The sequence below is a fragment of the Dermochelys coriacea genome, chromosome 3 (genome assembly GCF_009764565.3).
Source record: "Dermochelys coriacea isolate rDerCor1 chromosome 3, rDerCor1.pri.v4, whole genome shotgun sequence".
Classification (NCBI taxonomy): domain Eukaryota; kingdom Metazoa; phylum Chordata; order Testudines; family Dermochelyidae; genus Dermochelys; species Dermochelys coriacea.
The window spans coordinates 4361882-4432790 of record NC_050070.1 but is presented as its reverse complement, the minus strand read 5'-3'; the positions used below and the strand labels follow the sequence as shown (position 1 = coordinate 4432790).

General features: G+C 44.5%; 3 protein-coding genes across 9 annotated transcripts; 2 read left to right on the top strand and 1 right to left on the bottom strand.

The window, feature by feature from the left end:
- The first annotated feature begins 973 nt into the window (after nucleotides 1-973).
- Nucleotides 974-16559, top strand: PBK (PDZ binding kinase). The gene is made up of 8 exons (XM_038397864.2): nucleotides 974-1114; nucleotides 1928-2004; nucleotides 2586-2688; nucleotides 3255-3397; nucleotides 5887-6056; nucleotides 7160-7289; nucleotides 12136-12318; nucleotides 16176-16559. Exons 2-8 carry the CDS (start codon nucleotides 1947-1949, stop codon nucleotides 16379-16381), a joined length of 993 nt encoding a protein of 330 aa, XP_038253792.1. The 5' UTR covers nucleotides 974-1114; nucleotides 1928-1946; the 3' UTR covers nucleotides 16382-16559.
- Nucleotides 16560-19190: 2631 nt separating this feature from the next.
- On the bottom strand, nucleotides 19191-50142 carry ESCO2 (establishment of sister chromatid cohesion N-acetyltransferase 2). 7 transcript variants are annotated; one of them, XM_038395057.2, is made up of 12 exons: nucleotides 50023-50142; nucleotides 46646-46816; nucleotides 43191-43256; nucleotides 40338-41367; nucleotides 31751-31841; nucleotides 30761-30821; nucleotides 26590-26722; nucleotides 24904-25035; nucleotides 24502-24591; nucleotides 22629-22772; nucleotides 22025-22206; nucleotides 19191-20807 (listed from the first exon to the last, which is right to left on the bottom strand). In XM_038395057.2, coding segments are annotated over exons 1-12 (2235 nt in total). In that variant the 5' UTR covers nucleotides 50025-50142; the 3' UTR covers nucleotides 19191-20674. The 7 variants fall into 7 exon arrangements, with proteins under 7 accessions (XP_038250985.1, XP_038250984.1, XP_043365951.1 ...); XM_038395056.2 differs by having other exon boundaries at nucleotides 49987-50115; XM_043510016.1 differs by lacking the exons at nucleotides 46646-46816; nucleotides 50023-50142 and adding an exon at nucleotides 46310-46523.
- On the top strand, nucleotides 50118-66796 carry CCDC25 (coiled-coil domain containing 25). The gene is made up of 9 exons (XM_038395063.2): nucleotides 50118-50255; nucleotides 53221-53268; nucleotides 54211-54250; nucleotides 56983-57034; nucleotides 58447-58522; nucleotides 59138-59241; nucleotides 62310-62512; nucleotides 63786-63831; nucleotides 65835-66796. Exons 1-9 carry the CDS (start codon nucleotides 50231-50233, stop codon nucleotides 65862-65864), a joined length of 624 nt encoding a protein of 207 aa, XP_038250991.1. The 5' UTR covers nucleotides 50118-50230; the 3' UTR covers nucleotides 65865-66796.
- Nucleotides 66797-70909: the final 4113 nt, after the last annotated feature.

The following is a 70909-nucleotide window of genomic DNA, read 5'->3' as shown; positions in this document are numbered from 1 at the left end:
GCTGAACTCCAGCAGTTGCTGCCGGCACCCGTGCCAGACACCGCACACTCAGGCAGAGGGATCGCACCCCTGGCCCCAGCCAGGGCTGTGCCCAACATGGAGGCGTCACTCAGATCAGGGGATAGCCCGCCATAAACACCATACAGAAACCAAGGGCCATCCAAGAAGAAAAAGGTCACAGCCTGGGGAAGAGGGGGTTGGCCCCTGCTCCCCCCAGGCCCCACCAGGGGGTTGGCCCCTGCTCCCCACCTGGGGATGGGCCCCCTGCTTCCCCGCAAAGGGAAGGATGGACCCCTGCTCTCCCCAGCCCCCCCGGGGATTGGGCCCCTGCTCATCCCCAAAGGGAAGGATGGACCCCTGCTCTCCCAGCCCCCGCCCCCCGAGGATTGGACCCCCCCTGCTGCCCCCAGCCCCCCCAGGGATTGGGCCCCTGCTCTCCCAGCCCCCGCCCCCCGAGGATTGGACCCCCCCTGCTGCCCCCAGCCCCCCCAGGGATTGGGCCCCTGCTCTCCCAGCCCCCCCCGGGATTGGACCCCTGCTCTCCCAGCCCCCGCCCCCCGAGGATTGGACCCCTGCTCTCCCAGCCCCCCCCGGGATTGGGCCCCCTGCTGCCTCCAGCCGCCCCCCCGGGATTGGAGCCCTGCTCACCCAGCCCCCCCCCGGGGATTGGGCCCCCTGCTGCCCCCAGCCCCCCCCGGGGATTGGGCCCCTGCTCTCCCAGCCCCCCCCCGGGGATTGGGCCCCCTGCTGCCCCCAGCCCCCCCCGGGGATTGGGCCCCTGCTCTCCCAGCCCCCCCCGGGGATTGGGCCCCCTGCTGCCCCCAGCCCCCCCCGGGGATTGGGCCCCTGCTCTCCCAGCCCCCCCCCCGGGGAGGGATGGGTCCCCGCCCCTTCCAGTAGCCCCGTAAAGGCCGAGAGATCCCCCTCTCCCCAGTGCCCCGTGGCTCCGCCCACCCCCAATGGACCCGCCCCCTCGGGCTCCGCGCCCCGCCCCGCCCCGCCCCTCCTGTTTGGGCCACGCGGCCGCCGTAGCCGCTTGGGGGGGGGGCGGCTCTGGGAGCAGCGCGCGCGGATTCAAATGGCAGCGGTTGACCAGTGAACGGAGCCGCGGCAGGTAACGGGCCGGGATTCCGCCCCCACCCCCGCCCCCCCAGCCGGGGAGGGGACCCAGGAGTCCTGTGCACTCTTCCTCCCCCCCCCCCCGCATCCACCTGAGCCGGGGAGGGGACCCAGGAGTCCTGTGCACTCTTCCCCCCCCCCCCGCATCCACCTGAGCCGGGGAGGGGACCCAGGAGTCCTGTGCACTCTTCCCCCCCCCCCCCCGCATCCACCTGAGCCGGGGAGGGGACCCAGGAGTCCTGTGCACTCTCCCCCCCCCCCCGCATCCACCAGAGCCGGGGAGGGGACCCAGGAGTCCTGTGCACTCTTCCTCCCCCCCCCCCCCGCATCCACCTGAGCCGGGGAGGGGACCCAGGAGTCCTGTGCACTCTCCCCCCCCCCCCCGCATCCACCTGAGCCGGGGAGGGGACCCAGGAGTCCTGCATCCCTCTGATCCACCTGAGCCTGGGAGAGCTCTGTCTATGGAAGCTCTCAAGCTTGTCTCTCTCACCAACAGAAGCTGGTCTGATAAAAGCTATTACCTCCCCCACCTTGTCTCTCTAATATCCTGGGGCCCGCAGGGCTGAAACAACACTGCAAACAACTTGTTATGGCAGCTAGAAAGCTCTGACCCGGGTTGCAGTGTCAGTTCAGGTTTCCGTTAAGTTCAGGACAAAATCTACAACACATATTTATAGAATGTGCTAATTAGTATGAATTATAGATTCTGCCTAAATGTATGGTAGGAGATAGATAGATGTTGTTCTGCACTGGAGAAATACATCGCAGGCAGATCTAATGTAAATTGCAACTCTCTTGTGTCATAAAGCTCAGGACAATTATCCACAATGGAAACAGCAACTGCCTTCAAGACTCCTAACAAAATAATTAATAGGAAGAAATCTGGTAAGTTGTATTCAAATATGGCCTCTGGTTAACTATTGTAGAATAGGGTTAATTTTATCCCCTAAAACACTTCCATTGAAGTATAATCAATACTGAAGTTTTTTTAGTCAGCTTATGTCTGGGCCCAGTGTTTCACAATATAAAGCTAGTGGTGGTGTGGTTGTAGTTGCCTAATAAACAAGATAGTGCTGATCATGTCCTGTTAGAATGACGATTTATAAACACAGTCATTACAATGTGGATTTGAAAGTGAGAGAAAAATAAGTTTGTTTTGAGATCAGACTTTAAATTACTGGGAAAATTAAACTTCACGTGAAGTTTTATTAAAGATTTCCATTGAGGTGTACACCAAGGACGGTATGATGCATACATATTTGGATGGTTTCCTGAAGTCTAATTTAAAAAAAAGGAGGTTTGTTAAGCCCTTTTTTTTAAAAAAAAACTAAATCTCATCAACCTCTATTCCATACAAAGCTCCAAGTACAGTTGTAGTCAAAAATACTTGTAGCAAGAGCTTTGAGATCTTCAGATGGAAGGTGCTATAGAAATGGAATGATTTTTTTCTTGTTTTTTGTTTTTAGGCAATGGGCAATGTGGACCTTCAGCTTCTGTGGTAATTCCAGCCTCTCCTTTCATGCAGAAGCTTGGTTATGGAACGGGAGTAAATGTTTACCTTATGAAAAGGTAAGTGTAAGAACATAAACAGGATAGGGTGGCCATTACCTGGGACTTTAGATCATATACTACTAGGATAGATTTTTTTAAAGAGACTTCTGTGCTGAAGAAAGATGCTGGCTTGACTGTCTTGGAAACTGAAATCTATCCACAGCTTGTGTACAACACAGGCAGTGGCAGTGCAAGATGCTCCATATGGCCTTATCAGTATGCTTTAAACCTAAACTGGAGTCATCACCACTAGCTCAGTCTTCGTGGCTCATTAATTCTTGGAGACTTTGCTGGGATTACCCCACACGGCTGGAGTTCCTCTGATGTTGACTATAATATATGACTGTAGTAGAAATTTGAACTCTGTGCTGTGTAGTGTACGATTTATTATTAAGTTGGCAAAATTAGTTTCATAGTTTTAGGTTTACTGTTTAATTCCACAAATTAATTGTACGTACATCATTATGTTAATGATACTCTTGGCCAACACTGAATAGATGCCTATGATAGATCTTTCATCACTGATGTCAGATATGGATGGGACGATGCTTCATTTTCTAACAGAGTGAATTTTTTCCATACAGATCTCCTAAAGGCTTGTCTCATTCCCCATGGGCTGTGAAGAAAATTAATCCAAAATGTGACAATAAGCAGCAAAATATATATCAACAGAGACTGAATGAAGAAGCCAAGATTCTGAAAAACCTTCAGCACCCAAACATTGTAGGTAAGTTTCAGACACAACTTAAGATGCTTAATTTGCAGATGTAACTATTGGAGCCATCTCTGAGGCTTAGTAAGGCAGGCGTCTCCTTCCTGATGTTACCTTCCCAGAGTCACGGGGGGAGGACACAAATGGCCCTGGACCTTGTTTGAGCAGCAGAGGGTGTATGCGCATATCCCCTGACCCCTACATTCCATAGAGAGTACAAATGCACTGGCCCCTCCAACTCTCCCTTCATTCCTCTCTATCCACCAGCTGGCATGGTCACGTTGCAACTAGTTTCTTCCTCCATCAGGTATTACCTTAGCCTTGTATAGAGTTCCAAATCTTTCGATTTGGCTTAACAGGTCGTGTAACTCTCTATGTAACATTAAGCGTAACCTTAAAAGATCTAATTCTGGCCAGTGTACTGGTGCTGCCATGAAGGAGAATTCAGAAATACCTCAATATCCCACTTCTAGCATGTGGGTTTTGAAAGCATTGTAGAGTCGCTCTCTTTCTGTCCCCACAGGAGAGGAATGAACCACAGATCTTATTCGCTGGCATGCTAGGCTTATCCCAGAGCAGCCTTGCAAAGCTTTAGATTGCCTGCTGGCATCCTGTTGACTCCCTTCAGTGTCCAGATCCTGCAAACACTTACACAAGTTTAACTTTACTATATGGGTATACTTGGTCCTGTCTCAGCACAAGGGACTGGACTAGGTGACCTCTCAACATCCCTTCCAGCCCTACACTTATATGATTTTTCGCACTAACTACAATTAGACTTCTCACATTCACAAAATTAAGTATGTGCCAGTATTTATAGGTTCAGGGACTGAGGGAATAGTGACAACATATTAGAACGTGTCCAGTGTAGGGTGCTAGAAATCTTTTATTGATATCTGGGATGGTGTCATTAACACACACTGAATAAAATGCCAAACTTGACCTTTCAAAAAGCAGACAAACAGAAATAAGCACAGCATCAAGTACAAAAAGTGGTTACTGCTAAAGATTGCTATCTAAATACTTTGTAAGCAGACACAGGCATTCTGGTAGCTTGTTCAGTCCAGCTCTTAACTGTAATTTTGGTGCTGTGCACTCATTAATAATAATAAAATGAATTAATGTAAGCAAAATAAGCCAGTTCCTGAGTTATGGAAAGTCTAGAACTTCTTGAAAACAGCTTCTATAAAAATTCTTGACTTTCAGTGTTAGTAATAGTTTGTGAAACCAAGGTATATTCAGTGAAGTTTTGTTTAATACCGTAATATATCATTAATCCCTGGGATTATTACATTTGTCACTGAAATCAGCAATTGATTTAGCTTTTTTCTTTACTGTGCATTTAAAAAAAATCAAGATGTTTTCATTTTTGCTAGAAATACCATAAGTGCTCCAGGAGAACTTTATCAATTTATATCCCCCCAAATGATGAGTGTTCTCCCTTCTCAGCAAGAATTCAATGGCCAAGAACATTGTATTGAGGTTTCATATTGCGAAGATTTCCTTGCTTTTGCAAAATGTACTACAGAACATGTACACGATTATTTGTCTGTTATACAATGGGAAAAATCATGCAAAAACGCAAGTGTCATCTTTTTAGTTTGGGAGTAATTTGCAAAGTCACAACAGAACATAATATGTTAATATCAGGAAGTTTATCCTGGGAAATTGTGTGAAGTCAACTAATTATTCTTTAACTTACAATAAAATAGTCTAAACCATTTATTAAATGCTGAAACCATTTTAAAATCCCATGCGCCATTCTATTGAACATAGTCAAATGCTAGCATTGGCTAGGGTGACAAATACCATGGCCAAGACTGTCAAAAGGAGTTAGTGATTTTTGCGTTCCTCAAGTTTTAGGTGTCCAGTTTGAAACCTGTAAATGAGTCTGATTTCAGTGCAGAGGCACTCAGCACTTTCTGAAAATTAGACACCTCTCCCTAAAATGTCTCAAGTTGGGCACTCATTTCTGGAAAACTTGGCCTGTGGTTTTATAGTGAAAAAACCTGAAGGCTGGTATGTGCTGTGAAAACTTTTCCAAAAACTCTTAACTGGTTTTCCCAGGTCAGCTAATTTGAATTTTAAATGGGTTGGAGTTGTAATGTAGAGCAGGCTCCAGGTGGCCTAAACCAGCTTCAAATGGTCCAGGCTGCTTGAAACCTGGCCTATATTATGGCTCCAAATGGTTTTAAAATTGGTTTTGTTGAAACTGTTGTTAAAACCAGTTAGAATTTTTGGGGAGAAACCCTAGTGCCAATCAGGCTAAAGGTGTCACAGAAGTTGTGGTCATTACAGTTATACAGCCATAACTGTGAACACTTTGATATTGTTTGTTTACTTATTCACAAAATTCCATAATGATGAGTGGCCTAAATATCATTGTGAATTAGTGAGACTCTGCTGTCAAATTATGCTACTAAGCATATGCGTAAAATGCCTCTTCTGCAGATATTGCCTCTTCTGGTCCCCTAAAAACAGATTACATCTCTAATTGTTTTAAGGATACCGTGCATTTACTCAGGCCAACGATGGAAGCATGTGCCTTGCTATGGAATACGGAGGAGAAAAATCTCTCAATGACTTAATTGAAGAGAGAAATACAAAACATCAGGGCCCTTTTCCTGCTGCTACAATTCTCAAAGTTGCCTTGAACATGGCAAGAGGGTTGAAGGTATGATTTCTAGTGATATTAGCTGTTTCATGGCAGAGCTGTATACAGGGGTGCTACTTTATTTTCCCAGTAACTCAACCTGAGAGAATCCAAAGGATGCTGCACTAGTATTGGCACATGGTTTGCAGATGCCACAACTCCTTGTTAAGATGCCACTCTGGTTTCATGGAATGTGATATTGAGACCTAAGAGACCACAATCCCATTGTGCGAGGTGCTGTACAAACATGGAACAAAATGATAGTCCCTGCCCCAAACAGCTTACAATGAAAGTAACCCAATAAGTGATACAACTTTGTTTTTGTTAATACTGGCCCCCACTGGCTTACTCCCACTTTTCCATTCCTTTGGAAATCACTCACTTTTCCTTCTTGCTAGCTGCTAGAGTCCACCCTCAGCCTCATGCTCGCAGCCAATAAAGGAGATCTGGCACCAGCAGACGTTGTGGGTAGGTGGGATGGGCAGATAATCTGACCGGGAGGCTGAAGGGTTTGGTCCTGAAGATACTGGAGGGGTACACAGAGAGGCATAAGAAAGGGGGAAAAAAAGCAGCCGTGTCGGGCTCCCCCTACCACCTGCAGGGTCCCTGGGCAGCCCCCGCCAAGTTTTATTCACTGATATTTTTAGTAAAAGTCACGGACAGGTCACAGGCCGTAAATTTTTGTTTACAGCCCGTGACCTGTCTGTGACTTTTACTAAAAATACCCGTGACTAAAACATAGCCTTAGTTATAAGCCATGAAAATGGAAGGTTGCATGGAACAGCCTTTTCAGTGATAGTTCTTGCATTGTTGTTAGTGTCACAGTAGCAATGTAAAAACCTTGGTCTAGATTCTCAGTTCGTGTAAATCCGCATCGCTCCGTTGAAGTCTGCTTGTTTGTCTCATTCATCTGATATGTCATGTCTTCTAGATTAGTAGATTCTTTGGGGCCGGGACTGTTGGATCTAGCACAACTGAAGCTGTAAGATGACTCTGCAGTATGAATGTTAAATAATAATATGATGATGCTTCACTGCCCAAACCTGTTTAAAATAGCCTCTTTCTCTGTTTGTTGTTTCTCATCTGTGAGTGGGATGCTATTTGTTCCTTTTTCTGCCTTGCAGTATCTGCATAACGATAAGAAACTGCTCCACGGAGACATCAAGTCTTCTAACGTTGTCATTAAAGGTGACTTTGAGTCGATAAAAATCTGCGATGTGGGAGTGTCCCTGCCACTGGATGAAAACATGACTGGTATGTGGCGCTGTCAGCTTGGACTGCTCCAGTCATCTGGACATTATGGGTGTCTGGGACCAAAAAACTAAAGCTAGCTTTTGACCTGGAAGGGGCAAGGATGACCTACTGGTCTAAACTGAGGTGGTGTCTGCTCTGTGTAGACATTAAAGATCCCATTGTGTTTTCATAATAGGAGAAAAGGATGCAGTTTCTGTGCAAGGATGCAGTTTCTGTCCCTGGCTCTATGCCTTGTGGTTGCTACTCTTTGCCCCAGAGATGGCTGCATTTCAATGGAGGTGGTGGTTCTTATAGTTTAAGTGCCTTCCAGGTGAATAGTGCTGCATAATTGCAAGAAACTTCCATGTTACCCCAAAGGCCCCCATATTGCATTTCTTGGACCTCCGAACTCACCTTAATGTGCATAGGAGTTCCAGTGTACAAGGAACACTGGATTAGGCCTAACAAATTTTGAATTGGCATCTGGCTGTGGGGGAAACCTTTACTCCTGCTTGAGAGTTAAGTAAATTAACCTTCTATTTCATAGTTCTGGAGACCAGCCTAAGCCAATTGTGAAAATTATAAATGTTTTACTTAACTACAACAAGAAGCAGATGTCTAATGGCCTGTTGGTATAGCTGTCAAAAGCAGGAATGTGTTTGGGTTAATTACAAAATCACTTTTCCCTCTGTTTCTTTCCACAGTGCTTGGGTTTGCAACAGCTGACTGATGTATGAAGCTGCACTATTAGATTTTTATTAGTAACTCTTTCATTTTATAAGGGAAGAGAATGGAATATTGCCATGACAAAATGGGCTTTGGAGCCGGGGGTGATAGGGTCACAGGAATGATCTCCCAATGCGGAGGGTAGTTTAAACTTATTAAATTATAGGGTGACTACAAAGAACAAGTCCTCTCAATTAGAAGAACCTTCAGCCCAGCTCTGAGTGAAGTCTTGTGGTGTGTCACATGGAGACAATATCCAAATGGCCAAAAAAGGACACTGAGTCCTTATCCATAGGTAAAGCTGCAAGTTTGTCACGGAAGTCACGGAATCCAGGACCTCCGTGACTTCTGCAGTGGCCGGTGCAGCTGGCCCAGGGGCTGCCAGCTCAGGCAGCCCCTGGGCCAGCTATGCTGGGGCTGTCTTGGGCTGCCTCAGCCCCCAGCAGCAGCAGGAGTTTGGGTGTGGGAGGAGGCTCAGGGCTGGGGGTGAAGGCTCTGGGCGGTGCTTACCTCAGGGGGGCTCCCCAGAAGCGGTCACCTGTTCCTCCCTCCGCTCCTAGAATACGTCTCTGTGGGCTGCCTCTGCCCGCAGGCACTGACCCCGCAGCTCCCATTGGCTGCGGTTCCTGGCCAATGGGAGCTGCAGAGCTAGTGCTTGGGGCAGAGGCAGCGCCATCAGGAGCCATCTGGCCACGCCTCTCTAGGGGGGAGCCATGAGGAGCCAGGTAAGGGGCCTGCCAAACCTCCTCCTCCCCCCTCCCAGCACTAACAGAGGTGCCGGGCCACGTGCTGCTGCCTGCTCCCCCAGCACCAGCAGGTGTCCTGGACTGCTCCCCCCAGAGCACCCGCAGCGCCCCCCAGGCCATTCCCCCCAGAGTACCCAGGCCACACCACTCCCACACCGCCCAAGATTTAGTCAGGGGTATATAATACAAGTCATGGACTGATTATGGGCCGTGAATTTTTGTTTACTGCCTGTGACCTGTCCATGACTTTTTACTAAAAATACCCGTAGCCTTTGCCATGGGGTATCCAAGGATTAAAGAATGATCGTCTACAAAGTGTTAAGGATTCTAACATTCATTTCTCATTAGTGCCAGATACTTTTGAAGATCAGCCTTTTAGCACAAGTGTAACATTTCTCGAACAGCTGTGAGACTTCTGATAGCTCAATGAATTATTAGGCAATGGGGAAAGTGTGCCACCGCCACTGCTTGCCAGAGCGTAAGCGTACAGCTTGGCATGCTGGCTTCACTAAAAAGCAACCTGCTGCGCCAAAATCTCTTCTGCAGGAGTGAGTGGGCATCAAGTCAGTGACTGGGTTTCCTTATTCAGTCAGATACCGACATTTTTCCGACTCTTTATAAGATTAACTAGGAGCTCTTGGAGACTTTGAAAACATACTGACCAGTAATAAACCTTTGCTGGATTAAAGAAAGGTAAATCGTTGTCTTGCTAGCATGATGTAAATTCATCCCTCCATCCCAGCCACCTTCAGACAACAGCTGGGAAATGGACTCTGTCAGAGGCATTGTCCTCTGGCTTTAATAGAACTCTTGTTGATTGACTGGGAGAGGTAGAGTTGATTCATCAGTGTAATAGAGTGCAGGTGCTGCATCTCAGGATCCAGAGTAGCAGCCGTGTTAGTCTGTATTCGCAAAAAGAAAAGGAGTACTTGTGGCACCTTAGAGACTAACAAATTTATTAGAGCATAAGCTTTCGTGAGCTACAGCCAGGCCTCTCTGCCAGCATAACGTTCCCACGAATCACAAAGGTGAGATTCTAGCCCTTTCTCTGCTAGATTGAAGAGCCCATCCATGATTAAATATTTGTTCCCCATGTAGATACTTACAGACTATAATCAAGTCACCCCTTAAACTTCTCTTTTGTTAAGATTGGGCTCTCTGAGTCTGTCACTACAAGGCAGGTTTCTAATCCTTTAATCATTCTTGTGGCTCTTCTCTGACCCCTCTCCAATTTATCAACATTCTTCTTGAAGTGTGGGCACCAGCACTGGACACAGGATTCCAGCAGCGGTTGCACCAGTGCCAAATACAGAGGTCAAATAACCTCTCTGCTCCTGCTAGAGATTCTCCTGTTTTATGCATCCCAGGATTACATTAGCTCTTTTGGCCACAATGACACAGTGGGAGCTCCTATTCAGCTGATTATCCATCAGGACCCCCAAATCTTTGTCAGAGTCACTGCTTCCCAGGATAGAGTCCCCCATCCTGTAAGTATGGCCTGCAGTCTTTGTTCTGTGGGGTACACATTTACATTTAGCTGTATTAAAATACACATTGTTTGCTCGCATTCATTATTGATGACCTGTGCTCATTTACCACTTCTCTGACTTTAGTTGTGTCACCTGCAAATTTTATCCGTGATTTTGTTTTCTTCCAGGTCATTGATAAAAATGTCAAATAGCATAGCAATAGCAAGAACCAATCCCTGAGCCACTCCACTAGAAACACACCCATTCAGTGATGATTCCCTGTTCACAATTGCATTTTAAGACCTATCAGTTAGCCAGTTTTTTAATTCATTTAATATGTGCCATGTTCATTTTATATTCTAGTGTTTTAATCAAAATTTTGTGTAGTACCAAGTCAAGCACCTTATAGAAGCCTAAGTATATTACATCGGCACTATTACCTTTATCAACCAAACTCATCAAAGAAAGAGATCAAGTTAGTTTGATAACTATGGTTTTTCCATAAATCCATGTTGATTGGCATTAATTACATTACTCTCCTTTATTAAAGAACTAATGGAGTCCTGTATCAGCTACTCCATTATCTTGCCCAGGATTGATGTCAGGCTGACAGGTCTATAATTACTTGGTTCCTGTCCCTTACCCTTTTTAAAGAACTGGCACAATATTAGCTTTCTTCTGGAACTTCCCCAGTCCCCCAGAATTTATTGAAAGTCAACAATAATGCTCCAACAAGCTCCTCAGCCAGCTCTCTTAAAACTCCTGGGTTTATTAACTGAATCTGATGATTTTAAAATGTCTAACTTTAGTAGCTGCTGTTTAACATCCTCTAGAGATACTGGTGGAATGAAAAGAGTGTTATCACCATATGATGAGACTACATTATCCGTTTTCCCCCCCTCATCCCCCAAATACAGAACAGAAATGTTTATTGAATACTTCTGCTTTTCTACATTATTACTGATGATGCTATTGTTAGGATACCATTGTTAGGTTTCTTTTTGTTCCTAAATATATTTAAAAACTCCTTATTGTTTTTTAACTGTGCTGGTCGTAGATTTCTCCTTGCGTACCTTTGCTTCCCTTAGCAGATTTCTCCAATTCCTGCCTCCTGATTTATAGTCATTACTATCAACTTCCATTTTCTTCTATTTTTTATATATATTTATTTATATTTTACAGTACAACTTTCTTCCTTGACTGTTGCTTTTTGGGCATCTTGTAAAGTGTTCTTAAATGATCCCCAATTATCATTCATATTCAGAACATGTTTGTTAGTCATGTTGTTCAAGCAGACCAAATGCTAAATGATCCTAACTCCGCAGTTTATTAAATCCTTAACTGGAGCTTCTAGTATTCTGTTGATCTTAAGACACATGCCTCATAGCACCAAGCAGACAAACTTTGCAGTGGAATCTATTTTTGGTGTCCTGTGCCGTTCCTAAAACGTACATGATTTTAGTAGAAGTCTATATTCGGTGCTTATTATCCTTGACTTAAATCTGCAGCACAGAACTGGATATCTGCATGATGGAATACAGGCCCTGCGCTGGTGCAGAATGTTACCTTTCTACAGTATGTAGCTTAGTCCCCCTGTGCTCTTTAGGTGTGAATATAATCACTGAGTGTTGGGACACACCCCAAACTTGATTCTTTCCGTTCATTTTAAGACCTCTTCTAAAGTAGGGGGAGAAAGTGTTTTTAACAGTTAACACAGAGTTAAAATCCTAGTGTGGACAAGTCAAGCCGTAGTTTTAACACACACTAGCAGGGCATGGTGATCCCTCACTTCCTCCTAGAGTTTGCTTCGCCCAGCTAACGCATCTTCAAATCCTAGTGTAGTTGAGGCAGTTATAGTTTAACATGTTAAGTACACCGTTTTTCCTAGTGTGGACATGGCTTGAGTCACGTGTTGTTTCTCTTCAGTGAGTGACCCGGGGGTGCTTTACATTGGCACAGAGCCATGGAAACCTAAGGAAGCTCTGGAGGATGGTGGTGTTATCACTGATAAGGCAGACATCTTTGCTTTTGGACTGACTCTGTGGGAGATGATGACCCTTTCCATACCACATCTGAACCTGCCTGATGAAGATGACGACGACGATGAAGGTCAGCTTTTATTTCTTACAGTCCCAACTCTTAAAATCAAGCACCTCTTGCAGGAAGCTGCCCTTAAAGATGGATTTACCCAATAGTGGAACTGACTGTGTCAAACATTTGTATGTGCAGGGGATGCCTTGGGGCTTGTCTACACTACCGAGCCTACACTTGCACCGCTGTAAGATTGCTCATGTAACTCTTCTGTGCCGATGGGAGAGTTCTCCCATCAACATAGTAAAACCACCCCCACAAGTGGCAATAGCTATGTTGTCAGGAGAACCTCTCCTGCCAACATAGGGCTGTCCACACCACTGCTTCTGTCGATGTAACTTACATTACCTAGGGGTGGTTTTTTTGTTTTGTTTTTTCCACACCCCTGAGCGACATAAGTTATACTGACAAAAGTGGTAGGGTAGACAAGCCTATAGTGTTTCTTTAACGCACATCCACTAGCGAAGATGCATGTGAATCATGACCTGCTATCAATACAACTAGAAAAACAATTAAACTGTCTTGTGTTCATCTACTTAAATAGCCTATTGAAAGGGGACATAAGGAAATAGTGAGGGGAAAGGTTAGCCAAGACCTTTTTCTGCTCACTGATTTTTTTTTTTTTTTAAATCCTTTCTTTTGCTTCTGAGAACTGCCTGGTTGGTAAGTTCCCAGTTCTGTCTCACCTTGCCTGGCGCTTGTTGCAGCATAGAAGAGGCACTCAAAGCTACTCGGGGGGAGGGAGGGGGCTTACTGCAAAACATGTGCCTGGCTGCTGTGCACAATGTTTTTGCAGGTGGCTGAGCTGCTTTAAAGTTTGTTTGGCTTTTTAAATCCAAATGAGTTGTTAAATGTGCCTAATTAATCATTTTAAATACTGACGTGCCCCATAAGAAGTCCAGCTGCTTGTTAAACAACTGCAGGATATTTCTCCCTTGAAATTCTGCTGCTTATCAAATTCCTCTCAACACTAAACTTGGCACGAGAACCAAGTTACAACTGGATTGTCCCTCAACATGGTTCCTGTTGTGTAGTGTAGATAGGACCAAAGCATGTTTCTGAATCATGCTACAGCCCTGCTAAAAGCTAAGTGAAGTTGCTTAGACTATGGTTCTGGTCCATTTATACTGCAAGACTGAGTCATGTTTTAACTGTGTTGGGGAAGGGATCTCCCGTGGGGGTAACTGCAGTTTAAGTAGGACCAAAGTGATGTGGTCAGCATGACAGTCAAAGGATAACATTCTTCTTCTCCAGCCCAGCAAACTGAGCTCAACAAATCGTCAGAGGCAATTGGACTACTCAGACTCGGAAGCCAAAGTAGATGCATAACCTAGTTGAACAGTGTGAATGTGTCCCCAGGATCTCTAGATCTGAAAGCATCCTCCTCCACTGCTTGAACTAAAAGTCCAGCTCCTAGACTTAGTCTTGCAGATGGCCCAGCCAGTGCATTATTACAGTAGCATTTAAACAGCTTCTGGCTTTACTTTTTTGGGTTAGGGCTTATATTTTAATAGCTCAGTGATATTTCCATTTCCTTGTTAAAAGGCCAGTGCTGCTCCCATTCAGTCACCTTGTCTCTGCTGTACAAAAGCAGGACAGCCTCGCTAATCCGTGACTGCTGTTTTAGATGCTGGCTGGTCCAAGTGCCAGTACTTTCCTCCTTCCACCAAAAAGTGGTCCTCAAACAAAACTGCACTTTGAAAGAGGGCACTAGATGGTACAGGTGATTGGGGATGAAATCTGTAGGGTCATAATGGGATAACCTGGGATCCCTAGATTGCCACCTTAGTTCCAGCCAAGGCCAGAAGTGATCAAAAGTTAGCCCTTAACTTATCTGTCTCTTTTGGTGAGTTGTGCGAAGAGGGTTAGATGGTATCAGGCCGATCTATGAGCATATATATGCATGTTGCCAAAAACCCCACCACCTGTACTGACACAAACTTGTTGGCTGATGAGACAGACCAGGGAGGGAGTAGGTTCTGGAGACACCCTCCTTCTCTTACCTTTAGAAGTGGTCCTGCCAGGTTACTTTTGAGGCATGTTGGCAGAGTGGAAGAAGCATATGCTGTTGACTGCCTATGCTGTATCTGTACTGGATCCGTGGAGGTTTCAGTCTCTAGGGCTGTCAAGCCAGCACTGAATTCACTGTTTTTTTTTCAGGAGAGTGGTAACTTTATCCAAAAAATCAATATAAATACGACCAATGTAATTTGAATCCTAAAACTATCATTCTAGGTAGAAACTCCTCCCAAAATAAGTCTGGTAGAGAAGTTTCTAACCATCAGAGGAGTGAAGTTCTGGAACAACCTTCTAAGGGAAGCAGTGGGGGGCAAAAGACACATCTGGCTTCAAGACTAAGCTTGATAAGTTTTTATGGAAGGGATGGTATGATGGGATAGCCTAATTTTGGCAATTAATTGAGCTTCATCTATTAGCGGTAGATATGCCCAATGGCCTGTGATGGGATGTTAGATGGGGTGGGATCTGAGTTATTACAGAGAATTCTTTCCTGGGTGTCTGGCTGGTGAGTCTTGCCCATATGCTCAGGGTTTAGCTGATTGCCATATTTGGGATCGGGAAGGAATTTTTCTCCAGGGCAGATTGGCAGAGGTCCTGGGGGTTTTTCGCCTTCCTCTGCAGCGTGGGGCACGGGTCACTTGCTGGAGGATTCTCTCTACCTCAAAGTCTTTAAACCACGATTTGAGGACTTCAATAGCTCAGACATAGGTTAGAGGTTTGTTACAGGAGTGGGTGGGTGAGATTTTGTGGCCTGCGTTATGTGGGAGGTCAGACTAGACTATCATAATGGTCCCTTCTGACCTTAAAGCCTATGATTCTATGACTCCCTTTGCTCTGGTCTTCAAACAAGCTGGCCAGTCCAGCAGCAAACCTAGAGCTTTCTTTGTTCCTCTAACTCAAGCCCCAGTATCTCCAAAAAGTGCCAGAGCAGTCAACGTATTGACATACAAATAAGCACAGATGGCATCTCGCTGAGTTTCCTAATCCCGACATTCAACACACCTCTTTTAAAATAGAGTAGGGTTTGCCTAGGCCAGGTGTGCGACCAAGACTGTGTTACACCCTGTTGGAAGTAGTGAAGTATATGACTTTAAAGTTAACAGTTGGACAACTAAAAAAATTTTTTTAAAAAAATCACTGAACTTTCACCTTAGCTAACAGAAAATTTCATTCAGGTTAGAATCTGATCCTAATGAAGCTAATAGCTGTACTGAAACTGACTTCAGTGGAATAAAAGTAAACATGTAAATTAAACAACGAAATTACAAATTGATATTTAAAAATCTCTGGAAATACTTAAATCTCCATGGCTATAAACCATGCAGCTGTGTAATCACTTGGGGGGGGGGGGTCGGGGGTGTTCCTGTTTTAATGAGATTCCAACAGGAAACATGGCTTGCTGGCAAGTATCTAGACGTGGTAACTGCAGGGAGGCTTTTGCATTTGTCCCAACGGTCCCCAGTTGGCGCTTTTCCTGAGGGGTCTAGAAAACCAAATGATTGATTATAGTTTGAAGTGGTAGATTGTAAATGCAAAGGGACTGAATAAGCAAACCAAAGTGGCAGAGGCCCAGCTGCTTCTGAAGCGTTGCTGCATGTAAGATGATCCATGGGCTTGCAAGCAAAACAAACAAGATCTAAGGTAGCATGTGCTGAACTCTGGCTCTAGAATGGCAAGCAACTCTTCAAAGGACCAGTTCTGTGCTTCTCCTGCTCCCTACCCTTCAAACCCCCATTTAGAGGAGGAAAAGACCTGCATGGATTAAATGGATAGATGGCCCTTAGGAAGGTGGCATTCACTTTCCAACTGAGACTGCCAATTACTGCTGCTGACTTATTTTAAATGTTCTTTGCCAGAGACAACATTTGATGAAGATGACTTTGATGATGAGGCGTATTATGCAGCTCTGGGCACCAGGCCACCACTGAACATGGAGGAGCTGGACCAGTCGTACCAGAAAGTGATTGAAATGTTTTCCATCTGCACGTGTGAGGAGCCGAAGCAGCGTCCCTCTGCTGCACACATTGTCGCAGTCTTGGAGGAAGACATGCATCACCAGTAACTGATTTCATATCTCTGCGTTCTGATGGGGAATTCTTTAAGAAATAACCTTTGCACTGGATGAGTTTATAGCATTCTGTAGCTTTAAACAAATATTAAGCATTTGAGAAAAACCTGGCAAATTCCTTAAAACAGGTAGTGCTGATGTGAATTTGAATAAATAAAATATTGGCTTGTAACAAGATAGCTGTGTTTGGCATAAGAACTTCAGTCTTTTTAAATATCATATGCTTGTCTCGATTACACTTCAGGCATTTTTATAAATAGTAAGATAACTTAAATACATGACTTCCTGCAATGCTGAGAGTTCAATGCTGTCCATTCATCGGGTTGCTAGTTGTGTCCAAATCAGTAAACTTTTTTTGAACCATATTTTAAATGTTGTTGCCATCAGGTATACTGAGTGGGAGCTCTGACTTATTTCCAAGTATGTGCTGAGAGATCTTAATTATGTATGCCTTGAGTTTCCCATTTGTAAACAGAGGACAAGATGGAGTACTACTTTGTAAAGTGCTTTAAGAACCCATGATTTAGTGCTCAGGTGTTAAATTGCCTTAGACAGGGGTCAGCAACCTATGGCACGTTCAGCCTGCTGCCAAACCCAGGCCGGGACCTCAGCAGGCAGCAGCGTGCCATTAAAAATCCTGCCCCGCCCCCCCATCCTGCTGGCTGGCTGCTACTGCAGAGCAGGCAAGCTCCTCCCTCCCCCCAGTGTGCTGGGTTCCTGGCCCCCCTCCTCTCCCTCACTGCCCCCATCAGCTGATGGCAGGAGAAGCAGAGCCACAGCACTCCAGGGAGGAGGGGGATAGGAGGTGGGGACAGGGCCTTAGGGAAAGGGGGTGGAATCAGGGCATATCCCCTCCAGGCCCTTCCTGTGAGCCACTCAGGGCAGGGAGTGACCCCCTGCCCTGAGTCCTGCACCCCCCCTCACACAACCCCAGTCCTCTGCCCTGACCCCTGCACCTCTCCACAATACCAGCCCTGACTCCAGCCCCTCCTCACACACCCCCTGCCCTGACTCCTACACCCCGCACACCAAATGGGAGCTGCCCAGGTAAGCACTCCATACCCAAACCTCCTGCCCTAACCCTGAGCCCCCTCCCTCATTCTAGCTCCTGGCCAGACCCTACACCCCACCCCTATGCTCAGTGCACTCCCCACCTCAGCTCAGTGCAGAGAGAGAGAGGAAGAGAATGGGCTAGAACCAGGGAGAAGGTAGGTACCCACTTGCTGTGGGCAGGGCTGGGATCCCAGACTGGCAGCGGGCTGAGCGGAGCTGGCAGCTGGGACCCTGGCTGGCAGGAGCTGGCGAATGGAACCCCAGACCAGCTACGGGCTGAACAGCTCAGCCCACTGCTGGCCCGGGGTCCCAGCTGCTGGCCCTGCTCAGCCCACTGCTAGTCTGGGGTTCTGGGTGCCGGCCCCTTGCCAGCTGGGGTCCTGGCCACAGGCCCTGCTCAGCCTGCTGCTGGCCTAGGTGAACAGAACCACGGGCTGAGCGGGCCAGCAGCATAAGATCAGCATTTTAATTTAATTTTAAATGAAGCTTCTTAAACATTTTGAAAACCTTGTTTACTTTACATATGACAATAGTTTAGTTATATATAGACTTTGAGTGAAACCTTCTAAAAAACATTAAAATGTATTAGTGGCACGTGAAACCTTAAAGTGCATAAATGAAGACTCTGCACACCACTTCTGAAAGGTTGCCGACCCCTGCCTTAGACTGTTTTGGATGGTTGGAATTAGGGGTAATGAGGTGGAGCTAGTTCTGGCCTTTGCCTGCAGAGTCCCCTCCTGTTACTGGAACTAGGCAAGAACCAGGCAAAAGGTAGTCAGGAAAGATAGGACTGATGGGCTGCAAGAGACATAAAAGCCTCATTTGGAAGCCTGCCCCCCCCCCCCATCTTTAACTAAGAGGCCATCATACTTAAACCACCATGAGCAGTAAGACATCACTTACCATAATGTGCTCTATCTACCACTAGTTCTTAATAGGGTGGGGCTGTGAGCAGGTGTTGGGGGTCTCAGAAGCAGGCATAGTGTTAAGCTCACTGGGGCCCAGGAAAAAAAGCCACAGCCTGGGGCTATGGGCAAGTGCCCTGCTTGCCACACCCTAATGCCACCCTTAGGTTTTACTGGAAGAACAGTTGTGGCACAGGTGGGCCTTTGAGTTTATAGCATGTTGGGGGGCCTCAAAGAAAAATGTTTCAGAATTAACTAAATGAAGGTTAATTCATACTTCATTGGGCTGTCTACAGTTGCAGACCCATCAGTGGTTACTGTTTTCAAGGATCTTTAGTCAGAAGAGCTAGAAACAAATTCTGTAGATTTTTGACTACAGCTTTGTAACAAGGTGAGGACTCCCTGGTTATGCAACTTCAAAATACACATGTACATTCTAACAGAACTGTATAGAACAGGCTGTGAAGAACCTAGAATGACAAGCATTTCAAGTGTAGGCTAATTACTTCAGTCCAGGCTAATTATATACTATATGCTAGTAGCCTAACAAAAATGAAAGGGAAGTGGACACAAGGAAAACAAAGACAGCAAACAGAAATTAAAGCCAGAGCATAAGGAGAAAGATTTTATACTCTTGTAAGGCCATGAGTCAGGTGAGTTTTATCAGAGTTGATGAGCAGGTTGTGCCAGGGCAAAAAAACCCAGTTTGCTTACAAAGGCTAAAATAGTTGAAGACGACACTTAAGTACATCAGTCCACTTAGCTAACATCCTAGGAAACTAAAGTGGTAATTCACTGCATTTAGAAACCTGACTCAGCAGCAGAGAGAAGTGGTTGACATACCATCCTTAGTAAAATAAAGATATTGGTAATAGCATTATCAGTTTAGAGAACAAGCCATGCCTCAAAACTAGTGAAAGATTATATCTGGAAGGAAATAAATACATGCCAATTTCAATTAGCAGGGGCCAGGAAGAGTAGTTGGACTTCACTCAAATATATTTATAGTTAAGGGGAGATGTGATACTAGGGGAGGTAAAGACCAGACCACACCTGTTTCCTGGAGAATAGCAGGGCAGTGAAACTAGGGATTAAATGGAGCTCACAAAAGAGTTTCCCTTTGGCTCCTTTACATGAGTCCTCTAATGCAGAAAACTGTTGGAAGAAGTTAGCATTGCTGCTCCTGCTTGATTTGTCAGTGGAAAGGTGGAGACCAACCCTGCAAGCCAGAGAATGACTAATTGAGTGATTAGGACAATTTACATGGGATTGTGAATTCAAAAGGGGCCACTGGAGCCTTAAACTAGGCTAAAGGGATTCATTTAAAAAAAACAAACAAACAACCAAACTTCTGAACCCAAGATGCAAGTGTTCATCCAACTGCTCGTACTTGTAACTTTCAGAAATGAGGCACCCAATTAAATTTCAGAGGACTTTTATTGAACAAACTATCCATAATCACCACCACCACCAGTGCAAGAATACTACTGAGTCTGTCTACAGCAAGATTTAGGATCAATATTAATTTTAATCCCTGAGCAGCAGGTGGAGATTCTATCTGAGCATATCTAGACAAGTTACTGAAAAATACACTCTTTATTCATATTAATAGTCCCATTGACTTTTGGGCATAAGGGGTCCAGGCCACAGCTACAAGTGCTTTACAGCCGCTCCCCTCTCAGGTAAGTTTTAGAGCTGTGTCAGTAACAGCAACCAGCAGGTATGTTTTGCTTTATCTTCTGTTCGCTGCAACTCCCACTCTGGAAAGGTACCATATAGGTCTAGAGTCCTCACCCAGTCACTTGACTCCCAGCATGCAACTTCTAGCACCAGGTATAATCTATATCTGCAACATCCCTGGACCACTGGTATCTCCCTCAGCAGCACAGAGAGCAGAACACTGGTGTCCAGCTGAACCAAAGCAAGTAGCATACATATAAAAAGTTTCAAAATTAGCGGGAGTCTCCCTCATATCCTGTGGTATGAAGTAGCCAGACATTTATCCAAGCCAAATCTAACTCGGAGAAATCTTTATATTAATATAATTTTTGAAATTTACAAGTTATTGCAATAAAAACTTTAGCTTTCAGAACGAACATTTAGAATCAAACTTGGGTTTAGTTTCACAAAGTACAAACATTAAAATACTGAACATAATTATGTACAGAAAGTGACATTCTTTTAACTCAATCAAGCAGCAAGAGTTAGCACTCAGTAGGAATCTAAAATGGCACATGGCTGAATAAGACAAACAAACAGGCAAATTGCTTTACATTTAGCAAACTAAACAGCTCCAGTTCAGTTTAACTGCGATTGTTTGGAATTGGTCTTAACTAATAAAATTGTAAACAAGGAAGTTAGGGGTTTGGCAGTATTTGGTTGCAAACAGCTTGCCATCTGGTGTTGGGTCAGAGAAGGCGATTTCATCAGTGCTTAGGTAACAACCATACATGAATGTGTTTCTGAAACAGATAAGGACAGTTATCAGTGCAGTACAAGAGTTTGGTTCTGCCTAGGTATTTATATGGCTCTTATTACTGTAATATAAATGCCTGTGTTTTGTTCCCTGACCTCTTCTATACTTTGGCAGCATTTTCATTATACACGCCATTTCCCAAACGGGGGGAAGCCATTTTCGGGTAGAGAATTTACTCCATGAAATTTGACATAAAAGCAGCAGGGGAGGCGGGATTACCATATTTGAAACAGGCAAATACAGCAGGAGTGGCACTAGAGCAGTGTTGTTCAGAAGTTTGGTGGTTTCAGATTACCAATATCACAGTCAGGTTTTGATAAGTGAAGTTCACCATAGTTATCTGTTAAACTTGCTCTGTGCATTCGCACATTAAATGTATACTGGAGAACAGTTGCTTGGAGGCATCTGCAGGTCAGTGACCAGAAGGATGCATTCTAAACAGTCAGCAACAGCTAACCAACTAAGATGGTAACAGTTCTCAATTAAAGAGAAAAATCCATTCATTTCATACTCCCTAGAAATTTGAAAGTTCCCAACCACAGAAGCTACTTACCAGGAATAAACTGGTGTTTTAAGAGGCTGCATTACAGTAGACATGTGAAATACAGACTGCAACGGCAGACTAAGTATTTATTCATTCTGAAGTCTTACAAATTCTCAGAGTACTGGGCCAACAGCAACTGTTAACTTCGGGTTAACAAGCAAACAAAGCCCATATCTATTAAATGGTTCAGAGCCTATATTCTATTTGGTTAAACGTGAAATAACCCCAACCCTGAGCATACAAGGTTACGTTTTGAAAAGTGCTCAGCCTTGGCTAAACTCTGCTCTCATGGTGACTTCAGTGGAAGCAAAGTCTGGCCAAAGGTAAGCACGGTCAAAAATCCAAGCCACAATACTTACATGGTTCTATGCATTTCTATTCCACCCACCACAATAGCACCAGGGCACAGACTGATGTAAGACTAAGCGCATGTTTCAATCTGTTCAATCAGTTCTTTGCACTGTGACACGAACCTCTCAGGCTTGCTGAATGACATTAGCTTAAACCTTTCCTAAATACATTTACTTAATGTTTTTGCTGTGAGCACTTTCTTCCCCCTGAAAATAAACCAAGCTGAAATCTTCTTCCCATCATGTGTGCACCCATATTAATGGCTTACTTAGCAGTTTCAGTTTGGGAGAGGCATCCCTTTTCCTTACCTAACTACATCCACCATACGACGTGCAATGCCTCTTCTCCGCATCAGGCTGAACACCCAGATTCTACTGATCCCACAAATGGCAGCTTCTGGCTTTATGGAACAACGCCAGGCACGATGGTGCTGCAGGACATCCTGATTAGGGGACTGTGGAACATTAGGCTCAGACAGCACTCGAAATGCCTATCAAGAACAAACACTAAGTCAAATGAGTCTCTATCCTGAGGGAAATACGGAAACTCATGCAGGTGAGTTTGCTGCTGTAACACCAAAGGCAATCAACTATTTATTACGCTGGTCCCTTAAAGAAAGGTAAATGGTTACATAAACCACCTTTACCCAACACTGAATTCAGTTGAAGGTACACTGAATAGAAGATTTTTGCACCCATCACTAACAACTTGGTTAATTCTTGTCACTTGCATTTTCATGATAGTGAGAGTGTAGAGCTCTAAAACCATCCAGCCAACCCCATTTCCCTGCCCCCCTTTACAAGGCCAGGCGTACCGTGACATACAGGCTTAGATCAATGCTAACAACCCCAAGAGTCTGAATGCAAATTTTCTTTCATCTTATACAATTAAGATACTATTTAGAACACATACCTGTTTGATTTGTTCAGCAATTAAACAACCAACTATCTTCCTTTCACTGGACACAAAAAAGTAGGTTTTAATCTTGGATGGGCAGCTTAACACAATTTGTTTAAATCCCAGTTCATTATCTACAAGTTCTCGCACATCTTCTGCCTATAGATGTTAGGACAAGAAGTTCAGAGATGCACGTAAGAGTCTAGGATAGACATAGCTTGAGTTCAGAGAAGTAATCGATTTCAAACAGAGGGCTTGTGCACCTGAATGGAACTCAGTGATCACCACAATGGAAGTTCACTGTCCAACTGCAGAGCATCTAGCAACTCATTAAAAGCACTAGCAGCTTGTGCCAAATACACAGTTTGGTAGGTTTGCACTACTGTGAGATTTATGCAACTGGAATAGTCTCCTACGGAATGGTAGAAGCTTCATTGCTTGATACATTTGAGCAGACAAGCCTTTATGCTATTGTAGACTTCTTCCACAGGCAGAAAGATAGTCTCTAAGAGACTCTCCCCATCCTTTAATATCTATGCAACATGCAGACCATTGTCTTTGTGGAAGATGGGAGCTCAGTCTAAAGTCATGGGTGAGGGTGTCATTGCACACTGATATATGGCTCATGTGGTAAAGGCAGCAGATTGGTATTCCCCCCCCTCCATGACTGACGAGATGTGAGGGGAAGGGCCCAACCAAAACATAGCCTGTGACTTGAATCACAGGAGTTTTGTTAACATAGTAGCAGCTGCTTCTCACTAGCTGCTATGTGGACTGATTCCAAATCAGCTGAGACAGGTTTTCATTTCTTTTTAAAACAAAGCACAGTAATAACTAAGCCAAACAGAAAGCCAGCAACTCTAAGCAGCACTATTGCTTTATACCGGGTAGACTCCAGGACTGGGGACTTCCCTCTCTATTTTAGGATACTCTGGTCTAACGTATTCCTGCTCACTCTGCAAATCTCTCTCTTGGCTCTTCTACTGCTAATCACCATACTATCCATGCACATATACACCCTCTCTCAGAGCCACTGGGCTTCTGAACAGTGTTACTTTTCTATAGCACCAAAAGAAACCCACTGGGTACTTCCAGCACCTCAGGTAGTATTACTTCAAAGAATCTAGAAGAAAAAAAAAAAAAAAAAAAAACCACACACAACTATATGAACATTTCTTTTATTAAAAAATTTAGCTAAAGATTTTCCACTTAGTGTGAAAGTTGTGTGTTTCAGGCTGGATTTTACAGACAAACATAATCTGGAGCATGGAGGACAAGCTCTTACCAAGTGTTTCTACAAGAGGGTAGCAAGAGCAATGTTCTACAAATGACAGTATCCCAAAAGTCTGTTCTTACCTCAAATATCTTAGGGCCAGATTGTGAACTACTTACACTGATGAGCAGTCACTCGCACAAGTAGTTCCATTAACTCCAGTGAGACTACTCCTGTGAATTAACTGCTCATCATTGTGACTAAAGACAAATTGGAAGATTAACATGGCTGCCAAAAGATTACTTAGCTCCGAGATTTGTAAAGAAGAAAAGTATTTAAACAGAAGTAGGTATCAGCCCTATCTGCCGTGAGGTGAGTGACTCGCCCAAGGTCACAGAGGGAGTCTGCGGCAAAGATGAGACTAGAACCCATATCTCCCGCCTCCTGGATCTATGAATCGTCCAAAAGTTCATCCCTCCTCTAAGTATGGTAGAAACCAGCCATGTTAATTCCTTGCAGAGTGATCACTGAGTGAGAGGTTGATTAAATAGGATTTCTCCTGACAAGTGGGAAACAATTGATTATTATTTAGAATTAATATTGTAGTAGCACCTACAGACCCCGGCCCTATCATGCTAAGCACTGAACAGACAAAGCTAGAAAGAAATATTGCACCTTTTTGATGGCATATTTTGGATCATCTGGAAGGACCAAAACCATTTTCCCATCCCAGAACTCTGCTACCACATGCTCTTTCTTCCAACCCTACCACAGAGAAAGAAAGAAAGTTATTTGCCAGGAAGAAGAAAACAAAATGATGCAGCTAAGGCTTCTTTAATAGAACAGACTCCATAGTTGTAATGTGAACTCTTGCAGTTTGCAGGCAGGAAATCAAATCACGTATGTTAACCCGTTAGCTCACGTCAATAAAAGGCAATTGCTGGAATAACAGACAAGTAATTTAATTCGATCATGTTATTTGGAACAAAACCTTTGCCTAGTGTAGCTTTAACTCTATACCCAACAATAAGTACTACTTCAAGGGTTCTTTGGCAAAAGCATCAGCCATTGCCTTACCACATATTTAATTCCCTCAAGGAACCTCTGGTGATGCTGGATGTGTTGGGCTTCATCCTCTGGGCTGGCAGCTGTATAGATCATGCCACATGATTTGCATATGATGGCACCAAAATGCTTCTGTCCAGCATCCTGTCATTACAAAGGAAAGTCAGAAGTGTCAGAGATGACAGAGGACAAGCTTTTGTTTATTTACAGACTATTCAGAACTGTACATAGCACTTCACATATTCAAGGCATATAATGAACATAATCTCTACAGTATGCCCTTCATGAGATAGGTGCCATTGTATGGATAGAAACACTAAAGCACAGAGACTGAGGGAATGGCATAAGGCCACAGACTGAGCAGGTGAGCAAATGGCAGGGCTGGGATTATTTAGCCAATTCCATGGTCATTCCTCCAGCCCACAGTGCCTCCTGTTTATATCAAGAATTCACTAAGTCATTCTGTATTTGTTGTGTGTTTTTGGGAAGGCAATGTGGAGACAAGGAATTAAATTCTAAGAATTTTTTAAAAGCAGATAAAATTAATAAAGAACTGTAATAAAAAATGCAGCTCTAAATGTAAGGCACGATGGGAATCCATTGTTGGAGTTCCCCAAGACGTCTGTTTAATTCCAGGCTCATCACTCAGGTTCCTCTATATGACATATAGCAAAGGTACACTGAGTTGATAAAACTCAAACACAGGGAATTGGCCTCTTCCTTTACATGGTACATTGCATCACATTTTGGGATTGCCTTGGTTACTTACTCTGTAGGAACCAATCCCGTACAGCATGATCTGTCCACGCACTGCCCATGTACGACTTATTTTTTTACCTCACAAGTCAGAAATGTAAAGATCTTATCCATTGTTATCTTGCCCACTGTAAATGGTTCCCTGTTGTTCCCCCTTATCTTAGCTAGTACAGACATTCTGTTCCCAGCCTGCTGATCCATTTACCGTCCTAATCCTGTCTCCCAAGAAATGAGGCCTCACTTATGTCCAATTACTCATGTCAAGCCAGGCCTATATGCATACAGGTGACTTAGCTTATTGCAAGTGACACACGGGGCTTAATGATGCCATTCAGTCACATACCATTGTGAGGCCAGGACTTCAAAGGGAATGAACTATATACACAGGACAGCACTAGGTGAGTATTTCATCCCTCATACCTGTTATATGAAACCCTTCATTGGTTAAATGGGGTTGCATTTCAGTCACAGATAAACTCCCAGGTACAGAATGTTTTAGACAACATCCTACTGTGGTACTGTCCTGCATGACCCTAGTTGTCCACTAATGTGGCTGCAGCATTATGCTGCCTCTGCTCAGGCAACAAATCATGCAGCAGTGGGAAACAAAGAATTTCTGTGTCAAGCAAATTCACTCCTATGGTATCGTTACAGGCTTTTTTAAATAGCAAATTCTACACGTATCCTATTTATTCACAGATATAGTAAAGCTTTAACCCCAAGTAAACTTTAGAAAAGAGTTTCACAAATAGTGGCACAATCTTTATATTTGAAGTTTTGAAGACAGATTTATACAATTCATTAGAGCTGTACATATACAGTGTTTGAGATTTATATGTAAGGAAATCTAGTATTGGTTAGCCTGAAAGCTCATTTCACTACTACCACATGGTAGTGCAAGCTCCCCTAAGAATGAATAACAGCCCACAGAGGGATACTCACAATGATCATCTGGTCTTTAAAGTCTTTGCTTAGGTCTTTTGTTTTCTTGCTGGTTTTCTGGAAGGTATGAACCATTTTTGTAGGTGGGCTGAATCCCAGGGGAGAAGCCAGATCATCTGGGAAAGGCTGTGGTCTGAAAGTAGTTTCAGAGTTGCATCTGAATTAGTCATTTCACACTCTCAGTTAGTTTGAATACTGACTAGCTCCCCAGAACAGACCAGCAAAGGAACTCAAGAGATATGTGCAGGTTAGTTCTTCCTGTTTCAAGAGACCCCATTCTAAAACTGATAGTAGGAAGCTGGACTGATGGCAGTATTGAGATGCAAACAACCAAGGTTCAAGGGCTGCACCAAAAAACAAGTCAAGGCTTTGAGGAACAACTCTGCATCTAGACTAACCCCAAACTTGTAGCTCTAGAACTGTTCTAGAGGAAAAATACAAGCCTACATCTGAAGTGTTAAATCTGATCTCAAGGACACTCCATACTGCAGATACGAGTCAATGGAGCTCAGCTGCCAGGATTCCTACTCCTTACATTCACTGAGGATGGTGGCTGTAACAAGGCTGATGACCACTGATCTAAGTGTTCCTGTGCTCAGAGGGAAAGAGACAATGGGTGGAAGCCCTTGCTACTCCATACACACAAACACGGGAGCATCACTCCCTCTCTCATCCCCCTTTAAGAAAAGGAACATAAACTATGAAAATGTTTAAGGCTGGGGCATCAATCATACAAAAAGTTGGGACATATCTTTGAATGTCCCAACAGTAACTGTAACTTGGTCTCTCAAGCACATCGTTCACATGCCCTATAGTATCTCAGACCGCCTCTCCCCCTGAGTTCTGCTCCAGCAGTGGAGATTATCTGAGATTCTGAAATAATAGGTACCAGATTTAGATAAAAGAATTGGAGGCATTTTCAGGGAAAGTCCCTCTAATTCTGGAACTCAGTTCTCCATTCTGGTCCAATGGAGACAAAGTTTTGCAAACTTTCAAAATAAATAGTAAGGCTAACGGAGGGCATGGGTAGATTGAGGGAAGATCTGGAAAGGATTGTTCGTGAGACTATTGATCCAGATGGAGTCTTTATATGAATTTTTAAACACATTTAGGTGAGAATTGCTCTTTGGAAAAACACATTAAAATTGTTAATAAATAAGTGGTGCTTTATAGAATTACCTTTAGTGCTTCAGCTACACACAAGTTAGCAGGGTTACTTTAGGGACTACCACTTTAAATTTGCTAACTGTTGTGCAGTAGCCTTAACATGGGATTAACAGAGATAAGCATTGAACAGTTTTCTAGGTTTGGATGCTAAGGAGAGTTCCCAAAGCAGAAAGCTAAAGTATAGTTCTAGTAGAAAAAGTTTCTACTAATCTATTCCCAAGAGACAGTGTAGGAGGTAACAGCAAATCCAAGGCCATATTTTAGTTAATCATAAAAACCAGGATTTCAGCATATTCCAGAATTCTATTTGCATCAATATGGAAGGTATTTGAAAAGCCCAAGGGAGCAATGTAAATATGTAATCATATCTCTCTCTCTCACACACACACACATTCTTAAGTGGCAGAGAATTAAGTTTGACAAGGTTTTGTTTGTTTGGGTTTTTTTTGGCTCTTTCAGAACTAAAACAATGTTTAAGTGATTTTATGTTCACAACAAATTCTATCAGAATGTTCTGATTACTAGCAATCTGCTCCAAAGAAAGATGATTAAATAAGACAGAGGGATTAGAGGTTTTTGTTCTGCCTGGGAAAACAGAACATTTCCACTGGAAACATAATATGGAGATGGATTTGTCAAACAAATAAGTCATCCGTCAGTCATGGACACATTAGCATGAGCATATTCTACAAGAAAGATTATTTGCAGGGCTGTACTAATCTATTTAACAGCACAAGGTGTACATATTGTTACAGATAATCACACAGATCAATTCTATAAAGTTATGCAATATAATGAACGGCAATGTTAAAGGCCAGTGCCCAACATACCTTTGAAAGACCTGCTCAACTAGATAAGGGTTGGGTTAGAACAAAGGGAAGAGCAAGAATAGAAAATAGAAGCTTCAATTCTTTTCACATCTGTGTGGCAACTTTTATCTTCTCTATCTTGCAATCCACTTTTCACAGAAAAAAGATGGTCTGAACACCAGTGGCATTGGGTATTATGGAAAGGCTTATCAGCTGAGAAACGTTGACTGTACCGTATCTGGTATAACCACATCATACTCCTTAGGCACTTAAAGATTTAACAAGAGACACAACACTTGAACCCAGTGCAATTATATTAGATCTATGAACTTCTCAGATGGTTGAAAGTTCACAGGGTCTTCCATATAGTACTTCCCAGTGTACCAGATACCCTCACATCTCTGGAACAGTCATATTGCTAGCATTAATCACTACAATATATAGAAAGCCACACTACTAAAGAAGAGCAGCAGAATGGTAGTCTACCAAACGGACATCAAGTTTAAGAAGTGACAGTATTTTAGAATGACAGGTTTCAAAGTAGCAGCCATGTTAGTCTGTATTCGCAAAAAGAAAAGGAGTACTTGTGGCACCTTAGAGACTAACAAATTTATTAGAGCATAAGCTTTCGTGAGCTACAGCTCACTTCATCGGATGCATTTGGTGGAAAAAACAGAGGGGAGGTTGCCCCTCTGTTTTTTCCACCAAATGCATCCGATGAAGTGAGCTGTAGCTCACGAAAGCTTATGCTCTAATAAATTTGTTGGTCGCTAAGGTGCCACAAGTACTCCTTTTCTTTTTATTTTAGAATGGTAGCCTTGTTAGTCTGTATCCGCAAAAACAATGAGGAATCCTTGTGGCACCTTAGAGACTAACACATTTACTTGGGCATAAGCTTTCGTGGGCTAGAACCCACTTCATCAGATGCATGGAGTGGAAAACACAGGAGCAGGCATAAGTACACAGCACATGAAAAGATAGGAGTTGCCTTACCAAGTGAGAGGTCAGTCTAACGAGACAATTCAATTAACAGTAGGATACCAAGGGAGGAAAAATAACTTTTGTAGTGGTAACGAGAGTGGCCCATTTCAAACAATTGACAAGAAGGTGTGAGTAACAGTAGGGGGAAATTAGGTTTAGGTTTTATAATGACTCAACCACTCCCTGAGTTTTTACTCAGGCCTAATGTGTTGGTGTCCAGTTTGCAAATTAATTCCAGTTCTGCAGTTTCACATTGGAGTCTGTTTTTGAAGTTTTTTTGTTGAAAAATTGCCACTTTTAGGTCTGTTATTGACTGACCAGGGAGACTGAAGTGTTCTCCTCACACTTGGTAAGGCAACTCCCATCTTTTCGTGTATTTATACCTGCTCCGGTATTTTCCACTCCATGCATCTGATGAAGTGGGTTCTAGCCCACAAAAGCTTATGCCCAAATAAATTTGTTAGTCTCTACGGTGCCACAAGGACTCCTAGTAGTATTTTAGAACATTCACATGCGCAAGTTACACAAGCATTCTGGGAACTGTAGTTCAAATAATCTCAGTAAACATGACTTTACTTCAGAAACAGGAACTATTTCACTAGTTTGAAACTTAATATAAGACAGTAATAGTCAAAGATGGAAAATATTACTAGGTTAGCAGAGGGACTTGATAAGGCCTGATATTGTCTTCCTCCATTCCACTAGACAATTTTTATTATTTATATTCCAGCAGTACATACAGGACCCAACTGAGATCAAGGCTCCACCATGCTAGGCTAGACAGATTCACAGGGGAGACGATTCCTGCTCAGAAGAATTTATAAACTAAAATGACAAGTCAGACAAAAGATCGGGAATGTAATATTATCCTCGCTTTACAGATGGGGAAAATAAGGCAGACAGAGATTAAGTAATTTGCCCAACATCACACAAGTAAAGTATGGTAGAGCCAGGAACTGAACCCACATCTCTAAATTCCAAGTCTGCAGCTTAGCCCAAAGAAAGAACAGTGTTTCATCTTCCCTCTCAAAAATAAAATCCAACACTTTCATATCTTAATGATGGCTATTTCTCAGCCCTCACCACATCTCACTGGTAAAAACAAAACTTATTTTTGGAATTTATGATCTTTTATTTTTTAATATCCGATTTTTGGAGGTATTGCTCAAACTTCTGTCTCATTCTTGAAGAGTGTTTGAGTAAAACGGACATACCTTGCTTTGTTGACTGAGGGTGTACTGAATATGGGATAGACAACATCTGCTGAAGGGGACACTGCAAAAGAGTCACACAATTTGTTAGTATTAGACACAATGGCGATACAAAACATGTGGGTATCTAGAAAAGGGGCCTAGGTGAACCAGTAGTTTCAATTGATACACAAGCATGAAGAACTCTGAATTCCCAATACCCAAGAGCTTACATTAGCATTAGAAAAATTTTTGGTATTGCAACAAATAAAAACCCACTCAATACTTTTATATGGAACTTGCTATTTTTGATCCAATTAACTATTGACAGAATATCCTGTGCTTTATGCTTTGAAAAAAAAAAAAAAAAAAAAAACCCGTTGCAAGCCAATGGTCAGGGCAAACCAAATCTCCAGTAGAGATTCACCAGGGAACATGTGAAAATTATTAGGAGCAAATTGTTGCATCAATAGCTTAATAGTCTTCTGCTATTAATAAAATTATGTCTAACACCATTTGTTGTAACCCAGACTTTCCCAACTTGTGATCTCATAGCTAAAGCATACTCTGTATTCATGGTTTCACAATCTTAGAGAAAGTGTGATGTCACAAATTCAGCACTAGACTTCACTGCAACAGAAGAAATTTCAGTCCCTTTTTAGCAAAATTGATGAGGAAAACCAAGTAAAAAAGGTAAATATTGTCCCACAAGGGTGGAAGACCACCTTCATAGTTCAGCTGTTGGACTGCCTTTAATTTCCATAGCATTTTGACTATATTTGCCAATAGCCAAAGAGCAGCATTTTTGCCTCCCATCAGATTCCACATCAGACACAGAAGCCAGATTACAATACATAGGCAAGCCAGAAGAGAGGCCTGAGCAGTAATTTTATAATCAATCCCTTTAAGAAAAATACTCTATGAAGTTGAACTTCATGGATTCCTTACTCAGTGAACTTGGGACATAAACATCACAACAGGTGCCTAGACCAATACAGCTGCAGCATTATTTACCTTTATTATTCTCTATTGGAGACTGACTGAAAGGAATATTCTCTTGATAGTCGAACTCATGGTTTATGGAAGATCCAGCGTCATCAGAGTTCTGAAATACAGATAAACATTCTCAAAGACCAAAGAAAAACTATCAGCTTGACTTAGTTTCCAGTTTGCTAGTTATACAATCTCACGTAGCTCAAGAGCTCAGGGCATAGGCCAAATGTGGCCAAGGATATTCTGAAATGCAACTAACAGTCTTTATCCTCTTCAATACAGAGACGTGGTTTGCAGAAGCTAGAGGTTTCACCATGTAATGCTCCACCTTGAGCTGAACATTACTGGATAATACTGTATGCCGAAACCTGCAGTCTCATGGGCCGCAGCTCAGTACTGAAGAAGCTGCTGGGGGGGGGGGGGGGGGCAAGTTATTTATGGCCAGGTTTACGGCAAGTTGTCAATGTCCCTCAGATGGCTTTTTACTGCTTCTAGCTGCAGTTCTGTATGATTATTTCTTCATTTCAACATATTTGGTATCCTGGTCCTACACAAGTGTCTATAATTCTGAAACAGCAATCCTTTGGGAACTTCCTGCAAAGATTCAATGAATAACCATGCTAGATTCATTTTTACCTTAAACTTCTGCCCAACTTCTAGTTTCTATGACAACTAGAACATATTAATCCTCCGCTCCCAGTTACGAAAACCATAATCCCATGGACAGCCACCAATTAAAACCATCAAGTCAAACAGGACCTGTTTGAGACTAGATCAAGGCACAAAGTTGGCCTATAATTTTGTGATAGCAAATCCAGTGATATAAATTCGTTTCCATACATTCAAGTCTTCTAAAAATGCAGTTTATTATCCTAAGAGCCTGCAATCACAGCAGGCCCAGCTGCTTTGAAGTTATTTTATTTTATATGCAAGATTGTTGACCTACCCAACATTTGTATTTTATTAATGTTGTATTGTAAAAACACGCTGGCAATCAAGTAAGGAATGTGATGGATACATTAATACAGTACAAGTGAACACAGAAGGCAATAAATAGATCTTTATTATACCAACACAGGAGCATAAAACACATTGGTCCAATAAAAGCGAATACTCACCTTGTTTATTGTTTCCCTTCAAGGACCAATACAACTATGAAAAAGCATTCCAATTCCACTTATCCTCTCCTCCAAACACCTTTTAGGTGCCAGAAAATGGAAGTAAAATGTGAGATTAAGTATAATGAAATAGGCCCCAAACCTGACTTGCATTAGGTATTTTATTACTCCACTCTTCCATTGTCAATCTTACCTGTGGCATCTATATACCGAGTTAGAAACCAGAACCTATCTCCAAAACTAAACAATTCTCTAGCAACCCACAAAAGAAAGACTTAGCGGGAGCTAATTCGTCAGTGTTGATTTTTGAGAGCCATTTTTAAATTTAAACCATTTGAGTGCTGAATATGCATTTGATCCTCATACAAGGTATGTTTTTAAGAGTCATATCCTTACTCTGTCCCTAGAACTAGAGGCCCCACTTTTCAAAGGCCTAGTGATTTTAGGTGCCTCATTGTCTGAGACATCCTAAAGAAGCCTGGCTGGGAGTGCTCAGACCTATCTAAAAATTAAATTGTCCCCTATAAATTGTCTTAGGTTGTACACCATAACACTGATGCATCCAAAATCACTAGGCACTTTTGAAAGTTTGGGTCAAAACATTTGGCCATTTTGAATTTCACCCTTCTTTATTATGCAACTACCTCCTCTCTGGTCTCCCCAATACCCACCTTACTCCACTAGTCTATTCTGCAGACAGCACCTAAAATCCTTTTCTTTGCCTGCCACAGAACATAGAATATCAGGGTTGGAAGGGACTTCAGGAAGTCATCTCGCCCCAACCCCCTGCTCAAAGCAGGACCTAATCCCCAACTAAATCATCCCAGCCAGAGCTTTGTCAAGCCTGACCTTAAAAACCTCTAAGGAAGGAGATTCCACCACCACCCTAGGTAACGCATTCCAGTGCTTCACCACCCTCCTAGTGAAAAAGTTTTCCCTAATATCCAACCTAAACCTCCCCCACTGCAACTTGAGACCATTACTCCTCGTTCTGTAGTCTGCTACCACTGAGAACAGTCTAGATCCATCCTCTTTGGAACCCCCTTTCAGGTAGTTGAAGGCTGCCATTAAATCCCCCCATCACTCTTTTCTGCAGACTAAACAAGCCCAGTTCCCTCAGCCTCTCCTCATGAGTCGTGCTCCAGCCCCCTGATCATTTTTGTTGTCCTCCGCTGGACTCTTTCCAATTTTTCCACATCCTTCTTGTAGTGCGGGGCCCAAAACTGGACACAGTACTGCAGATGAGGCCTCACCAATGCCGAATAGAGGGGAATCATCATTTCCCTCGACCTGCTGGCAATGCTCCTACATATACAGCCCAAAATGCCATTAGCCTTCTAGGCAACAAGGGCACACTGTTAACTCATATGCAGCTTCTCATGCACTGTAACCCCTAGGTCCTTTTCTGCAGAACTGCTTCCTAGCCATTTGGTCCCTAGTCTGTAGAAGTACATGGGATTCTTCCCTCCTAAGTGCAGGACTCTGCACTTGTCCTTGTTGAACCTCATCAGATTTCTTTTGGACCAATCCTCTAATTTGTCTAGGTCCCTCTGTATCCTATCCCTACCCTCCAGCGTATCTACCACTCCTCCCAGTTTAGTGTCATCTGTAAACTTGCTGAGGGTGCAATCCACGCCGTTCTCCAGATCATTAATGAAGATATTGAACAAAACTGGCCCCAGGACTGACCCTTGGGGCATTCTGCTTGATAAACATGTCACCACATCTCTTTGAACCCAAGCCTACCCCACCCTTCTTCAACTTGGTTCTGAATTGTACTGCACTTTCTATCTTTTCCACTCGCAGCTTCACATCTTCTCCGATACTACCTCCTATGTCTGAATTCCCACCGTCTCCAAGTCTACATACACCAAGCCACCTATTATCAAAAGAAAGATGCTCGAAGCTAAAAGTTTCCGCCAAATCTCATTGTGCATTCACTTTTCCATCTGTTTGGACTTAGCTCCTCTCAGAACATCTCCTTTCTTGTATAGCACTGAACAGAGTGCCAGTGCTTAATAAGTTATTCCTGGGGGAATTCTGTGCCAAAAATTAAAGATTCTGCATGCAATATTTTAAAATTCTGAAAAATTTTACATATTTGTCAAAATAAACACAATATAATCATGCGACTTCAAATTATTTTGGTAATTTCTTTTCAAAATATCTGTCAGCAAGTATGTTTGTAACAATACAGACAGCAAAAAAAAATTAAAAAAATGTTTTTTGACAACTAGATTCCTTACTAGGCATACTAATACAGAACTTTGAGTAATAATTCATTTAAACTACAATCCAAAACTATTTCCTGGACCCCTCAGAAGTGTTGCAAAGGCTTGGGGAAGTTAGGGGTAATGGAGGAGCTGAGGGAGAGGGAAGTAATTGCTGGGAAGGAGCCTGGGAGTGAACCTGGAGGGTTGTTGGGTATGGGTGGGAGAAGTACAGAACAGGTTTTTTTTTGGGGGGGGGGGGGAGAGTGATTGTTAGGGAGTTGGGGAGCCTTCCCTATGCAGACACTGGCTGACCCCTAGCTCCCATTCAGTCAGGCACATCTGCCCCATCCCCATGTGGCCCTGCACCCCTCTTCCGCCATCCCCATATGTCCCAGCAACCCCCTCAGCCCCTTCCTCCATCTCCCCACACCCTCATTCCCATTCAACCCCTGCCCCAGTCTGTCCCTCCCACTAGCCCTTCTGAACCTCAGTCTATGTGACCCCCCCGCAGCAGCCCCGTGTGCTCCGCTCTGTCTCTCCATATCCTGTGCCTCCTAACCAGGCCCCACGAGTAGGCTGCTGTGAGGAACGCAGCCGGCTGCTACTGCCAGTGAGACCACCTGCTCTCTGTTCTGGTGCCACAACAGCCTCTGGTGGGCCAGAGGTGCAACTACAGCACCTCTCCAGCAGAATGCATTTTCTGCAGAGAAAAAATTTGTGGGGAACAATGGTGCAAAATCCCACACACACACACCCCCGCCCCTTTATCTTATACTGCTCCTTATCTTATACTGAAGAGCCACCATCCTCAGAAGCTAAAAGGTTAAAATGTTTTGGATAGAGACCAGCTCAGTAAATCCATTGTTACTGCTTCACTTAAGCATAATAAGATTGGGTTTAATCTCACCCCCTGGGCTGGGGAATCTGTAGAACCAGCACATAGACTCTACATGGAAAGGAATTACTCTAGGGCAATCTTTGCATTCAAGATTGGAGTTCATTTGTAGCATTCCTAAGTCACCTCTCAGGCCTCACTGGCTACCAGCAAGGGTGCAAACAGAATCCTCAGGACCCAGGAGAAGTCTCAAAACAAATCTGGAAACAGATTTGTTTCTTTGCTCAATTGTTTGTTTCACTTTGACATTGATGCTAAACAAGGAAACATCTCAAAGAGAGTACCTTGGCAGGAACCTTGGGAATTCTGGCTTCCGCTGGAGACTTGAGCCTGATCTTTTAGTATCAGGTAGGGTATGCTACTTATCAATTCCTTGGAACTGCAGGGAACCCATGGCTTCGCACACCTCTTGCCACAGTAAAAACAAACTGTTGTGATTACTCGATGTTCCTTCCATTTTATATTATGCCTCTCAACAGATTGCTTTTTTAAAAGTGAAGTCAGTATTTTGGAAATGCAATACTTACTGGTAGACTTAATTACCAGCCTAATTAGGACATAAAGGGGCTATAAGTGTAGACAGAGTGCATTAAAGGTAGAGTACAAAGAACAAATATATTGTGTTTGTGCCCCTATGGTTAAGATTTATGAAGGTAACCTGAAAGTTCCCCAACTACCAAGTCATATTCCCCCCCCCCTTTTTTTTTTTTAAAAAAGGCATTACAATTTCAGGTCGTCTACCCTGAAGACTCTATGGTACCCGATGGTCTAGTTAAATGACAACACAAGACATAAGCAACAAAGCTGAACAATTAAAAGGGTAAGAGATTTTTAATCTAAACAGTTTAGGCCTGCATTTTTACTAATAACTATGCAACTCTTGCACCAAGTACACCTGGGAGAAAGGTTGGCTTTGTTGAAGATTCAACACTGACCCTTCTGTTAAAGTATGACACAGACAAGGAGAATGCTCGGACTATACATCTGAGCCTCAACAAGTTCTCCAGCCAAACAAGGAAGTTCCACACTTCATATTCCTGATATTTATAAGGTTTTTAAAAAAGCAGATTTTTTAAATTTCCTTTTATTCTGCATTAATAAAAGCAAAAAAAGGGTATGAATCCAATATTACAAAAACTCCTTTTGGGTAAGCTTTCCTCTCAGCTAACCTAAACCTAAATAGCAATAGTGACTAGTAGATGGAACAAAGCAGCAGTGAAGAGATGAGAGTTCAATTCTCAAGACTTCTGTGTACATTTACATGTGTCATTCGAAGTATGGATTTAAGTTATTAGTTTCAGTGCTGCCCTACTCCACAGCATCCTGCATCCACATGCTCAGGAATTCAAAACCACAATGACAAAAAGCTTTCTAGTTACCGCCTGAGGTCACATGAATAAGAAGAAAATCTTTAAGGAATATCTTTCTTTGATACAGATCCCAAACATGCCTTGCTTAAAGTACCATACAGGTTTCAGAATAGCAGCCATGTTAGTCTGTATTCGCAAAAAAGAAAAGGAGTACTTGTGGCACCATAGAGACTAACAAATTTATTTGAGCATAAGCTTTCGTGAGCTACAGCTCACTTCATCGGATGCAAGAGGACCTATTACCAGGAGGAAGGAGGGGGGAAAAGGAGGAAAACCTTTTATAGTGATAATCAAGGTGGGCCATTTCTACCAGTTAACAAGAACGTCTGAGGAACAGTGGGGGGTGGGGTGGGGGGAGAAATAACATGGGGAAATAGTTTTACTTTATGCAATGACTCATCCACTCCCAGTCTTTATTCAAGCCTAAATTAATTGTATCCAGTTTGCAAATTAATTCCAATTCAGCAGTCTCTGGTTGGAGTCTGTTTTTGAAGTTTTTTTGTTGAAGGATAGCCACTCTCAGGTCTGTAATCGTGTGACCAGAGAGATTGAAGCGTTCTCCGACTGGTTTTTGAATGTTATAATTCTTGACGTCTGATTTGTGTCCATTTATTCTTTTACGTAGAGACTGTCCAGTTTGACCAATGTACATGGCAGAGGGGCATTGCTGGCACATGATGGCATACATCACATTGGTAGATGCGCAGGTGAACGAGCCTCTGATAGTGTGGCTGATGTGATTAGGCCCTATGATGGTGTCCCCTGCATAGATATGTGGACAGAGTTAGCAACAGCTTTGTTGCAAGGATAGTTTCCTGGGTTAGGGGTTCTGTTGTGTGGTGTGTGGTTGCTAGTGAGTATCTGCTTCAGGTTGGGGGACTGTCTGTAATCAAGGACTGGCCTGTTTCCCTAGATCTGTGAGAGTGATGGGTCGTCCTTCAGGATAGGTTGTAGATCCTTGATGATGCGTTGGAGAGGTTTTAGTTGGGGGTTGAAGATGATGGCTAGTGGCGTTCTGTTATTTTCTTTGCTGGGCCCGTCCTGTAGTAGGTGACTTCTGGGTACTCTTCTGGCTCTGTCAATCTGTTTCTTCACTTCAGCAGGTGGGTATTGTAGTTGTAAGAATAAATGATAGAGATCTTGTAGGTGTTTGTCTCTGTCCGAGGGGTTGGAGCAAATGCGGTTATATCGTAGAGCTTGGTTCTACGATATCGTAGATGGACTACAAGCCATCAGGAACAGTATCCCCGATAATGTCACAGCTAACCTGGTGGCTGAACTTTGTGACTTTGTCCTCACCCATAACTATTTCACATTTGGGGACAATGTATACCTTTAAATCAGAGGCACTGAGATGGGTACCCGCATGGCCCCACAGTATGCCAACCTTTTTATGGCTGACTTAGAACAACGCTTCCTCAGCTCTCGTCCCCTACTGCCCCTACTCTACTTGCGCTACATTGATGACATCTTCATCACCTGGACCCATGGAAAAGAAGCCCTTGAGAATTCTACCAGGATTTCAACAATTTCCATCCCACTATCAACCTCAGCCTGGACCAGTCCACACAAGAGATCCACTTCCTGGACACTACGGTGCTAATAAGCGATGGTCACATAACCACCACCCTATATCGGAAACCTACTGACTGCTATTCCTACCTACATGCCTCTAGCTTTCATCCAGATCACACCACACGATCCATTGTCTACAGCCAAGCTCTACGATATAACCGCATTTGCTCCAACCCCTCAGACAGAGACGAACACCTACAAGATCTCTATCAAGCATTCTTACAACTACAGTACCCACCTGCTGAAGTGAAGAAACAGATTGACAGAGCCAGAAGAGTACCCAGAAGTCACCTACTACAGGACAGGCCCAACAAAGAAAATAACAGAACGCCACTACCCATCACCTTCAGCCCCCAACTAAAACCTCTCCAACGCATCATCAAGGATCTACAACCTATCCTGAAGGACGAGCCATCACTCTCACAGATCTAGGGAAACAGGCCAGTCCTTGATTACAGACAGACCCCCAACCTGAAGCAGATACTCACCAGCAACCACACACCACACAACAGAACCCCTAACCCAGGAACCTATCCTTGCAACAAAGCCCGTTGCCAACTCTGTCCACATATCTATGCAGGGGGACACCATCGTAGGGCCTAATCACATCAGCCACACTATCAGAGGCTCGTTCACCTGCGCATCTACCAATGGGATATATGCCATCATGTGCCAGCAATGCCCCTCTGCCATGTACATTGGTCAAACTGGACAGTCTCTACGTAAAAGAATAAATGGACACAAATCAGACGTCAAGAATTATAACATTCAAAAACCAGTTGGAGAACACTTCTATCTCTCCGATCACATGATTACAGACCTGAGAGTGGCTATCCTTCAACAAAAAAAAACTTCAAAAACAGACTCCAATGAGAGACTGCTGAATTGGAATTAATTTGCAAACTGGATACAATTAACTTAGGCTTGAATAGAGACTGGGAGTGGATGAGTCATTACATAAAGTAAAACTATTTCCCCATGTTATTTCTCCCCCCACCCCACCCCACCCCGTTCCTCAGACGTTCTTGTTAACTGCTGGAAATGGCCCACCTTGATCATCACTACAAAAGGTTTTCCTCCTTTCCCCCCTCCTTCCTGCTGGTAATAGCTCATCTTAAGTGATCACTCTCCTTACAGTGTGTATGATAAAACCCATTGTTTCATGTTCTCTGTGTGTGTATATAAATCTCCCCACTGTATTTTCCACCGAATGCATCTGATGAAGTGAGCTGTAGCTCACGAAAGCTTATGCTCAAATAAATTTGTTAGTCTCTAAGGTGCCACAAGTACTCTTTCTTTTTTTGTAAAGTACCATACACTTTCCCTGTGCCTCAGAATTATTAAAATTAGCAATGCAACTTCATCCTTGCTGAACAAAGCAAGTACACACTTTTAATATGCAGACAAATCTTAAGTGACACTCTCTGTTCTACTTACCAGGTTCCTTGTATCAGTCTCCTCTGGAGTCAAAGGCTTTGAGGAATCAGAGCCGCTGAATGGGATCAATTCAACTTTCTGCATTGAGACCTTCAATTTGTGAATGACCTTCTTTTGACTTATGTTATTGGCCAATTTCTCCCTATCCTCCTCTCTATCTTCATTCCCCTTCTTCTGGGGCACACTTGCACATTTTGATACCTCACTGGCCTTGGCAACTTTGTTTTTATCATCTGAGTGAAACTCTGTATCTCCTGATAGTCTCAGCTGGTCACCCTCTGCTGCAGAACTAGAGAGAAGCTGGGAGGATTTAAGGCCTGAAGGCAGCTTTTTAGGACCAGAATGGGATTTCTTCCCAGTGGAAAAGAATGCTGCTCCCATTTGGAGCTTCAGCAGGGGTTTCACTTTCATGCTTAGGACTCGGAAAGGAGCCTCCATTTTCTTTTCAATTGGGCAAATAATGTTCTCCTTTTCCACAACAGGTTTGACAGGAGCTATATCTACCTTGGCTTTCTTAGAGTTTCTTGGTAAAATCTTGGTGTGCCTAGAACCAGTCTGACGTTTGGATGTTTTTGAGCTTGTATTCCTGATGAGGTTCATATTTCCCTGTACTTTCTCCGTCCTATTGGCAGTGGGGAGGTCTCCATCGTTGTCCCTCCAACTAAGAGGGCGGCTTTCATTTACCAGTTTCCTCTCCAGTGGGGTAAGGTACCGCTTTTCTTTGCTGTAGAAAGATGCAGCAGGCACGATGGGCTTGTATGGGGAACCAGATTTTGGAAACAATTTACTCAGGAACTCCCTACATGCTGTCATTGGGATGTTGGCTATCTGAAGTGGGGAATTATCAAGCTTCCTTGACATGGAGGATTTCAGAGGTGAAGCCTGGTTTTCTTTATCCTCATCACTAAATCTAGGTGGCCATTTTGTTCGAGAAGCAAAGGTCCGATTTGTAGATGTCTTGACTGGAGACAGATCCACGGTGATGTCCATCATCAGTTTTTTTGCTGGAGTCCCAAGTGCTAAGAACATGCTACAAAAATAAAAACAAAAACAAAAACATTTCCCTCTTCTACAGATTGGAGAATCCTTCAGGCATAGTGAAGGCTCTGTTTAAGTCACACTGAAGTTTTTCTTAAAACAGTTTCCTCTATTGGTAAATAATCACAGAACCTATCTAGGATGTTTTGTTTTTTTAAACCATACTCACTGTAGTATTCGAGCACCTTAATAAAGAGCTGTATACCATCTTCCATCTACAGATTCTATAAATGTCACTGGGACCTACAAATATGGACAGAGGGCAGCACAGGGTCTGTGATTTTTCCCCTAACAGTAGTGACAAATAGATCTCTTTGCCTGCCTGTATTAAAGGCTTGGTCTACACTTAAAAGTTAGGCTGTCAGCCACCTCGGTCAGGAGTGTGAATAAAATACATCACATCCCTGAGCGACACAGATATGCTGACCTAACCCCCAGTGTAGATGCCACTATGTTGACTGAAGAATGCTTCTGTCAATGTAGCTACCGTCATTTGGGAAGGGGGTATTGCTACACCTAAGGAAAAACCCCTTCTGTCAGCTACCTCTATGGTACAGGGCTATGCCAGCATTGCTAGTGGCATAGCTATGCTGCTGTAGCATCTATAATGCAGACAAGCCCTTAGAGCACAACTGCCATTTTACTTCCTTATTAATCATGAGCAACATCAATTCTGCCACTAGAGCTCCAAGAATAATATTTGACATCTTATATTCCCTTAAGCAGAGCAAAAAATATTGTAGATCTTCCCCACTTGGCTCATTTTAGAGCAACACTCAACTTAAATCACACTTCCAAAAATGTTTTTTCTTCAACTTGCTATGAGTAACACCTATGATTACTACAACTAAAAGAACAGAGAAAAAAAAAGTTATATTTTCTTTTATTGTTGTATCCTTTATGCATTTGGCAGATCATACTGTGTACAATTTTCCCTGTTTTTGCAAGTCTTTCACACAGCAATGAGAAAAACATGAATATGTCAGAGCAAGTTTACTACCTGAAACTACTTTTAAACTTGTTTTTTTTAATGTCACTAAAATTCCAGTGCAAATGTCCCTTTAAACATGAAGTCAGTCAGGCTTCATGCAGGCACAAAAGCCTAACCCTACAGAACACAGTGCAGGACTGGGAGCTTAAGTGTCAAAATTTAAAACCAAACAAAAACTACACCATTTACAGCTCTCCTAAAAGGAATATAAAACAGTTTCCAAGTCACTTGATCCAATGTAAAACTACTAATTCACTAATATTTCTCCTTTTAAAGTATCTTATACATTTACATTTCAAAATTAAATAATGGAATCCTCTTGTGAGCTCATTAGGACTGGGAGTGAGTTTTGCAGTTTGTAAATGTACAGTACTCGATACAAGTGATTTCCAAGTAAGATAAAACCATCCCAGTGCAAACCAGTGTGGTGTTGCCCCATTAACCCAGACTTACAGAAGACAGTCAGTTTAATCTTTTTATCATAATTTTTAAGTCTATATATTCATATTCAAATTACAGTCATAATTTTAAGTCTATATATTCTATTAGATTAGAATATTTTATAATTTAGGGTTTCTTTCTACTTTAAAAAAAAGCTGTCAAGCTGCACAGTACAATACATTTATAAAAGTATTATGCATTACTAAAGAATGAAAAAGCCACTTAAGTTATTGCATCTCATAACTCCCCCCCCCCCATTTTATAGTAAAGCATTGAGGGAATTAAAACATTTCTTCTGTTCTCAGTACATGAAGTGAACCATTAAAGAATTTGTTTTCAGTGTAATAAATTGCACAGACAAGATTATGAACAGATAAACACACCTATCAGAGCTAGTAGAACTACGATTCCTTTTTCTTGGAGTAACAGCTGCCATCTCAATAAAGTGCCTGAAAGTTAGAAGACATTTCAAGATATAATTTATGAAGTTATATTACACACAAATATAACTGTATTATTAATGATATAACATTCACTCTTTAAAATAGCCTTAAAATATCTGTAATACTAAGTAAAAAAGTTAACAAGCACACACATACCAACCTTAAAGGGCCACTTTCCATTGGTTTAATAGAGCAAACATTTTCTTATTTTTAAAGAAAGAACATTTAAAGGAAAATGACTGTTCCTAAACCTAATTTCCAAAGATCTTCCATCTCCGAAATATCATGGCCCATTAATCTCAAACTTTCCCGAAAAAAGCTTTCTCTTGGCAGGGGACCACACATGAGAAACTTCAGGCAGAAAGGATTTATGAAGAAACCCTTTTGAGGAGACAAGGAAAACAAAGGGCCCCCATCAGTACTGAAGCTAAATTAAAGTATTAAAGGCCATTTCTCATGTGCCATCTACAAATGCATTAGTGTACCGCAATATATGTTTATTGCATAATGCCAGTGTGCCTAAAAACCTTTTACATAGTTTATTGATTTTGGTATGATACGGCTACAACAAAGATAGGAATTTGGGGAGACAGCATAAATAGGGCCAAACCATTTTACAGCAATGTTTAAACAGCAGTTCCCAAATTTGGTTTAAGCCATAATGTAGATGGAGTTACAAAGATGCTGTAGAAGTCTCTTTACATTAGCTGACCCTCATGGAACAAAAAAACTGAAATCCCAGCTCAGACAGTGGTCCCTGTAGTCAAGCATCCTATCTTCAATGCTGTACCAGATGCTTCAGAGGAAGGTGCAAGAAACCTGGATAAGGTATAATTGTTGACTTATCTGCCAATAAGAGGAGTTTCCTCCTGACCCATGTCAGTTAGCAGTCCACCTCTGCCTGGATGCATGAGGGTTTATAACCTATGTAATAAAAAAATTGCTATCCTAACTAATAGGACTCTGGATATGCTCACTATTCATATAAACATCCAATCCTTTTTTTTAAATCCTATTAAGATATTGGCTTCAATCATATCTTGTGGCCAAAGGTTAGTTATGCATTGGGTAAATAAGTATTTCTTTTTATCAAATTTAAAATTTATTGCTTTTCAATTTAATTTATGTCGATTTGCTCTTGCCTTATGGGTAAGGTAAATAAAAGCATCCAATTTACTTTTTCTACACCATTAATTTTGCATTTCTCTCTAAACTAAAAAAGCCTTACTATTTCCATATAAAAGCTGGCCAGGCATCTAGAGAGTGAAAAACTACCAGATGAGATTCTTACCCCAGAGAGGGATGGCAGCATTCTGCATTTATCACTTGCTCTTCCCCGCTCCACTATTTGATCTGAAGTTGCGAGTTACTTTGCAAGCAATCAGTGCTTTACAACGCTACAGAGCCACCAAGACCACTGCTTGCAAGTCTATTTTTTTTCATTTTTTGAAACTTTCCTTCCTGAACACATATAAGGGCCAGAAAATTATGTGTAAGATAGCTAAAGATGACCACAACCTTCCATTTTCTTTGGGCACAAACAGAACAAAATACTTTTTCCCCCCCCTTCTTTACATAGTAACCCAGGTCAGGTCCATAATGGGGATAGCAAAACATGAGAGAGGAAAAGAATGCATGAGTGATTCGTTGTTATTATCAATCACAGTAGCAGCTAAGGATCAACCAAGAACAGAGCCCCAATGTGCCAGGCACTGTATTAACACAGTGGCAGACAGTCCCTGACTTGAAGAATTTACAGTCTAAATAGACCAGACATACACATGGTGGGGGAAGGGGTAGATTAGAACACACCAGCAGAACGAACAATCTACACTGATAGCAGGAAGAAAAGGAGTACTTGTGGCACCTTAGAGACTAACAAATTTATTAGAGCATAAGCTTTCGTGAGCTACAGCTCACTTCATCGGATGCATCCGATGAAGTGAGCTGTAGCTCACGAAAGCTTATGCTCTAATAAATTTGTTAGTTTCTAAGGGGCCACAAGTACTCCTTTTCTTTTTGCGAATACAGACTAACACGGCTGCTACTCTGAAACCACTGATAGCAGGGGTAGACTACTGGCACTACACGTGGTTGCTACACACCATAGGGAAGGCTGGCGGGGAGAGGGGAGGTGAAGAGAGGCAGTAGGACACTACACTGCTGAAAATAGCAGCATAGATGCGGGGGGGGGGGGGGGCATTGTTCGGACATGTATAAATCCCATGTAGGTTATACAACCTGGAAGATCAGGCATGTAGTGCATGCTATTCTACTAAGCCACCTCTCACCATCTACACTGCTATTTTTTGCCATGCTCGCCGAGCATGAAGTGCCCATACCTTGCAGGCTGTGTAGACGTAACCAGCGTGATGGCAGCAAACAGCTCTTCAGTGCCAGGATTGGGGGGGGGGCGGTTTGGGGGGGAAAATCAGTAAGAAAGAGGGGGGGGATCAGTAGACAGAAAACGGGCAGGGGAGAGGCAATGGGATCAAAGCAGGAGAGAAGAGGAGCAGGGAGGCAGGGGTGGAACTAAGCGGAAGGGGAAGAGATGGGGGAGGGGGCTGGAGCAGGCAGCCAATCCGCAGAGGGCAAAGGCCCCTCGAAATGACACAACACTCCCGGAGGCTCCCTGTTGTGGCTGCTTCTCGTGGAGTCTGGCTGGCTCCCTCCTGCCGTGTTTCCTCGAGGCCCCCGGGTGCGGGGTGGGAAGCAGGTGCCAGCCGGCCCCCCTCCCCCATCAGCTCAGAGAGGAAGGGTCGCTCCTGCACAGTCCTGGGCTGCCGCTGGGCGGGGCTATGAACCCTCAGGCTCCAGGGCCTAAGCCGAGCTCCGACAGCAGGAGCCCTGCGGTAGGGACTGCCCCGCGCCCCGCACGGGGCATTGGGGGCCTTGCCGCACGCTGCTGTGGAGGGTGGCTATATGGGCGGGTCGTTTCCCGTGCCCGAAGGAGCCGCACGGGTAAGGCCCCATCCCCACATGTCACAGACACCCGCCCGCAGGACGCTATTTATCTGGGACCCGTAGGACGCACGCAGCCTCAAGCGGGAGCCGTTGACCCCAATCCCCGACACCGCCGCTCTTGATGCGAGAGAGGGCCGGGCAAAATCACCTCAGCCGCCGCCAACCGCCAACCGCCTCTCCTTCGAATCCGCGCGGGCTCCGCTGCCTCCGGCGCGCGCGCCCCTTGCCGCGCCAGCCCGGCTCCCATTGGACACCCCTGTCGCCATTCGCCGTCCCTCACGCCCATTGGCCAAGCTCTTTGCTTGCCGGCGCGCCCCGCTGGCGTGAGCAGCCCCACCCCCGCCACCGCCCGCCAGCCAATCAGAGCTCTGGAACGCACGCGGCGCGCTCAGCTTCCATTGTCAACATTGCCCCCCCCCCCCTTCACTCACTCAGTCTCGGAGACTGCAATTCCCACCAGGCACTGCAGGGAAAAAAAAAGGCGGCCTTCTACGATGAAGTCCTGTCGCAATGATTGCCGGAAGCTGTAGTCCTCTTGCGTCACAGCCTGAGGGAAGCGGGGCATTCCATGCTGGGATGTGTCGTCACACAGGACAGCAGCCCTGTGAGCAGAATAAAGTATTGCATGCTGGGACCGGTGCGGCCATAGCACCCACAGTACAGTCCCATGGCAAGCCATGGTGTGTTATAACATGATCCCTCCCACATGTTAATTCTTCTCCGGCAGACAACCTCTTTAATCCACTGCAGATCACGCCTCAATCTTACTGAATGCCTTGCTTACAGACAGCCCCCCAATCTGAAGCAAATACTCACCAGCAACCACACACCACACAACAGAACCACTAACCCAGGAACCTATCCTTGCAACAAAGCCCGTTGCCAACTCTGTCCACATATCTATTCAGGGGACACCATCGTAGGGCCTAATCACATCAGCCACACTATCAGAGGCTCGTTCACCTGCGCATCTACCAATGTGATATATGCCATCATGTGCCAGCAATGCCCCTCTGCCATGTACATTGGCCAAACTGGACAGTCTCTACGTAAAAGAATGAATGGACACAAATCAGACGTCAAGAATTATAACATTCAAAAACCAGTTGGAGAACACTTCAATCTCTCTGGTCACTCGATCACAGACCTAAGAGTGGCTATACTTCAACAAAAAAGCTTCAAAAACAGACTCCAACGAGAGACTGCTGAATTGGAATTAATTTGCAAACTGGATACAATTAATTTAGGCTTGAATAGAGACTGGGAATGGATGAGTCATTACACAAAGTAAAACTATTTCCCCATGAAAAGAAAAGGAGTACTTGTGGCACCTTAGAGACTAGCTGTAGCTCACAAAAGCTTATGCTCTAATAAATTTGTTAGTCTCTAAGGTGCCACAAGTACTCCTTTTCTTTTTGCGAATACAGACTAACACGGCTGCTACTCTGAAACCTATTTCCCCATGGTATTTCTCCCTCCCACCCCACCCCCCACTGTTCCTCTGATATTCTTGTTAACTGCTGGAATTAGCCTACCTGCTTGTCACCATGAAAGGTTTTCCTCCTTCCCCCCCCTGCTGTTGGTGATGGCTTATCTTAAGTGATCACTCTCCTTACAGTGTGTATGATAAACCCATTGTTTCATGTTCTCTGTGTGTGTGTATATAAATCTCTCCTCTGTTTTTTCCACCAAATGCATCCGATGAAGTGAGCTGTAGCTCACGAAAGCTTATGCTCTAATAAATTTGTTAGTCTCTAAGGTGCCACAAGTACTCCTTTTCTTTTTGTGAATGCTTATTGACTTCCTATTGTAACTTTGGTGCTGTAATTCAGACTATCAATCTAGAGATGGGTTTCAGAGTAGCAGCCGTGTTAGTCTGTATTCGCAAAAAGAAAAGGAGGACTTGTGGCACCTTAGAGACTAACAAATTTATTGGAGCATAAGCTTTCATGAGCTACAGCTCACTTCATCGGATGTATTTGGTGGAAAATACAGAGGGGAGATTTATTTAAATCTCACGAAAGCTTATGCTCAAATAAATTTGTTAGTCTCTAAGGTGCCACAAGTACTCCTTTTCTTTTAATCTAGAGATGGAATCCCAGTGTCCTGAGCCATCCAGCCCCAGGAGCTCCAAAATCTGGTAGCATTTACAAATTTATTTCTTCAAAAACTTTGCAGACTGTTGCCTTTAAAAAGTTTCAGAGTAGCAGCTGTGTTAGTCTGTATCCGCAAAAAGAAAAGGAGGACTTGTGGCACCTTAGAGACTTAACAATTTATCTGAGCATAAGCTTTCGTGTAGCTCACAAAAGTTTATGCTCAAATAAATTTGTTAGTCTCAAAGGTGCCACAAGTCCTCCTTTTCTTTTTGCCTTTAAAAGATGTCCTTACCTATTACTAGGCTTTTGTTCATTAGATTGCTGTGCTTATTAGTGTTTGAGCATTTAAATGTTCCCACTCTTGCTCAGAAATTTAAAAAATGGGAGGTGAATGGTGGTGATTTCCAAAATAAACACAATCCATCAATCCAAAACAAATTTGGGAAATAATGTTGCTACATGGGGCAAGAATGTCGTTGCGTTGTCGAGAGGAAGAGACAGGAAAAGATTGTTGTTTGTAGTGTTTTTGTAGCCCAGGATATGAGAGAGCCAAGGTAGGTGAGATAGTATCTCTTATTGGACCAAGAGAAAGCTTGTCTTTCTCAACAACAGAAGTTGCTCCAATAAAAGATGTTACCTCACCGACCTTGTCCCTTCGAGTATGTATTAACTACTTACAGGGAGCAATTTGTTCCATCATGTATTTATCTGTCACACCATTTCCCAGACTTGAAGAAGAGCTCTGTCTAGCTAAAACGCTTGTCTCTTTCACCAAAAGACATTGGTCCAATAAAAGACATTACCTTGCTTACCTTGTCTCTGAGGCATAGATTGTGTCAGACTGAAATTTGTATTTGACGATAGGACAAGAAGCAATGGGCTTAAATTGCAGCAAGGGTGCAACTGTCAGGGTGGTTAAACACTGGAATAAATTGCTTCAGGAGGTTGTGGAACCTCCATAAGTGGAGATATTTAAGAGCAGGTTAGACAAACAACTGTTGGGGACCGTCTAGATAATACTTAGGCCTGCCTCGAGTGCAAGGGACTGGACTAGATGACCTCTCAAGGTCCCTTCCCGTCCTACGATTCCATGATTATCATAACCAATATTAGTGCCTACAAGCCTCTCTCTAATGGGCTATGGCCTCACTGTGCTGGTCACTGTACATGCACATACCAAAAACAAGAGTCCCTGCCGAAAGGAAGCTATAATCCAAAATGTGTATCGGCGTTTTTATTGGCCCGTATCGTCAGGGACTCAGTGCTCCAGAGATCAGAGTAGCAGCCGTGTTAATCTGTATTCGCAAAAAGAAAAGGAGTACTTGTGGCACCTTAGAGACTAACAAATTTATTGGAGCATAAGCTTTCGTGAGATTTAAATAAATCTCCCCTCTGTATTTTCCACCAAATACATCCGATGAAGTGAGCTGTAGCTCACGAAAGCTTATGCTCTAATAAATTTGTTAGTCTCTAAGGTGCCACAAGTCCTCCTTTTCTTAGTGCTCCAGAGAGAGGCCCTAAGCCCCCGTCTACCTTAGAGAAACGTGCACCAATGCAACATTAAATGCCCCCCAAAAGGGGCCGAGGTGACACAGGACCAGAGCTGCAGGCCCAGCAGGTCGGTGTGGTAGCCCCAGCCCCAGCCCCGACAAGAGCTTCCAGAGCCCGGGACCCACCAACGGCCACGCTTGCAAAAGAAGGCGGCGACGCACATGCGCACAACCTACTACAGCGGCCTGCCCGGCGTCCGAATCTGCGCACAGCCGGCGGCTTGCGCGAGCTTCTCCGTTTCCGGTGCGCGGTTCCGGAATCCGGCCGGAAGTCGGGGAGTGACGAGCGTCCTCGCGCCGGGAGCGGGCCGCGGAGCCGGGAGCAGCCCGGGCGGGCCGGCCGAGGAGCCGGGACTCAGCCGCCGCCATCATGGTGTTCTACTTCTCCTCCAGCGGTGAGTCCGCGGCGCCGCCAGCCCCTCCCCTTCCGGCCCCCCCGAACCCCGCCTCCTGTGTCCCTCGGGCCTCCCCAACCCCGCAGCCCCAGCCCCCCTCGGGCCCCCAGCCCCACTTCGGGCCCCCCCAGTCCTCCCCGCCTTGGGTCCCCCAATTCCCCCGCAAGGCCCCCCCAAACCCCATCTCCTGTGTCCCTCGGGCCTCCCCAACCCCGCAGCCCCAGCCCCCCTCGGGCCCCCAGCCCCACTTCGGGCCCCCCCAGTCCTCCCCGTCTTGGGTCCCCCAATTCCCCCGCAAGGCCCCCCCAAACCCCATCTCCTGTGTCCCTCGGGCCTCCCCAACCCCGCAGCCCCAGCCCCCCTCGGGCCCCAGCCCCACTTCGGGCCCCCCCAGTCCTCCCCGCCTTGGGTCCCCCAATTCCCCCGCAAGGCCCCCCCAAACCCCATCTCCTGTGCCCCTCGGGCCTCCCCAACCCCGCAGCCCCAGCCCCCCTCGGGCCCCCAGCCCCACCTCTGGCCCCCCAATCTCTCTGCCGGGCCCCCCCAAACACCGCCTCCTGTGTCCCTTGGGCCTCCCAATCCCCTTTTTCTGTGTCCCACGGGCCTTCTCAACCACGCAGCCCCATCTCAGGCTCCCCCCAAACCCCTTCTCCTGTGTCCCTCAGGCCTTCTCAACTCTGCAACCCCATCCCCCCTCAGGCCCCCAGCCCTACCTCGGGGCCCCCATCCCTCCGCCGGGCCCCCCCGAACCCCGCCTCCTGTGTCCCTCGGGCCTTCCCAATCCCGCAGCCCCATCCCCCCTCGGGCCCCCCCAATCCCCGCGCTGGGCCCCCCCCCAAATCCCACCTCCTGTGTCCCTCAGGCCTTCCCAACCCTGCCTCGGGCCCCCCGGGTCTCCCCAGAACCCCTTCTCCTGTGTCCCTTGGGCCTTCTCAACCCCACCTCGGGTCCCCCAATCCCCCCGTTGGTCCCCCCCCAAACCACTTCTCCTGTGTCCCTCGGGCCTTCTCAACCCCGTCTCGGTCCCCGCTCGAACCATTTTTCCTGTGTCCCTCGGGCCTTCTTAACCCCGCAGCCCCATCCCGCTTCAGGCCGCCCAATCCCCCTGCTGGGCCCCCCCGAACTCCTTCTCCTGTGTCTTGCCTACCTATCTTGCTGTGCGCTAGCCACTGCCACTGCTTCTGCCTGTGGAGAGGCTCTGTCTTCGTCTTCTCTGACTCCTGCTCCTTGGAAAGTGGGAAGGATGCAGGAGTGTTCTACTTCACATCAAGTCCTCCGGCCCTCTGATAACCTTGTTGCGTCTCCTCAGGAGGCCGCACCTCACATTTTGAAAACGTGTGATCTAGGGGATTCTTGTGATGTCATACACTTAAGTCTTAAGTGGCCAGAATTGGAGAGAAAACAACCTCCTGGGAGTTATTTAAAACATTGTCCATTGAAACCCAAGTGTATGAGATCGTATGAGTTGAAAGGATCTGCTGTTCGGTCATCTAATCCATTCCTGTAGCTTTGTGTCAGGCTTGATTTCATTTTTACAAAACCATCCCAGATCACTAAAAGTCACCCAAAGGGGCTGATTCATAGTATGTGAGATATGGTTGATATTACCACCATTGTATGTGCCATATAGGTAAGTAGCCTTTCTTTCCATAGAGCTACTCCAACTGGCGTGGGATCAGACCCCGAATTTCTAAAGGAGACTTTTCTCTACACTGCCTCCTCCATGTAGCTTCTCACCGTGCTGACTTCCATCTTCTGTTTTTCAGAGGCCAGGTCACTGTTGTGTGAAACTCCTCAGTCTTGATGGTTCAGCAAATTTCTCTACTTCCTGTATCTTATTTCTAGCTACCCAGTAAAAATCTGGACTCAGTGTTATATTTACACTGAGACCTGGATACGTTTTTATTTCTATCAATATAAGCTAGATATTTAGTCCCTGTTTACTCTAATTTCTGAGTTTGTAAGCAACTGATAACTTGGCTGGCTCTAAGTGCTGTTTATGTTCGCACACAGTATGGTTTTTACTCAGTAATCATGGAAACTAACCATGTGTCACCATGGCCTGTGACCTAGGCTAGCATATAACTTTCTTTTTGCTACTAAGGTTGTAACTGTGTTGCCATATGTAAGGGACCACCTAACCAACTGTATAACATGGTCCTTCCTCTCAATTTTCTCTACAGTTGGATATCCCAAAGTATGTTGCCCCTCTTGTTTCCCTGCCTGTCTTCAAGTGTGCTGTCCCTTGCTAAGGGAGTTATGGGAGAGCTGCCCAGTTTTTCCCAGAATGGCATGATACAGATGTCTAGGCAGAGTGGTGGGTGTGGACACCCAAGGACAGAGAGGAATTCGGTAGGATGCTTCAAGAACTTGGGTGACTTGTCCCAGTCCACAAAGGGAGTCAGCATCAGAGCTGTGAATTTCTGACTCCCAGTCCTATGCTGAGATGACAGGATTGCACACTACTTTAATTATATAAAGCTAAAGTGAGCCCGAACTTCATGAAGTGTCTTGCCCCAAGGACAGTTATACTGCTGACTAGTCTTCCAAAGGAACTGGTGGAAACTTAGTTGGTTGTTCTCGATGACCTTTTAAAGTGACTCAATCTTGCTCTGGCCCCTGGGAAGGGAATGGGATGGATTAGATGTTCGGAGACATAGATCAGGGGTTCTCAAACCGGGGGTCTGGACCCTTCAGGGGGTCACAAGATTATTACATGGGGAGTCACGAGCTGTCAACCTCCACCCCAAACTCTGCTTTGCCTCCAGCATTTATAATGGTGTTAAATATATAAAAAGTGTGTTTAATTTATAAGGGGGGGTCGCACTCAGAGGCTTGCTATGTGAAAGGGGTCACCAGTAAAAAAAAGTTTGAGAGCCACTGACATAGATGGTGTATTTGTCAGTACCTCTGTGCACAGTTTTGTCTGAAACTCCTTTTGATGTGTCCTCTTTCTATCCCTCAGTTGTTCCCTCCGTTTACACCATTTACATGGGAAAAGATAAATATGAAAGTAAGTACATGAAAATACTTGGCAAGGCTTGATAGATTGGGGTTTGCTTTTTTTGTCTTTTTAACTTTGTTTTTTAATTTTCCTGTTTGGTTTTACTGTGTTGTTTGAAGGCAGATTTTTCATGATAGCTGCTTTGCAAATCATGCTATACAGTAACTTCTTATGCAGTCTATAGCATTACTTTATACCATTGTCTGGGACTGGTGAGAGGGGAAGCTGTCTGTGGGCTTAATCTGAAGTCAGTGGGCACTCTGGGCTTTTTATCAGGCTATAAAATGGTCAAGGAAACAATGGTAGAAGCCTTGCATGGTTTGACAGCACTTTATTTGTTTAGTTTAATTGTTCCCTGCATAATTGCATAATTTGGTCAGTTTTTCCTATCTTGAGTTAGTGTTCTTCAAATTATGTTTTCTGTTGCTGTGTCCTCTTCCAACAAACCAGGGTACAGTCCTGCTTTATTTCATGTCACTGCTTGCCATTCAGTACTTAAGGCAAAACCAAAATTAGCGCTTCAATTGAAGAGAGTTGGTGCTTTTATCTTGAGAATTGTCCTCTTGAAAATCTCCTACATAGGATAGTTATGCAAAGATCAGTGTCTCCCAATAAAAAAACCCCCTGAGACTGGAGTGGAGGAAAAGGGATAGAAATTACAACTGTTCAGAATTTTGGCCTTAGCACCTTTGTGCCCGAGAGCACTGTGTGTTTCAGGCCTTATTTGGGATTCCATCACTCTCACTCTCCAGGTGCCATACTGTAGTGCAAACACTCTTGATATTAAGGCCCTTTAGCTTTTAAAAAGTAATTAGTGGTGTGTCAAAATGAGTTCAGGACCCTAACTCAAGCAATCATTTCCCCTCATTGCCTGTGTCTCAATGGGCAGTTTGGTTGGCTGTTGGGGGAGATATCCTTCTTTGCTCAGTATTCTTTTTTTAATGCCTGCAGATGAAGACCTGATAAAATATGGCTGGCCTGAAGATATTTGGTAGGTACTGAAAAGAGCCATGTAAGTCCTTTATGCTTGTGAAATGAAATGCCCTTCATAGTGAACTTCAGTAGGAGGCTCTTCTGGCTACTAGAGGTACTATACTATATATAATAATTAGAATATTAACTAGTTTAAACACAGTCATGGAGGGTTGTTATAGAGTAGCACCTAGAGGTCCCAACTGAGGCTGGGGACACACTGTGTTAGGTACTTTCTCACACACATAGTAAGAGCTGGTCCCTGCCCACGAAGCGTTTATAATGCAATATGGCTTGTGTGCACATGGAATAGGTGTGCCCATACATGCAGTTATTCAGGAATAGCTGTTCTTTAATAACCATGTAGGCGAACTTTAAACAGACACGGTAAAGTGTGATAGGTAGGGCCCTACCAAATTCACAGTCCATTTTGGTCAATTTCATGGTCATAGGATTTAAAAAAATGTAAATTTCATGATTTCAGCTATTTAAATCTGAAATTTCAGTGTTGTAATTGTGTGACGGGGGGGGGGGTCACAAGGTTATTGTAGGGGAGGTTGCAATACTGCTATTCTTACTTCTGCACTGCTGCTGCTGGCAGTGACGCTGCCTTCAGAGTTGGGCAGCCAGAGAGCGGTGGCTGCTGGCCAGCATCTGAGCTCTGAAGTCAGAACCTCTGCCAGCAGCAGCGCAGAAGTAAGGATGGCCTGGTGTGGTATTGCTACCCTTACTTCCGCGCTGCTGCTGCAGAGCTGGGCCCTCGGTCAGCAGCTGCCACTCTCTGGCTGCCCAGCTCTGAAGGCAGCAGCAGGGAAGGGTGGCATGGTCTGGTATTGCCACCCTTCTGCGCTGCTGCTGAAGGGGCGTTGCCTTCAAAGCCAGGGGCCCGGCCAACAGCTGCTGCTATCTGCAGCTCTGAAGTCAGCACAGAAGTAAGGGTGGCAATACCATGACCTGCCTAAAATAACCTTGCAACCCTCCTGCAATTCCCTTTTGGGTCAGGACCCCCAATTTGAGAAACGCTGGTTTCCCCCATGAAATCTATATAATGTAGGATACAAGCACGTAAAATACCAGATTTCATGGTTCGTGATGCGTTTTTCATGGCTAAGAATTTGGTAGGGCCTTAGTGATAGGGGACATGGGCAAAGAGGTGAAATAACGTGTCCCAAGTCACGTGGCAGATCAGCAACAGTGATGGGAGAATAGAACCGAGGTCTCCTGATCCCCAGATCAGTATCCTCTCTGCAGGAGCATGCTGGGTCTCCAACCCAATCCCTTTGTCTGATTTCTTCTTGTACATGTATATACACAATGTCACCATCATGTCTACTGTATTCGCACGCTGCCTGGCAGAGTGAAATATTCCCTGTCGTCTTGTCTCAGCTCTTGCCTTTGTTCAGGCTTCATAAGTTGAGCTTGAACGACTCTCAGAATCATGAGAGGCAAAAGCTGTGTGTAACCTAAGCAGACCTAACTGGTCGCATGCACAGGGGTGGCTATGGGCACTGCTCTCTACCACACATGTTGACATAGTTTTGATCCCCCTACATGGAAAAGGAAATAATCAGAGAGGGCAGTTAGGACAACTTGCTGTTAGTTGCAAATATGCTATTGATTGCTGTTTGTGTTAATCCTTGCCAAATTTTCTATGTTGACAGTGGCCAAATTTGCTTAGGGCCTTGTAAAGCTGTTAGATGATGTATGGAATGAGCCAGTTGTTTCAGTAGACAGGCTTCCGTATACAAACCTCATCATCTGAATTGATACTTGCTTCCTTGTTAGCTATTTCAGTTGAGAGGCTAACAATTGAGAGGGCCATATAGACTGTCCTCCCTTCTCATTCCTAGAGATGGTCTTTTTGGGAGTGAACTGAGGCATATTGGTGGAGCTAGTGTATCACAAGTGTGCGCTGCCTCTGCTTTTCTTGCACCAGCTCTGCAAATTGAGGATGTAAGACTATGGGAGTATGTATACCCTGCCGTAAAATACCTGTGGTTGGCCTGTGTCAGCTGACTTGGGCTCGCGGGGCTTGGACTGCAGGGTTATAAAATTGCAGTGTAGATATCGCCGGGCTCCCACCCGAGCCTGGACATCTACACTGAAATTTTATAACCTGGGCATCCAAGCTCCATGAGCCCAAGTCAGCTGACATGGGCCAGTTGTGAGGGTTTTATTGCAATATAGACATACCCTATGATGGAAGATCCTTGGGTCTTGTTAGAGTAACCATCACTTTTAATAACGTGCTTTGCTATAGTAATATACTAATTTGTTTCTCTCACATCATTAGTTAGTTAGAAAGCCATTCTATGCATCCGATGAAGTGAGCTGTAGCTCACGAAAGCTTATGCTCTTAATAAATTTATTAGTCTCTAAGGTGCCACAAGTCCTCCTGTTCTTTTTTTTAGAAAGGGTAGACATCCATGTCATTTCCGTAGGAATCACTAGAGGGACCAAATAGCAATATCTTATTCATAAGATCTTTCTGTTAATGTCTAAGTATATTATGTTTCAGAGAAAATATTTAGCTTTTCAATTTCCTCCTCTTACAGGTGGGTGAATATTTGCTCAAAGATTGAAACACCTGATAAGGTGTAACAGTTCCGTTGCATGCTGTCAAATATGCATGTTCAGAATTTATTTTAATGCTTTTACCCATGGGACTACTAGTCTGTTATGGCAAACTGTATTGTATCATTTATTTCAGAGCAAGCAACCCTCTGCTAAATGTGCCTTTTTATTCTGTAGGTTTCATGTGGATAAGCTCTCCTCTGCACATGTGTACCTCCGACTACACAAGGTAATCACAGAATCCTGGTGCACTTAAACAAATATGTACTGGTATAACGGTGACCGGCAAAGGATTGCTTAAAAATTGGGTTTGTATCCTCTCATTTCCAGAAAATATTTTTTCAGGAGTTGGCTTTCTCTGCTTATTTTGAACCCTAGAACTTTCAGAAATGTTAAGTCTAGTTCTCCCTGTTTTAGGAGGGTTTGTTGCCTCCAATATTTATTGAGATCATACATCTAAATGTGGGGAAATTTGTTTTCCGATGATGCACATAATATGCTAGGCATTATTCACACACATAGGAAGTCATGGTACCTGCCCTGAAGAGCTTACAATCTGAGGCTCCCATTCCACTATGAGCTCTGAATGCATAGACCCACCTGCTCACACATGGCGCCCCTGATGTTAATGGCGATCTGCAAGGGCGCAGGTGTGTAGCGGAACTTGGGCATCTGTTAGTATGCAGCCTAGGAAGGGCAGGGGAAATGGTGCAACCAAAATATAGGACAAAGCTGGAAGTCTTCTCCTCTGAGTATAGCGCCTAATCAATGTTCCCTCTAACTTTTTCCATCCATGTGCGGAATGAATTTTGTTATGTGCACCAATATCGAGGTGATGTGCGCCATCAGTAGAAACAAAAAACCTAGCTATAATATATATATTTTTTAAAAGTTACCATAGGGATAATTACTCCAGTCAGGACAGGTTAAGCATTTTAGAACTCACTACTCAAGGAATTAAATTTAAGCATAAAAGAGAAATAAAACCACAAATAACAGCACTTTGAAAGAATAAAATTACCAAGAATATATGTGCATTACAGGAAGTACCAAGAAATAATAACAATAACACAAGTATGTGTTGGGAGATGTGTTTGTGCGCACGCATGTATCAGTACCCCCTTCCCTCTCCCGCCCCTGCTGTGCTCTGCACAGCAAGCAGGAGGGTCCCAGGAGTAGTTGACCAGGGGCTCCAAAGCAGAGGGCAGGAGCAATGTGACTGCAGAGCAGCAGGGGGCGGGCGCCTGAACATACACCCCCAGATATGCACGGTACCTGATTCGTTCCTGGGTGACCGTGCAGCTTTGAGGGAACACAGCTCCTGGCTCTGCCATGGATTTATGAGACCTAGGACTAATCATTCTATCTCTACCTCATTCCCCTTTCAGTAAAATGGAGCTAATACCTCTGAGGGGTATAGAGACAAAACTGTTTGTAAAGTGGTTTGAAATCCTTGGTTGGTAGGTGCTATAGAAGTGTAAAGTATTGTAAGCTGTGTGTGTAATGCAGGGGCTCGTACCTCTGTTTGCATAGCATGCTCCAAGTGCACTGTTGGTGTGGTGTTTATGCCGTGTTCATAAGTCCTATATTGCTCCCTCAAATGGCACAGTAAACCCCTCATGTTTCATTGGTCTGTTTTAGGGGCAAACAGTGGATGATATTCCCAAAGAAGTTTTGATAGACTGCGCTCATCTAGTAAAGGCCAATAGCATTCAAGGTAACATTTACCTATTGAAATTGGCAAGTCTCCTGTAGAGGTTAAGGGACTGTGTACAACGGGGGTGGGGGCAGGGGAGCATCTATTCCATTCAAATTCCTGAAATTCCTTGTTTTTGACATCAGAATAATAAGTACACTTCATAGATTGCTGTTTTCATGGGAAACAGATGTCACTTGCAACAGCTGGTGCTGCTGATGATATTTTCATACTGAAACTTTAATCTCCTGATTCCTGATGGTGCCTCTAAGCCGAAAGGGGTCTTGTCATTTTCCCTCTAATACCCACTTGAGGCCCTCTTTGTAGCAGGCAGCCTTCTGGCAAAGCCAGACTCAATCTGGAGTTAGTTAACACTGCTTTGGCTCTTGCTGCCACAGAATGCGATATAGCAAAGTCCTTCTGTTCCATTGCAATGCTGTTACTTACTTCAGATAGGAGGAAGAGGACAGATCCTTACAAATATTACTGACTAAAAGCTATGTAACACAGCATGACTCTGGCTGATTGTGGAGACTGGTCATCAGAAGGTTCGAGGTGGGGACGGAGAATAGAAATATTTCCCACTTCTGAGCCGTTGATACAAGAAGTCTCCTTTCTCCCCTTACTGCTCTGTAGGCTGCAAAATGAACAACATCAATGTGGTGTACACGCCGTGGACCAACCTGAAGAAAACAGCTGACATGGATGTGGGACAGATAGGGTTTCACAGACAAAAGGATGTAAGTGGTTGCTATGCAGCTTCAAAGACACCCACCAGCTGACTGCAATACCTTTCTTCTCCATAATGCTGCCATATTGAGAGTGAGCATACTGAGTCTCACACGGGGCTCTAAATCAAGAGAAATTATCGTGGTCCAGGGGCATGGGAAAAATCCCAGCTGTTTTTTTGGTGGGCTAAACTAAGTTTCCACTTGGGTATCAGAATATAGTAAAGCAGCGGTTCTCAAACTGTGGGTCGGGACCCCATTTTAATGGGGTTGTCAGGGCTGGCTTTGACTTGCTGGGGTCCAGTGCCAAAGCCTGAACCCCACCACCCGAAGCTCAAGGGCTTCAGTCCTGGGCAGCAGGGCTCAGGTTAGAGGCCCCCTGCCTGGAGCTGAAGCCATTGGGCTTTGACTTTAGCCACCTGGAGTAGTGGGGCTGGGATGGGCTCAGGCTTTCGTCCCCCCGTCCTGGGGTCATGTAGTAATTTTTGTTGTCCGAAAGGAGTTGTGGTGTAATGAAGTTTGAGAACCACTAAAGTAAAGTAGGTTTCAGAGTAGCAGCCGTGTTAGTCTGTATTCGCAAAAAGAAAAGGAGTACTTGTGGCACCTTAGAGACTAACAAATGCTCTAATAAATTTGTTAGTCTCTAAGGTGCCACAAGTACTCCTTTTCTTTTTTTTAAAGTAAAGTAAAACCACTACAACAAATGGAAGGCACAAGTTACAACAGGGACATAGAGCTGAGTAATTTGTTATGGCCTGTATAAAATATTGCCAATATACAACATCCAAGTGTCAGAAACACTTTCTGCTTGAATCTCCACCTACACTTGGATTATCATCTTCAGTAAGATTGAAGCCCCTCTGGCCTGGTAACACCATAATCGCAGCTGATTTGCTTCTGCTTGGTAACATTTGTAATAGGTGACCCCTATCTTCTGGAAGTGGGAAGTCTTGAAAATCAGACTTCATCAGATCCTCTTTCCTGTAAAAATCTGGGTATTTTCATAATTTTTAAATGTTGAAGGAACTTCCAGACTTAAAGCATGAATCTAGTTGTCACTTTCAAAATTGCTATCAGTCAGACTTGTGCTCAGAGAAGAGTTCTCTCTTGGCACCCAGGTGAGCAGCCTGCCAGGAAATCATAAAAACTGACTTCCAGAGCGCTAGAATCATGCGTAAAAAAGAGCTAGGTTGTCAGGGGAGAGAAGGAAAGAGCGTCTTATGGTAAAGGCCCGGGTCTTGGATCTGAGTCCACCTCTCACTCTTCCACAGATTTCCTCTGTGACTTTGGGGAAGCCATTTAATCTCTTGGGGCCCTGATCCAAAGCCCTTTGAAGTCAGTGGACTCGCATGGACTTGAACAGATTTTGACTCAGACTGTTGGTGCCCGATTTTCCAGTCTTGAGAATTGGGATTGTACCTTTCTGGGTGTGTTAAGACTTTTGTCTGTAAACTAGTTTGAGATCCTTGGGTGGCAGGTTCTGTAGAAGGGCAAAGTGCTTGTTAAAACACAAATCAGTACTGGGGAACGCTGGGTTGAAGACAGTGGTCCACAGAACGGGCACAGCACACTCAGCAGCATGAGCTTCCCTTGCCAGCATGCTCAGCCCATGTCCACTGAAACTCACTTCAAGATTGGGTGGATGATCATTGTGCATGATTCAGTCAATCCTGGGCCCCTCTGATGAGACTGCAGCCAAGAAGCCCCATTAGTGATAGTTGTGATGGTGGTTTGTGTTCTTGTGCCCATCGGAGATTGTACTGTGTTCCCAGCTCTTCTCACACAGGCCACTGAACAGCACCAGATGGCAGTGACTTTCCATCTGTTTAAATGAGATTCAGGAGCCCCATGTAAAGGAGAAAATGCTCCTTTTTTTTGTAATGACAGGTTTCAGAGTACCAGCCGTGTTAGTCTGTATTCGCAAAAAAAAAGAGTACTTGTGGCACCTTAGAGACTAACAAATTTATTAGAGCATAAGCTTTCGAAAGCTTATGCTCTAATAAATTTGTTAGTCTCTAAGGTACCACAAGTCCTCCTTTTCTTTTTGCAAATACAGACTAACATGGCTGCTACTCTGAAACCTGAGGAACAGTGGGGGGTGGGGTGGGGGGGAGAAATAACATGGGGAAATAGTTTTACTTTGTGTAATGACTCATCCATTCCCAGTCTCTATTCAAGCCTAAGGTAATTGTATCCAGTTTGCAAATTAATTCCAATTCAGCAGTCTCTCGTTGGAGTCTGTTTTTGAAGCTTTTTTGTTGAAGGATAGCCACTCTTACGTCTGTAATCGAGTGACCAGAGAGATTGAAGTGTTCTCCAACTGGTTTTTGAATGTTATAATTCTTGATGTCTGATTTGTGTCCATTCATTTTTACGTAGAGACTGTCCAGTTTGACCAGACGTCAAGAATATAACATTCAAAAACCAGTTGGAGAACACTTCAATCTCTCTGGTCACTCGATCACAGACCTAAGAGTGGCTATACTTCAACAAAAAAGCTTCAAAAACAGACTCCAACGAGAGACTGCTGAATTGGAATTAATTTGCAAACTGGATACAATTACCTTAGGCTTGAATAGAGACTGGGAATGGATGAGTCATTACACAAAGTAAAACTATTTCCCCATGTTATTTCTCCCCCTCACCCCACCCCACCCCCCACTGTTCCTCAGATATTCTTGTTAACTGCTGGAAGTAGCCTACCTTGCTTGTCACCATGAAAGGTTTTCCTCCTTTTTTCCCCCCCCTGCTGCTGGTGATGGCTTATCTTAAGTGATCACTCTCCTTACAGTTTTCAGAGTAGCAGCCGTGTTAGTCTGTATTCGTAAAAAGAAAAGGAGTACTTGTGGCACCTTAGAGACTAACAAATTTATTAGAGCATAAGCTTTCGTGAGCTACATCCGATGAAGTGAGCTGTAGCTCACGAAAGCTTATGCTCTAATATATTTGTTAGTCTCTAAGGTGCCACAAGTACTCCTTTCCTTTTTTTTGTATTTACCTCACTGTGTGGAAAGTCTTTCTCAATGAAATGCAAGGTGGAAGCATTTTTGGTAAGGATTATAGTTCTTTCTATCCCAAAGGTGAGAACAGTGACAGTGGAGAAGAAGGTGAATGAGATACTGAACAGGCTAGAGAAGACCAAAGTGGAGCGGTTCCCCGACCTGGCTGCTGAGAAGGAAGCCCGGGACAGAGAGGAGAGGAATGAGAAAAAAGCCCAGATCCAAGAGATGAAACGGAAAGAAAAGGAGGAAATGAAGAAAAAGAAAGAAATGGAAGATCTCAGGTGAGTAATGGCTGTGACTAACTCTAACTGTGAGTATTTCCTATCAGTGGTGGGAGCGAGACTTTGATCAGGGCCTGTTTGACTCAGCAGGAACCACATCGTACTCTGTTCTGTCTTAGACTGGTACAGTCTTAAGAAATAGTATTTGCTGTACCTGGCAACCCTTTCTTTGCCTTTGTCTTGAGAATTAGATGCATTCACCCAATTCACTTACTAGAAACTGGAGTGAGGAATAGTTCACAGAGCTGGGAGTCATCTTGGGCTCTTTTTTCACCTGTGCCACCAACTTGCTGTATGAACTTGGACAAGTCACTGAACTCTGTGTAATGGGTAGAATTGCTTGCTATATCTGTAAAGCACTGAATTGCTCTAGTGAAAATCAAAGCCTGTGTAATGCTTGTCAAGCTTCAAAGCACTTCGCAAATAGTGATTTTAAAAATACAAATTAATCCTAGTGTACATGAAAGGCATTATGTATGCCTGTAAACGCACTGTGATGAACAGCTGCACCTGTTGATCTTCCAATCTGACAGCAGACAGGCAGAAAACATTTGTGACCATGTTGGTCCTTGAGAGAAGAGTAGATAAATATATCTGTTAACCCCCTGACTACCAAACAAACCTGGACGAACATGAGTGTGTCTGACCCTATGACTGCTTTGTACATATAAAATGTTAAAGTAAATAGTAGATAATGTGTATTTAGATGGTCATGAGGCTGGAATTCAGGGAGCCTAGATCTCACAGCTCCTGTTGGTGCACTCAGTAATTCAAAGGAGCAATAACTTAGAGCCCCAACACAGAGGCATCTGAGTCCCAGTTCAATTTCTGAAGGCAAGAGGGAGTGCTAGTGGGGAGTGCAGTTCGCCTATGAGCTGCTTTGGCCATCCACAAGCCACTTTTATAGTAATCCTCAAGCAAAGAAGGTTTTATAACCCCTTATTAGTTATCTCGCTGGTTGTGTATTTGGACAAAGCTGTGGAGAATGAATGTTATAGACAACCCATGCACTGGCTCCTAGTCGATGGACCACGGTGATCTCTTCTATCTCTGACTTGAGTGTTTTTTGTGCCAAGGTGTCTGTGCTCTCCACAGCACACTTATTCTTCAGTTAGGGACGGAGTATGTTCTTTGGAAGACAAGCTAATGTTGAGATCTGATGTGTTTGAATTCCCTCTGAAGAATGGGAGGGCTAATCTTGTAGGCGCACTGCCCTGTTTCATAATGTACATTTAAAAATGCATCTTGCTACATAATTTCTCTTCCCTTACAGGAGCTACTCTTCACTAATGAAGTCTGAGAACATGTCTTCCAACCAGGTATGTTCAGGCTGGCACCTGTGAAGACCTTGCTTCCAGAGGCCTGAATAAGAATCAGAGTAGGGTAACAGGATACAGATGCGAAAGCAAGTTTCAGCCCAGTAGCTGCATGTGGTGAATTGCTCCACACGTTATCCCCCTCTTACCGCTCGAGTTACAGAACAAAATCCAAGGAGAGGGGAGGTGCATGATTACAGGGAAAGGGAGTCTCCTTTAGAGTTGTTAAACAGGCTAAGGATGCATCTGCTCCTTTCTTTTCTCTCCAGTCTCCCACTCTGCTGCTCTGAATTCCCTTTGGTTGCGTTCAGAGCCTCTTGTCAGTAGGGATGAGATGCTTTGTGTGGGAAGGATGACTGTGCTATGGTGGGACAGCCACCAAAAGGAGAGTAAGAATTTTAAGTGAAATTCTGTTTGTCCTTTTGCCTGTTTAGTCCAGTGTCTGGTTTGTCTTGGGGCTGGGGGAATCACCTATCTTTGTATTACTCTGTGACTAAAGGTGTACACAGCCCTTAAACCAAGGTGTCTCACTTGTCCTGAGGAGTAGGCAATCTAAAGGCCAAGGGAAGCGAAGACATGGGACAACAGACCAGGAGAGGAAGGGCCGGGGGACTATAGAGAGGCAGCTGAGATTACTTGAAGAGGTGGATTTGAAGGAGGAGAGAAGAGAGCATCTTGTGTTAGGAGCTGCATGCTATGAGACACAGAGCTGGGAGTCGGAGCAGTGAGACAAGGACTGAGATGACCATGGGCAAACATAAGGAAAATGAGCGCTGAGAGAGGACTGGGAGCTGGATTACATAAGGGGCTAAGCTGAGTGAGGAAGGCATCGTTTCCCTTGTGCGTTCTAGGACTTTTGCATCCCTTTGCTTTCTGCCTGGTATCCTTCCTCTGAAAGCAAGTACCCTCACGTTCTGTTGCATTGGTGATATCTCTAGGCAAACAAGGAGCTCAGAGTGCCTCTCTCAAATTTTAATTTAAAATCTGTTCACCCATTGCATCTCTAGAGGCTCAGCAGCTGCTTGAGATAGGTTTATGGTTTTCATGGGGTGGTGGGTTTTTTTGTTGGTTTTTTTGGGGGGCGGGGGGAGTGACTCTTCTGGCTGGTTTCACAGGTGAGCATGATAGTTCATTTTATTCTATGTGGTTTAAGCAGTGGCACCTCCTGCTACACATGTGCAAGTTGTGTCTGGTTAGTGACATGCCATATGAGGAAATGCCCATGTATGGGGGCATCACGCCTCTCTGTGTCTAAGCTACATGTGTTGTCAGACTGGTGCCTTTATCCTGTAGTCAGATCAAGTTAAGATCACAAAGGGCTGATACGCAGGAGTGCTGGCAAGAGACTGATCTCCACTTCATGGCCCGAGTCATATGATATAGGTAAAGGTTACTGAAGTAACCAGGTCAGGGGTTATCTGAGCTTTAATCACCAGTTCCCTGCCTCCCAGGGTTACACATGGATGGATGACCTGCTGTGCTAGGAACGTGTGGCGCTCATTTACTGGATGGCTAGCAAGCACTGCAGATTTTATATTTCATCTGTAGCCGTACAGTTAGCTGGCTGGGTCCTAGGCTTTGAGTTAGAGGGGAAAATCTCTCAGTGGGGCATACTTCTTGAATGAATAGGAGAATACTTATATTCAACATGTGAAATGTTAGCAACAACATCCAAAGGACCTAGCTTTGGGATTTGTTAGTTTCAGAACTCTGACCATGAGCCTGTTGAGTACGCCTAGGCTGATTTTATGGCATATGTATCGAAACCAGAAAAAACTCAGCCACTTCCTTAAACAATGAGAGATACTGCTGACTACACCAGCAATTTTATCTGAGCATCTTCAGACTGTCTAAAATTTCTAAAGGTGTCTGCACCTCCATTTGAAATTTTGTAGGGGTCAGCAAATGAAGAAAGTGTAGTCCAGTGGCTTTCAATTTATCTTGCCAGTGTTAAACTTCCATTTTAAAAAGGTATCTCAATAATTCCCTTCTTTCTTTCTCCACAGGATGGCAATGATTCAGATGACTTCATGTGAATTGGGCACTCTCTCCTTTCTGAATCATGAGATGGACTCCATGTCTTAATATTTCACCCTCAATAAGATGCCAAAAAAACAAATTCTGACTTCAGTTTCAGACCCTGTTTGAACCTTCACTGGCAATATCTGACCAGATCTGTGCCATGTATCTCCTAAAGACAGTATCTTAACTGTGTGTGAGTGAGTGAGAGTGAGAGAAAGAGAGTGGGGAGGGGGGAGAGCATACATTCTGATTCTACAAGGATCTTGATATATTTATTTTGAGGGAGGGGCTCTTAATGTGAGCTACAGGAGAGTTGTGCTGCCTTAGTGAATTGGCAATAGACTGGTTTAAAAAATGTTTCCATTATTGTAATGTCTCCCTGGTATAAATTCAAACCTGAAATCAGAATTGCTGACCTGAGGACTCTGCTCTCCTCTTGCTGAGTGATTCTTGTTGATGGGATGTGTATGTTCATCAAAACCAGGGGATCCCTATAAACCAGGGGAGCCTGAATTCTGCCCAGCTGATGGGCTGATTGAAAATCTGCCTGGAGCCAGAGAGCTCCACCTATCTTGTAAATGTAGCAAAGTGTAGCTGCCCTCATTTTAATATGGAGCTGCTGCCTTTGGAGACAAATCTTGGCCTGCATAGCAACCTGACCATTCTGAGTGAGATGGAGCAATGCATGCTGGGGGTGTGGTATCAGAGGCTGCACATCTGTAGATGAAGATAGTCATAAATTGTACTGGGCTACACGCATGGCTCTGCTCTTCTAAAGCATTAAGTTTGCAAATAAAGAGTATTGGGGTTTGAAAAGCCCATAAGCCGACTCGGAATACTTGACTAAGTAATTCGTGATGTGGATAATAGTACATTCAAAATGATGGTGGTAACTATCGCAACATGTGTATATGTTAGAATTAAAATTATACCAGCTGTTAAAGCATGTTGCTCTTGGGGGTCCTGTGTTCACAGTGTTGTGTGGACTCAAAACATGGGATTATAGCTGGGGGAGGAACATGAGGGAGGGCTCGCATATGAGTAGTTGTGGAAAATGCTTCTTCAGCCATTGTTAATGGGGCTGACACTTGGAGAGCTTAAATGGAATATGAAGGAAAAACAGAAAGAGCAAAGAAATTTCTCTGTGTGAAGCAGTGGCTGTCTTTTCAGCTTCATTCTTCCACAGACGCAAGCTCCTATGAGTTCAGTTGCCACAACTAGTTGGGTCCATATAGCTCACACTGGGTACTTCTAGCTTACTCAGCCATTTGGGAAGTACAATAACTCTTTGCTTAACATTGTAGTTATGTTCCTGAAAAATGCGACTTTAAGCGAATCCAATTTCCCCATAAAAATTAATGTAAATAAGCGGGGTTGCATTCCGGGGGAAAAATTTTTTCCACCAGACAAAAGAATATATATACACACACCGTATAAGTTTTAAACAAACAATTTAATACTGTACACAGTGATAATGATGAAGCTTGTTTGAGACAGTGAAGTGAGAGGGTGGGATATTTCACAGGGAATGCCTTACTGCTAAATGAACAAGCACTCCCCTGAGCCCTCAAGGGTTAATATGTTAATGTAGCTTCACACTCTACAAGGCAGCACAAATGGAGGGAGGGGAGACAGCATAGCAGACAGACACACACCCTGTGTGTGTGTGTGAGAGATGCACATTGCCCCTTTAAGTATGCTGACCGCACTCAAGTACATTGCCTTTTTAAGCAAGTTGAGACAGCAGCTGCTGCTAGCAGCTCCCTCCATCCTGAGCCCTGTCCTGTCCCCCCCCCCCCCGCTTCTCTATGGAAATAGGGTTGGGGGGAGGAGGGCACCCTGATATTATGGACCCTCCCCCACTCCCCGCACAGCAAGCAGGAGGCTCCTGGGAGCAGCTCCAAGGCAGAGGGTAGGAGCAGCAGGTGGCGGTGGGGGGAGGGACAGCTGAACTGCAGGCAATTGACTAGGAGCTGATGGGGGGGGGACCTTCTGGTCCACCCTGGTTCCAAGCCTCCTCTCCCCCCCACCACTCCCTGGGCTTGCTTTAAAGGACTGCTGCTCCTGAAAGCAGTGGACAAAGCAGGCGACTTCCAAACAGTATTATAAGGGACATTGCACAACTTTAAACGAGCATGTTCCCTAATTGATCAGCAACGAAACAATGTTAACCGGGATCTATGTGTCTCAGCTGCACGTTCTCCAGGTCCGAAAAAGCGCTTTGAGTATCTTCTCTTGCCACAGTGGGGGAAGAGCAGTTTAAACGCACAAAGAGATCCACTGTCTGTCCCCCTCTGAAGATCCGAATCCTCTCCTGGCCCCCACTGCTGCTGCTTTATCTCCCTTAGTCATGCCCCAGTGCAGCCTCCACCTCTGCCGGGGAAGGAGCTGATCTAGAGGAGTAGAAAGTGAGCTCTCTCTGGAGACTCCAGGATAGCAATTCTACTAATCCTGCAGTGTTGTCTCCAGGGGTTGATGATGTGACTGTGAACCCCACAATCAGGCTGGGCCCTGTTGTGTTAGGTGCTTTTCACCTGTGCAGAGGGGCCAGTGGTTGAGTAGGTCCCGGGACTATATTCTCCTGGATGACTGGAAAAAGGCTAATGTAGTGCCCATCTTTAAAAAAGGGAAGAAGGAGGATCCTGGGAACTACAGGCCGGTCAGCCTCACCTCAGTCCCTGGAAAAATCATGGAGCAGGTCCTCAAAGAATCAATCCTGAAGCACTTAGAGGAGAGGAAAGTGATCAGGAACAGTCAGCATGGATTCACCAAGGGAAGGTCATGCCTGACTAATCTAATCGCCTTTTATGATGAGATTACTGGTTCTGTGGATGAAGGGAAAGCAGTGGATGTATTGTTTCTTGACTTTAGCAAAGCTTTTGACACGGTCTCCCACAGCATTCTTGTCAGCAAGTTAAGGAAGTATGGGCTGGATGAATGCACTATAAGGTGGGTAGAAAGCTGGCTAGATTGTCGGGCTCAACGGGTAGTGATCAATGGCTCCATGTCTAGTTGGCAGCCGGTGTCAAGTGGAGTGCCCCAGGGGTCGGTCCTGGGGCCCGTTTTGTTCAATATCTTCATAAATGATCTGGAGGATGGTGTGGATTGCACTCTCAGCAAATTTGCGGATGATACTAAACTGGGAGGAGTGGTAGATACGCTGGAGGGGAGGGATAGGATACAGAAGGACCTAGACAAATTGGAGGATTGGGCCAAAAGAAATCTAATGAGGTTCAATAAGGATAAATGCAGGGTCCTGCACTTAGGATGGAAGAATCCAATGCACCGCTACAGACTAGGGACCGAATGGCTCGGCAGCAGTTCTGCGGAAAAGGACCTAGGGGTGACAGTGGACGAGAAGCTGGATATGAGTCAGCAGTGTGCCCTTGTTGCCAAGAAGGCCAATGGCATTTTGGGTTGTATAAGTAGGGGCATAGCGAGCAGATCGAGGGACGTGATCGTTCCCCTCTATTCGACACTGGTGAGGCCTCATCTGGAGTACTGTGTCCAGTTTTGGGCCCCACACTACAGGAAGGATGTGGATAAATTGGAAAGAGTACAACGAAGGGCAACGAAAATGATTAGGGGTCTAGAACACATGACTTATGAGGAGAGGCTGAGGGAGCTGGGATTGTTTAGTCTGCAGAAGAGAAGAATGAGGGGGGATTTGATAGCTGCTTTCAACTACCTGAAAGGGGGTTTCAAAGAGGATGGCTCTAGACTGTTCTCAATGGTAGCAGATGACAGAACGAGGAGTAATGGTCTCAAGTTGCAATGGGGGAGGTTTAGATTGGATATTAGGAAAAACTTTTTCACTAAGAGGGTGGTGAAACACTGGAATGCGTTACCTAGGGAGGTGGTAGAATCTCCTTCCTTAGAGGTTTTTAAGGTCAGGCTTGACAAAGCCCTAGCTGGGATGATTTAACTGGGACTTGGTCCTGCTTTGAGCAGGGGGTTGGACTAGATGACCTTCTGGGGTCCCTTCCAACCCTGATATTCTATGATTCTCCTCCTGGGAGATGACCCTGTCTGATCAGGGGTCAGGTATGCTGATGGGGCTGGGCGGGAGCAGTTTGCACAGCATCAGCCAGGCTAGTCTCTGTTTCTCTCCAACATCTGTCCCAGAACTCACGCGATGGCTTCAAGCTGTCTCTCCAAATGGAGTTGGTTGGGTTCGGTAGCGGTATTGGCTGGCTGCCCCCCTCGGGCTGGCCTGTGTTCTTCCCGGGGTCAAACCTGATGGTCCCTTTTGGCCTTAAAATCTGAAGCACGGAAGTGCAGCTGGGCTAGTGCCTGAGTGTTTTGCAGGATTGCTAACCAGCTGCAGGCCAGTTATTCAGTGGGAATTTTATGCCTTTTGCTGCTTGGGCTAGCAGCTGTCACATGCTTGCTGTAAAGCACGGCTTCCGCTTCCCTTTACTGAAAGCGCTGTTAGCCATTCTTGGACTTGGGGCCAGGAACGCTGCTTTCTGGATCCTGGTGTGGATTTAGCTAGGAATTTCCAGTGTGGGAGCTTGAATTGCTCCTGGAAAGGGCTAGGTCTGGCAGCCCTGCGGAAACCCTCTAACCACAGACCAGGCACAGCTTGGGCAGTGCAGCAGCCCTGCTGATGCGCTTCAACCCTGCCCCAGAGGGGGCCTATTCTAGGAATGAGAAGTGGGTCTTCACTGCTTACCTCAATCCCTGAGCTGTCTGCAGGGGAGGCTAATTCCCACTAGGGTGAGAGCTTAGTGATGTCAAATTTCTCCTACTTAGGGGATGGATTGAGACTAACTGACCCGTTAGAGAGAGTGGCTGTCGGATGGCTCTCTCGGCCTTCTGGTCACTGCCAGGCCAGGCTCCATTCAAGCTGCAGACCTGAAGCTAAGGGTATGTGCAGTGCAATGAAACCCCCCAGGCTGGGGCCACAGAGCTGTTTTGTTGCAGTGTAGACATTCAATCCGCTGGTGTCTAGTTGCTGGGTAGATGTACCCCTCTATCCATTTAAACGAGGTATTTGGAATCTTATGGCCATGCCCATCTGACCTCTTGTGGCCATAAGGAACGTTCCTGCCGCTGG

Bases quoted from the DNA above. Each gene is read 5' to 3' on its own strand.
- PBK (XM_038397864.2), top strand. From the start codon at position 1,947: ATGGAAACAGCAACTGCCTTCAAGACTCCTAACAAAATAATTAATAGG. The intron at 6,057-7,159 runs GTATGATTTCTA...TCTGCCTTGCAG, and splicing joins ACATGGCAAGAGGGTTGAAG to TATCTGCATAACGATAAGAA. The intron at 7,290-12,135 runs GTATGTGGCGCT...GTTTCTCTTCAG, and splicing joins ACTGGATGAAAACATGACTG to TGAGTGACCCGGGGGTGCTT.
- ESCO2 (XM_038395056.2), bottom strand. From the start codon at position 50,024: ATGTGCGTCGCCGCCTTCTTTTGCAAGCGTGGCCGTTG. The intron at 46,817-49,986 runs GTGGGTCCCGGG...TTCTGCTCACAG, and splicing joins TTTTGCAAGCGTGGCCGTTG to GGCTGCTGTCCTGTGTGACG. The intron at 43,257-46,645 runs GTGAGTGAAGGG...TCTAACTTTCAG, and splicing joins ATTGCAGTCTCCGAGACTGA to GCACTTTATTGAGATGGCAG.
- CCDC25 (XM_038395063.2), top strand. From the start codon at position 50,231: ATGGTGTTCTACTTCTCCTCCAGCG. The intron at 54,251-56,982 runs GTAGGTACTGAA...TTTATTCTGTAG, and splicing joins GGCTGGCCTGAAGATATTTG to GTTTCATGTGGATAAGCTCT. The intron at 59,242-62,309 runs GTAAGTGGTTGC...TCTATCCCAAAG, and splicing joins GGTTTCACAGACAAAAGGAT to GTGAGAACAGTGACAGTGGA.